At 42.1% G+C, this 70933-nt stretch overlaps 5 protein-coding genes across 5 annotated transcripts; 1 reads left to right on the top strand and 4 right to left on the bottom strand.

Moving 5' to 3' along the window:
• Positions 1-15805: 15805 nt before the first annotated feature.
• Positions 15806-16795, top strand: LOC137149531 (olfactory receptor 11A1-like). The gene has a single exon (XM_067543022.1). The coding sequence runs from the start codon at positions 15806-15808 to the stop codon at positions 16793-16795; it is 990 nt and encodes a 329-aa protein (XP_067399123.1).
• Positions 16796-24125: 7330 nt separating this feature from the next.
• LOC137149535 (olfactory receptor 10C1-like) lies at positions 24126-25106 on the bottom strand. Its single transcript, XM_067543027.1, has one exon. The coding sequence runs from the start codon at positions 25104-25106 to the stop codon at positions 24168-24170; it is 939 nt and encodes a 312-aa protein (XP_067399128.1). The 3' UTR covers positions 24126-24167.
• Positions 25107-39706: 14600 nt separating this feature from the next.
• Positions 39707-40633, bottom strand: LOC137149534 (olfactory receptor 10C1-like). The gene has a single exon (XM_067543026.1). It carries the CDS (start codon positions 40631-40633, stop codon positions 39707-39709), a length of 927 nt encoding a protein of 308 aa, XP_067399127.1.
• A 6926-nt stretch (positions 40634-47559) lies between these two features.
• LOC137149533 (olfactory receptor 10C1-like) lies at positions 47560-48495 on the bottom strand. The gene has a single exon (XM_067543024.1). The coding sequence runs from the start codon at positions 48493-48495 to the stop codon at positions 47560-47562; it is 936 nt and encodes a 311-aa protein (XP_067399125.1).
• A 7987-nt stretch (positions 48496-56482) lies between these two features.
• On the bottom strand, positions 56483-61360 carry LOC137149532 (olfactory receptor 10C1-like). Its single transcript, XM_067543023.1, has 2 exons — positions 61337-61360; positions 56483-57439 (listed from the first exon to the last, which is right to left on the bottom strand). The coding sequence occupies exons 1-2, from the start codon at positions 61358-61360 to the stop codon at positions 56483-56485; spliced, it is 981 nt and encodes a 326-aa protein (XP_067399124.1).
• Positions 61361-70933: the final 9573 nt, after the last annotated feature.

Genomic DNA, 70933 nt, shown 5'->3' with positions numbered 1-70933 from the left:
GAAGGATGTTTGAAGCAGAGACTTTTTATTGGTCTGTGCTTCTACAGGGCCCATGGGGCCTCGTTCTTGGACATCCCTACTGTAATAAACAATAACAAAATAATAACTGATCGGCAGGGACCATCGTTTTGTTCTGTGGGTTGAGCAATGGGTTTCTGCTCCATGATTGGGACTCGCCATCATCATCAATCATCCTTTTCTTAATCTCTGTAGTCTTTGAATTAATCTTCACAAATCCACAGTGAGGCAGGGAAGTGTGATTATCCCCACGTTTTGAAGACGAGGGGACAGAAGCAGAAGGGAGGGGAAATGACTTCACCAAAGGCACGTGGAGTGGCAGAACCACAAGTAAAACTCAGTTCCCCTTTGACCCATGTCCTGTGCATTAATAACATCCTTCACCCCTGACCACTGCCTTGGGTGGCCCAGTTACCCCAGAATAAAAGTGATTTTATTCCAGAAAAATGACTTCGTTTTATGACCATACAAATTAGTATGGACTAATTCTGGAACAGAAGATCCACGTGAGGAATTATCCCAGAATGGCTGTTCCGGAATAGCTTATTCTGCAATAGCTCTGATGATCAATTCCCCAGCTATGCTGGTCAAGTCTGACAAGGCTCAGAGAGACAGAAGATTGGAGAGGATGAAATATCAGAAGAAAGTATCATCCGTCTGCTTGATAACAAATATGAGTACAGCATGACCCTGAGAAGATGATGGATAAGATACAGCAATGAGTCTGGGGATAGATAGCTACCAGACATGACACAACACGAGGTCCTTCTCCAGGAGCACGTGATTCCCATGATTAGAAAAATGCTTTTGAGGACAGATATGGTTCCCCCAGCCTGGAAGATGCAGACTTTGAACTGGAGTCAGGCAGAAGAAATTAAACAAAGGATTACTGGGAATTATTTGAGAATGCTTTCCCATTCTCATGAATGGAGAAGGTCCAGGTAAACACCATCCACACATTTATGCATGGAGAGGCAGTTTCTCTCTGTGACATCGGTGTGTAATTTATCTGAGCATCGGAGGTCAATCACGGAATGAACCACAGCTGCTTATGGATAAATATAACCTCCACTAAATCCACCTATCTACTCCCATGCTTGCTTGCTTGCTTGCTTGCTTTCTTTCTTTGTTTTACAGTATAAAAAGGCTCTAAAAATGGACATAAATGACATTTACACCCACTATGAGATTCTAGGATATAGTGAATTCACCTCTAATGTGAATGAGAATTAGGTCTGGGAACAAGACAAAAATTTCCATTGAAAACCCTAATGCTGCAGAATTTTGCAACTGAATCAGAGAGGCGCAGTGGGAATACACCAGTGTAAAATTCCCCGATGTGTGGGGCGTAGTGGCTCCAGCATTATCCCTTCCCCAAGGTTTATGTAAGAAAACTGAAGCAGATCACAGAAATCAGCACACTCATCCTGCAGAGAAGTGAGCAGAAGGAGCTGGAGGTAGAAGGAAATTATTTTGGATCTAACTAAATTCTGGTTAGCTTTCACTTTTGCATGGATTGAAAACATAGCTGAGGGCATGTTTCTTTTCCTATTGTGACTTAAACTATCTCAGTATAGAAACCGGGGGCAGACTGTCAGCTGGTGTCATTTCTAAAAAAAAAATTTCACCTTCCGAGATTTGGTTCCTTAGTATTTCTTATCCTTGCTTTCCTATAGAAATTTTAAACCACAATTAAATAGGTGCCCCTCTTCGGAAGTTCCTGACACTAGCCATTCTCAGGGCTTCATACAGTAATGTGAAAAAACAGATTGGGAAGTAATAGACTGCAACCACTTTGGGGCAAGACTGTCTTTTTATTCAGGGTTTGTCCAGAGTATAGCCAATGGGGCTCTAATCCATGATTGGAACTCCTAGGTATTACCTCAATTTAAAGAAAGAAAGAAAGAAAGAAAAAGAAAGAAAGAAAAGGTTTGCAGCAAGCAATGTAAACCAGAACACCACCCTAGTAAATCAGAGAGAGTTTCATATCTGGTGGAATCTGGGAATTGGAAGGAGATAGACCAGTACCTTATGATGAAGTTGAAGGCAAAGGGGAGTTTGTATCAAGACATCTTGCTGTTTTTTGTGGAAAGGGATCATGCAAAATTAACACTGAAGATGAATTATTTTTTCCTCCTTTTATTTACTCAGTTTTAATTCCCTGTTTAACTAAGCCAACTGTGATTTCCAGAAATCTCAGACACTGTCATTGCCCATAAACTTTTTAATTTTGCCTGATCATATAATAATCAAAGAACTTCCTGATTCCATAACTTTCATGGTGTTTAGCAACCTGATAGGATTGTCTGCTTTAGCATACAGGGCTTAGTTCTGTAAATGAATGGGACCCCTCGTGTGGCAAAGTTTGCTAGATCATAGCCGTTGGCTATAAGCGTCGCATGATAGATGTTGCTATTCCTAAAACACAGACTGTCCAGGCTCTGGTCTCCACAGCCTCTATATTTGTGCAGCCTTTACTGGTATCTTTAGAATGGAGCGTCTTGAGAGCCAAACAATATGATTGGGTTGATGGTTCCAGAGATGGATGTATGAAATCCACTGTTTCTCTGACTCTCTAAATAGACATGAGCCCCATCTGTGTAGTTTGATCAGTCATACTTTTCCGTTTCCGTGGAGGTGTACGCTCTCATATCTAAAGGGTGCAGTCAGGGGCAATTCTGTGCTTAGATCAGGATGGTTTATGAGATCCGAATCTCTTCCTGTCCCTGCTACAAACTTGCTGCATGGAGTGGAGAATCGCTTCTTGCCTCTCTGCACCTCACTTCCTCCATTTGCAAAAGTATGGTAAATACTGACCTGTCAGTCAGAGGCTGTATGGCTGACACAACTGATGTTAGTTATTCAGAGGTCCTTGGGTGGAAGGTGCTATATAAATGGGAGGTGACATATTGCGATATCTTCACACTGAACAGGATCTTTTTCCATAAATGTTTGCATAGGGGTCTGTAGAATTGCTCAGGGAACAATTCAGATGCTAATCAGTAAGGGATGAAAGAACTGGCTACTTATTTATCATTATTATTATTACAAATAAATTTAAGACCAATGTCTTCTCTCTTTCTCAGAGTTATCCCGCAAGAAAATCATAGATTTCAAAATTAGGTTGAATCCTAAATCAGGGCAAAAATTCAAAATCGCAGGGTTTTTTTGTGAAACAAAATATTCTGAAATTCTGTACAGTAGAACTTCAGAGTTACAAACAGCAGAGGAATATAATGAAGAGCAGCAGCTGCACCTCACGGATGGTTGGGAATCCCAGCAGGATGAACTCCTGGACATTGGTGTGGTTCTCCTGCTCCATGGGGCTGCAGAGGCAGCAGTAGAAAGAAAGAAAGAAAGAAAGAAGTGGTTGAAGTCACAGATGCCCATTTTCTTGACATATTTCACTACAGCACTTTACTTGGATATTCCTTATTATTAGATCTCATTCTCTAGTTCCGGAATGCCTTGCCGTTGTGGGAACAAAGGCCCAGATTCTCAGATGGTGATTTTCCCCAGTAGAAGATCTCACTCAGTACTGTTCTATCAACTCAACTGTCCTTAACTCAAAGCTGTAGAGACGGAGATTTAAAAAAGCACCTAAGGAGTGCAAATCCTACTGAAAATCAGTTCAACTTCTATCAAACAGACTTGTGTGGCCACATTCACTGTAATATCTAGTTATCCTCACAATGCCCATGTGGGTTTGAGTAGTGCTGTTATGCCCATTTTACAGAGGGAGAACTGACAGATTTGATTTAGTTGGGGTTGGCCCTGCATTGAGCAGGGGGTTGGACTAGATGACCTCCTGAGGTCCCTTCCAAGCCTAATATTCTAGGATTCTATGATGACCAGATCTTCAAAGTTACTTGAGATACCTAAAGATAGCCTCCTAGTGGAATTTACAAAAGCACCTAAGTGATTTAAGCACATAGAGTTGGTGGCAGAGCAGGAATGGATCCCAGGTCTCTCATGGCCCAGGCTAGCCCTGTAACTACCGCACCGTCCCTCTTCTCACATGTGCTTTGGCATATTTGAAAATCTTTCCCATTGGCTTTCGAGGGCAACGAGTTCCTGCAAGAAACTGTAGACTGCACAGTGGCAGAGGAGATCCCTTGCAGACCAACAGAACGGGGTTTGTGCACCCTGAAGTTATTTGTGCACATTCCTGGATCTTCAATTTGCTGCTACCAGTCAGGACAAAGGCTTGGACACTGATATAGGAAAGTCCAGTGAAGACCTATGCTCAATCTGCAGCAGTGGGTCAAAGTGGGTCATATTTAATGTTAACTCATGTCACAAATGAAACCATCTCTAGAATAAGATACCAGATATGTCAGCTGTCAGTGTGTCATTCTGAAGCCTAGAATGTCTATTGAGTCAGTGTAAAGTGGTGGGAACAGCCCCAGCATGGTGGAGAGCAATTTTTGTTCAGAATATCATCTGATCAAATCATCACTGGGACTTGTGGTTTCCTATCATCCTATTTTATAAATTCTCAGCCATTTGGACTTTACAAATTACACCTCTGTAGTGTATAGCTACAGTGAGCCATGTATCCATGCCATGCCAAGAACCTTAGACCATTGTGATACCATAGGTAACTCAAACAATGGCCACCCTTCCTCTACAGCTAATTTGCATGTAATAATTTCATTGTTTGTATGAGACAGACTACACAATGGTGGATTACATGGTCCAAATGTCCTACTCATGTCACAACATGGCTTTCATCTACCAGTATTAAATAATTATTGCTATTCTATCATGAAGAAGAGGACAGCTCACATTTTGATATTCACTTCATAACCGGCTAGTATCATATTCAACTTAGTGTACAGAAAGGTCAATAGAAAATAATAATCATCAATGAAAGAAGGAAAGATGGATAGAAAGAGAGATTGGATTTTTAGCTTTGAGTGTTACTAGTGTTGCAATGAATTCATGGCCAAAACAAGGTTGGTCATTTTTATGCCCCAGTTTTGCAAAGATTGAAGCAAGTGCTTAACTTTAAACACATGAGAAGCAACATTCCTTTCCACAGGAAATCTCACGTGCATAAAATTCACCATGCAGGATTGGTTTGTATATGTAAATTTTGAATCTTAGTAGAGGAAAACTCAAATTACAAAAAGGTGAAACAAAATAGTATTAATAATCAACATGTGATGTTAATTTCAAATCGTGTTTGTGTATAATTATTTATTGTTACTAGCCATTCATTTCACGTTGTACTAGTGTCACATTCATTTCATACCACAAAGAGCAGAATAGATTCAAACATAATACTGTCAATTAATTAGAAGGTGGGTCACCTTTAGATAGAATCATGGAATATTAGGATTGGAAGGGACCTCAAGTGGTCATCTAATCCAACCCCATGCTCAAAGCAGGACCACCCCAACTAAATCATCCCAGCCAGGGCTTTGTTAAGCCGCACCTTAAAAACCTCAAAGGATGGAGATTCCACCACCTCCCTAGGTAACCCATTCCAGTGCTCCACCACCCTCCTAAGGAAAAAGTTTTTCCTAATAGTCAACCTAGACCTCCCCCCCTGCAACTTGAGACCATTGCTCCTTGTTCTGTCATCTCCCTCCACTGAGAACAGCCTAGCTCCATCCTCCCTGGAACCCCTCTTCAGGTAGTTGAAGGCTGCTATCAAATCCTCCCAATGTGACATTTGATTCATAATACAAAAACGGGAGGGGAGGCATTCCAAAGCAACTAAGGGATATGGGAGCTCAAATGTAACTGAAAGTGAATGAGACATTTGTCCTTAAATAGCTTAGATGCTTTTGAATATCTCCTTGATATCAAATAGAGGGCTATAGTCTCATCTCCATTACACCAACAGAGAAAAGAAGTAAATATGAAATTTGCAAAGGAACTTAAGTGAAATACATAGCCAAAATCCCATTGGTTTCCAATGGGAATTGGTAGCTTCATTTCTTTAACCTAAATCCAATGGCAGATGAAATTCAGTGTTGATAAATGCAAAGTAATGCACATTGGAAAACATGTCAACTATACATAAAAAATGATGGGGTCTAAATTAGCTGTTACCACTCAGGAAAGAGATCTTGGAGTCATTGTAGACAGTTCTCTGAAAACATCCACTCAATGTGCAGCAGCAGTCAAAAAAGCTAACAGACTTTTGGAAATCATTAGGAAAGGGATAGATAATAAGACAGAAAATATCAGATTGCCTCTGTATAAATCCATGGTATGCCCACACCTTGAATATTGCATGCAGATCTGGTTGTCCCATTTCAAAAAAGATAGATTAGAATTGGAAAAGGTACAGAAAATGGCAACAAAAATGATCAGGGGTATGGAACAGCTTCCATATGAGGAGAGATTAATAAGACTGGGACTTTTCAGCTAGGAAAAAAAGGTGACTAATGGGAGAAAATGATAGAGGTCTATAAAATCAGGACTGGTGTGGAGAAAGTAAATCAGGAGGTGTTATTTACTCCTCCTCATCACACAAGAACTAGGAGTCACCCAGTGAATTAATAGGCAGCAGGTTTAACATGAACAAAACAAAGTATTTCTTCACACAACACATGGTCAATCTGTGGAACTCTTTGCCAGAGGATGTTGTGAAGGCCAAGAATATAATGGGGTTCAAAAAAAGAACTAGATTAGCTCATGAAGGATAGGTCCATCAATGGCTATTAGCCAGGATGGACAAGATTGCAAAACCATGAAGTGTCCCTAACCTCTGTTTGCCTTAAGCTAGGAATGAGAGACAAGGGATGGATTACTTGTTGATTACCTGTTCTGTTCATTCCCTCTGAAGCACCTGGCATTGGCCCCTGTCAGAAGACAGGATACTGAGTTAGATGTACCATTGGTCTGACCCAGTATGGCCATTCTTATGCCCATTGAAAGCAATGAAATCACTCCAGATTTATAGGGGGGCAACTGAGATCAGGAAAATGCTTAGCAAATCAAATATATTTAACCTGGGATTTTCAAAACGCTTAAGTGAATTAAGTGCCCAGCTTCCACTGACTTGAAAAGAGAGTACATATAAAAATCTTTAAAGCCGTCTTTGAAAATCCTGGCCTTAACAACCAATTAGTACAGAGGATGAGTCTTTATTTTCATGAATGTAACATAGATGAAGAAATAACACAACTAAATAAATGAAGATAATAATAAATCATGATGACATTCCTATTCTAGCGACAGCACAGATAATACATTTATGTTGCAGGAATCTATCGAAAAGAGGTTTGGGGCTAGTTTGCTTCTAGAGAGTGAATCCCTTTCTGTATCATATTTAGACATACATAGGATGTTAACTGGGTTATTTTACCTAGATGTGGTTTTAAATTGTATATCATATTAAATGCTAAAGGGTTTATTATAGTCACCATGGAAAGAAAGAAAGAAAGAAAGAAAGAAAGTTCACCAACAGAAAAATGAATTACAGACATTTACTTGAAATAAAATTCTTACAGTGTGTAGATCTTTAGAGATCTGACAACCCACCAAATAACTCTGAGTCCGTAACTCTGATATTCCCAAGAATATATTTCCTTCATTGTTCAACAGGAGCAAAGGTATAAAAATTCACGCCCTCATTTGTGAATGCAACGTGTCAGCAACCGAGTGAAATCTGGATGGTTTTCACTCCTTTCTTTTCAGGCAAAATTCTCATTGAAGTTGCTGGAAGTTTTGCCTAAATAAGATTAAGTAAAATCTAAACAAGAATTTTCAGAAGGTTTTGGCTTTCCAATCTACATATCCCCATATGCATTTATCTCTCAGTATATACACACTTATCTCTCTAGCATTTTAAAGACTAACAAATTTCTGCGGGCATAAGTTTTCGTGGACTGCATCTGACGAAGTGGGTTGCAGCCCCCGAAAGCTTATGCCTGCAGAAATTTGTTAGTCTTTAAAGTGCTACAGGACTCTCGTTGTTTTTGCTGTATACAGACTAACACGGCTACCCCTCTGGAACTTATCTCTCTGTTGATCTATCTACATATAGACTGGGGACCGACGAGCTGGGCAGCAGCTCTGCAGAAAAGGACCTGGGGGTAACGGTGGATAAAAAGCTGGATATGAGTCAGCAGTGTGCCCTGGTTGTCAAGAAGGCTAATGGAATATTGGGCTGCATTAGGAGGGGCATTGCCAGCAGGTCACGGGAAGTGATTATTCCCCTCTATTCGGCATTGGTGAGGCCGCATTTAGAATACTGTGTCCAGTTTTGGGCCCCCCACTACAAAAAAGATGTGGACAATTTGGAGAGAGTGCAGCGGAGGGCAACCAAAATGATTAGGGGGCTGGAGCACAGGACTTATGAGGAGAGGCTGAGGGAACTGGGCTTGTTTAGTCTGCAAAAGAGAAGAGTGAGGGGGGATTTGATAGCGGCTTTTAACTACCTGAAAGGGGGTTCCAGGGAGGATGGGGCTAGGCTGTTCTCGGTGGTGGCAGATGACAGAACAAGGAGCAACGGTCTCAAGTTGCAGGGGGAGGTCTAGGTTGGACATTAGGAAAAAGTTTTTTACTAGGAGGGTGGTGAAGCATTGGAATGGGTTACCTAGGGAGGTGGTGGAATCTCCATCCTTAGAGGTTTTTAAGCTGAGGCTTGACAAAGCCCTGGTTGGGATGATATAGCTGAGGTTAGTCCTGCTTTGAGCAGGGGGTTGGACTAGATGACCTCCTGAGGTCCCTTCCAACTCTAATATTCTATGATTCTATGATATATATATATATACCGTAACCCTAACCATAACCCTAACCTCTAGTGTCTCTCTCTATCTTCATATACACTCATCTATCTGATCTCTCCACCTCTCTATCTACGTATATACTCATTTATCTCATCTCTCTATCTCTGGTATGATTCAGTATTTTCTCACCTTTCCATTCATGATTTCTGAGGGCATAGAGAACGCAAGATTGAGCCCTAAAAAAGTTCACAAACAGAGTTACAGCAGTAGAAACTTCCATTCCCATCACCTGAGCAGCAGATCAGCAGCTATGGGCTGTTCCCATCTTCCAGTTCTTAGACAAAGCCGCCCCACTGCATTGTCTTCATAAGACACAGCCGAACAGATTCCGAACTGCAGCCAGTAGGGGCAACTGCACTGAAGCCGATGGCTTTTGGACCAGTTTCCACCAGGCGAGAGTTGTTCCAGGTGTGGAAGGAGCAGCTCAAAAAACTCTGCTCTGCATCCCCTGAGATCTGATCAGAGGAACAGCCCCCAGAGCTTCCCATCACCAGTTTCACACCGAGGTGTGACTCACTGAAAGAATTTTGGCTGGGCTTGGCCAAAGCAGTGTGGCTAGGTGGACGGAGTACTGGGCGGAAACCTGGGTTCAGTTCCCCTTTCTGCCCCCAGCTGCTGAGGGACTTCAACCAAGTCACTTCCCTTCCTGTGCCTCAATTTCCCCCAAACCATAAAATTGGGATAATGATGCTGGCTTCCTTATAAAGCCTTTTGAGTTCTACTAATAAAAAGTGTTCTATAAGAACTATGTATTGTCCAACACAAAACTCGTATTTGTTGCCTGATTTTGGGTGTTTAACAATTTGAATGGGGTTATAGGCTCGCCAATTGATCTGATCAGAAGATAATGAGGTTCTCGTCCCGGAATCAGGCCCCAGAAGACTTTTATAGGCACGACAGGCACGACAGGAAGGCTCACACTGATAGCCGAATCTGTATAATTTTATAAGCTTTTATTAAGAAAACATAAACTGATAGACAAATGACTGATTAAAAGAAAAGGAATAATGAAATGGATAGGATTACAATCTTATTTTAAAGACAGATGTGATAGATATGTATATTTATATGATATGCTTTGGATTAATATACTCACACCCTTCCCTGGTGACCTGATTGAGAGAGATGTCTGGTTCCTCTACTCTTGACTAGAGGGGTGGAGAACTAGGCAATGCTTGAGAACTAAGCGCTATAAGGCTAAGGCTCACACTACAAATAATACTAAGCAGAAACAAAGAATAAAAGATCTTAACACACTAACTAAAAGAAGCTTCAAGAAGAAATAGCTGACGACCGCCCCAGGTAAGATGGTTTGCCCCTTCTTATACCCTGAACAATACGGGTCCTCCTTCAAAGTCCAAACTTGGATTCTTCACCCTCAAATTCTTAGGGCTCACTTATTCTATAGGCTGGCAGATTCGTGCGTATAATGACATATCCATATCCTTTCCAGACAGTTCCAGACGGTTCGCTGATCTCACCTTTGGTTTTTCTGGCCCCTTTTGTGGTGTATCTGTGAAGTTTACTCGGGGCATAACCTGAGACAGCCCTCCCCCTGTCTTGATGCCTCCTGACTTATCTAGGATAAAGGTTATAACTATATATGTCTTATCCGTTAACTCATCATTGCTCATCTGGGCCAAAGGACCTGAACATATGTATGCTAACTGCCTTAGCTTTCATACAGGATGTGGCCTGTAAGGTACTTTGCATTACAGCTGTAATACTTTAATATGGATCTATGACTCTATTATAATAAAAACACAATACTTAAATCTGTAAGGAAAGGTATATATATGCAAGCAAGCAGGCTAGTCCTATAGGCTACATGTTAAAATACTCTACCCTGTATGTCTAGTAGCCATTCTGACCTCTGTTTGCACAAGTGGCAGAATTTCTCCAGGCTATTTTAAAAAAAAATAATCTTCCCTTCAAGCCTTCAAGCAATGTTGAGTCCATCATCTACCTACTCTGGTGCACTCTTCCAATTTTAGACACACTAATTACCAGGACATTGCATCTCATTTCACAGCGGTATTAATCTGATTCACACCAGCTGGGGATCTGACCCCATTGACTTAAGCAGAGCCATGATCTTTTCTATCATTGGTTTAGTCTATGGAGCCCACAGAGAACGTGGAGGCTGAGATTTTCAGAAGAGTTTAAGGGAGTTAGGCACTCAACTGTTGTTGAAAGTCAACAGGTTCAACAAGGTTCAACAAGGACCAGTGCAGAGTCCTGCACTTAGGACAGAAGAATCCCATGCGCAGCTACAGACTGGGGACCGACAGGCTAGGCAACAGTTCTGCAGAAAAGGACCTGGGGGTTGCAGTGGATAAGAAGCTGGATATGAGGCAGCAGTGTGCCCTAGTTTTCAAGAAGGCTAATAGCATATTGGGCTGCATTAGTAGGAGCATTGCTAGCAGATCAAGGAAAGTGATTATTCCCCCCTATTAGGCATTGGTGAGGCCGCATTTGGAGTATTGTGTCCAGTTTTTGGCCCCCCACTACAAAAAGGATGTAGACAAGTTGGAGAGAGTCCAGCGCAGGCCAATAAAAATGATTAGGGGGCTGGAGCATATAACTTATGAGAAGAGGCTGAGGAAACTGGCCTTGTTTAGCCTGCAGAAGAGAAGAATGAGGGGGGATTTGATAGCAACTACCTTACCTACCTGAAAGGGGGTTCCGGGGAGGATGGAGCTAGGCTGTTCTCAATGGTAGTAGATGACAGAACAAGGAGCAATGGTCTCAAATTGCAGTGGGGGAGGTCTAAGTTGAATATTAGGAAAACTTTTTTCACTAGATGGGTGGTGAAGCACTGGAATGGGTTACCTAGGGAGGTGGTGGAAACTCCATCTTTAGAGGTTTTTAAGCTGCGGCTTGACAAAGCCCTGGCTGGGATGATTTAGCTGAGGTTAGTCCTGCTTTGAGCAGGGGGTTAAACTAGATGACCTCCTGAGGTCCCTTCCAACCCTAATATTCTATGATTCTATAGGAGGGCTAGGGTACCCGAAGAAAGATTTCATTCTCTCACCTCACCTCAGCCCCAGCACAGTATTCCATGTACAACCTCAGGAGATGGCTCTGGGTTGGATGGGAGCAATGAGTACCTCCATACTCAGAAGCATCAGCTAGGGTAGTAAGAGGGGATCTCTACACAGTGCCGTCTGCTGTTTAACTTAACTGTCTGGGTTTTTTCTATGGGAATTCGGTATGGGCAGTAATACTTTGATCTCATTTCAATTGTTAAGTTAGCGTCTGGGTGCTGGTTGGCATTGGTGGCCAGGACCCTTCAGGAGGTCAGAGTAGATGGCCTAGGTGACAGGCCCTTCTGGCCTTAAACTCTATGACACTACTGGTGTGCCTGACTTCCTTGAGCAGGATGGGAAAACCATTTCCTATCCTGTGAGAATTTGGAAAAATATTCCCATCCCAAATTAGGACAAAAACATTGAAATCTTGAAAATTGTTGTGAAGAGATCATTCTCATCCCCTTCCCGCCAAGAGGCTGGGATTGGGTCAACTGAGATATGCTGTTCCCATAAGTCAGAAATGTTTCATTTAATTTTTGACTTTTTTATTAATTTTTTTTTTTTTATTATAAATTCACTTGAATTTCAAAATGAAATGTTGCATGGACAGAAAATAAATGGGAGTTTTTTGTTTAGAAAATGTTGAGATGGGACATTTGGGCAATCTCAAAAATTGTGTCTTTTCCCCAAAGGTTTAAAGACAAGGACATGTATCAAACCTTGCTCTTTCTAAAGAACAGTGTCAGTTTCTATAAACTGATGTTTGCCAATGGGAAAAAAAAGAAGTCTTGACCACCTCTATATCTAACAATAAATAAAAGACTCATTTTTTTAAAAGAGATCTATAGGGAAAAAGGCGCTCAAATCCCAGACGAAAACCCTACCTGTTGTTATTGCCACTGTCAGCTAAAATGTCAAGGGAGGTTTCCCCTTCTCACACAAAGAATAAATAATGAATCAGGACAGACGCTAACTTTCCGTAGATAAATAGAATGCAGAATGAAAGCGGCTGGCATCAGAACTGAAGTGTAGAGTCAAGCATATACTGCCCTCCGTGTTGAAAGATCTGATCTGAATGAAGGTGATGAGGATGAAAGGTGATGAGGATGAAAGCCTGCAGAACCCATATACTGGTGTCGATACTAGAGAAGAGTTCACCTCCGAGATTTCAGCTGGTAATACCTCCTTCTTAAAGGTAAACCAATTTACAGATGTATAGATTTTAAGGGCAGAAAGGACCGTTATGGTCATCTAGTCTGACTTCCTTCATAATAGAGGCCAGATAATCTCACCCAGTGATTCCTGCATAGAATAATAACTCCCGGTTGAAACTAGAGCATATCTGTAAGAAACATATTCAGTCGTGACTTTTATGACTTCAAGTGACAGAGACTATATCACATCCCTTTGTAAATAATTCCACAGTTTTCCATCCGCTGTAGAGAAGATAAAATATGTAACAGATCATCTTGCCAAATCCTTTGTTTCCATTGCAACATTTAAATTGCCCCTCTAGGTTGGAAACTACCATAGACTCTGATGTAGGATGGTACTTAAACATGTGCATAACTTTAAGCTTGTGAGTAATCCCATGTTAGTACATTGGACGGCTCCTGTGCCAAAAGTTAAGAGCAAGTTGAGTATCTTCTTGAATTGGGGTCATAATGCTTTAGACGGAACAGAGATATATTCTGTCTCAGATCTTTCCTTCACCAGGGCATAGCAGATATGCAGAATGCTCTGGATTGATTTAGAGTCAGTATTAGCCAGAGGGAAAGTAGAAGGATTTTCAGAGGAATGTCTTCCTCCACTCATTGATTATTAAACAGTGGTTCGGAACTGAGTTCCATTGAGTGTTTGAAGTCAGGACAAAGAAAGAAGTCAGAGGTTAGAAAGATGGGTAGAAAAGGAGAAAATCAAATTCAGCCTGGGAAGACGCAGCTAATTCAGAGAGAGAAAACCAATCTGAACATGTACTGAATGAGAGGGCAAAACCTGGAAAGCTGTAATAATGAAAGCGATCTATCTATCTATCTATCTATCTATCTATCTATCTTCATCTACCTCTCTGAACTTCACTTCCAACAATTAAGGTATGTTTACACTGCAGACTGTAGACGATTTACTTTAAATCGACTTTCACCCACTGAATTTTAGAATTCGCAGGAGCGTGATCACACCACACTCCTTGCACCGAGCTCTTGCGTCGTCCCCACTCGCCACGCTTTGGTAGACATTCAAAGCAGTGCACCATAGGTAGCTATCCCACAGTGCAACTAGCCATTGAGGCTTTTGGGAAGTTTGTTGTCCTCCCATGATGCAACATGCTCCATCATCCTCCCTTCTTGTCCCAAACAAACTGCAAAGGCTTTTTTGCACCGTTTTTCCTGTGCCATGCGCACGCCTTTGCTGGAGAGACATGGAGTCTGCTCAGCTTCGCACTATCATTGTAAGCATCACAAATACCTCATGGCTTATCTTGCAGTATTTTCAAAGCGAGACAGGAGTCGCAGCACGGAAAATAGCAATGTTACAGAGGCCGTACTGCACCCTCCTAAGTCTCCTCCCAGACGGCTTGGGGGTGGGGGCTGATAACAAAGTGGTAGGTGGCAGAGCGTTTTGGAGGGGCTGCAGAGGGAGTCTGTCCTGCCGCTGCTCTTCCTGGAGCTCTACCAGATGCCTCAGCATGTCAGACAGATCCCTCATAATACACAACCTCTCCTGTTGCATGTCATGCTCCTGCTCCTGTGAAGATCTTCTGTGTTCCATGTCTATGCTTAGTTTTTCAGACAACGACATCCTCCAGGCTCTGAGCTCCATGTCAGCAGCCACGGAGGCTTTCATTAGTTTGCAGAACATGTCATCCTGCGGTTTTTTTTTTCCTCTTCCTAATCTGGGAAAATCTTTCAGCTGGTGTTCGGTAAGGGGGATGAAGGCCAAGGTGTCTACTGTAAGATAAGCAAAGCACAAAGTTGCCATTCTTAGCTGACCCAAAGTAGTAAAGGAAATGCTACAATGTAAAAAATACTCCCCTTCATGTTCACAAGGCTAAGCCAGATCCGCATTCTATTCTGTACATCATGGAAGGGTTGGACTGGTGCTACAGACATGGTAAGCAAGGGGCCCTTGCATCTGTTATACAGAGGTTTCATTAGCACTAAAATCCACAATTCACACTTGAGCAATGAGAGGGATCACCAGGTTCCCCTGTAACGTGCCAACGATCAGTTTGGCAGGAGGTGGGCAGAACAGATTAGATGACACTGTGGGTGAAATGTAGCATCAGAAAACATTGGGCAACTAGTGTCCTGACCCATAATTCCCATTGCAACTGTACTAGGACTAGGAAAAGTCTTGGGGAAGCGCTCATGTACCCCATCCATGACAGAGGAATAAAATGGAGTGACTGTATTGGTCAGGTACTTTAAACTTGTGCCATCTTCCCATGGAGACCATGTGTGATATCAGTTTCCTGAGGGTAACGCAGGTGGAAAGGGAAGATTTGCTGCAAGCAGCGGGGTAAAGGCCTGGCCCTTATGCTGTTATGCTGTGTTCCGCGATGATGCCTGCTCATTTAATAGCAGAGTGGCGAGGAAAAGTATCCTACAGTGGCGGAAGAAATAAGGCTACCTATCCATTCTTCTGTCCATCAATCTCAACCTACCTTGGTTTGGCTCACTTTCCATTCTTTGCTTCAAAAAAAAATATCTATCTATCTATCTATCTATTTATCTATCTATCACATGGTTATTGCTGTGGTGTTTGTGTGCCTTATAAAAAGACAAAAAAGCAGACATGCCTTTTCAATGTAATGTAGTTACCAATAAAGCGGGTAAAATTTGTGTAGAGACACAAAGCCACCATACAATTGCCATTAAAAGAGATCAGAGCGAAAACAGTACAAGAAATGAGAAAAAAAATAAGTTGGAAGACACGTAAACCAATTTTGTATAAAACTGATCTCATTGCAGTATTAGTTAATACTTAGTTAATACCGAGCATAATATGCAGTTTCTTTTCTTCCCCCAGCTTCACTTCCTGGGCTGCTCAGAAGGAGGAAATCAAACGTCCATCACAAAATTCATCCTCCTGGGATTCGGGAATCTCCCTGAATGGCAGATTCTTCTCTTCCTGCTCTTTCTAGCAATCTACATTCTGACCATAGCTGGGAACACTCTCATCATTGCATTAGTTGTGGCTGATCAGCACCTTCACACCCCCATGTACTTCTTCCTGGGGAACTTATCCTGCGTGGAGACCTGCTACAGCTCCATCATCCTGCCCAGGATGCTGGCCAGTTTCCTGACTGAGGACAGAACCATTTCTGTTAGAGGCTGCGTCGCACAATTTAATTTGTTCAGCACCATGCTGGCTGTAGAGTGTGCTCTCCTCGCAGTGATGTCCTACGATCGGTACCTAGCAATATGTAAACCCCTGCATTATGCAGTACAGATGAACCACCGCTGTTGTCTCCAGCTGGCATCTTTGTCTTGGGTTAGTGGTTTTCTAGCTAGCACTGTAACGACATCTTTGTTAGCACAGTTCACTTTCTGTGGCCCTAATGAAATTGATCATTTCTTCTGTGATTTCACCCCTTTGATCAAACTCTCCTGCAGTGACACCCACCTGTTGGAACTTGTGACCTTCATACTTTCTTTCATCTTCACCCTTCCTGAATTTCTATTAATTGTGACGTCTTACATTTGTATAATCACCACCATCCTGAAAATCCCTTCCACCACCGGGAGGCAAGCAGCCTTTTCCACCTGTTCTTCTCACCTGATCGTGGTGACAATTTTCTATGGGACCTTGATTATTGTCTATATCCTACCAGACAGTGCCACAATGAGAAACCTTAACAAAATGTTCTCCGTCTTCTACACAGTCCTCAATCCCATGTTCAACCCCCTCATCTACAGCCTGAGAAACAAGGAGGTGAACAAGGCCCTGAGAAAAGCTTTCAGGAAATGCATGCCTTTCCACAAAAATCAGTAAAGGGAAACTTGATTTGCCAAGGTTAGAATGAAATGGAGGTAATCAGAGATCAGCATGTCATGCTCCATCTCTTAATACCCATCCCATAGTAAACTCTGGCTCTTGTGCATGGCCCTTAGTTCTACGTGCTTTTTCCGACAGGAGTAATCAAAACTTGTTCATTTTCTGCAAAAATAGCATGACATTTGCAGCATTTTTCCAGAGGAAAATCACATTTAAAGGATTATTTAAATGTTTTATTTATGCACTGGTTGGTAAATGGAAAAATAAATCAATAGCCATTCCAATAATATTTTCAGCTAAATGAAAAAAATGGATTGAAAATTCTATGAAAATTCTTGAAATGAACTTGAAATAAACTTGTTTTTAACCCTTTGCAATGAAAAATGTTTCTGATTTTGTCTTCACACAAAGTTTTCTCTGGATGGTACAAATTCTTCAGGGAAAATTATCTACAGGAAGTCCTGGAGGGATGGCGGAGGTGGGGGAGAAATAGAGCCAGAGTGTAAGTGAAAAGATAAAAAAAGTCTGATTGATCTTCTGACCCTGAAATTTAGCACATCAGTTGAATTAATTAACCAAGACCATAAATAATATCTATTCCAAAATGTGTGTAGTTATGTGTACTTATATAAACATATCTATCTAGCTACATATAAGTGTGGCGAAGGGGATAGATGGAAGCTAGATCCTTAAAAATATAATGAAATTAAACATTATGTGGCTATAGTATTTGAATATTTCTATTAATTGATATATAATATTTTAGCACTAATAATAATGATTTAATATTTTCCTTTAAAAATCGCCATTTTTTAAATAAGGAAAAATTAAAATATGGCCAAGATTGTAAAAAATGTTCATTCTCTGAAAAAAGATCATGACTTTTTAAAATTTTTTAAGAGAGAAAATACCATTTATAGGGTTGTCAAAGTGTTTCATGCACATGGTATTTGGTAAATGAAATTAATTCAACAGTCATTTCAATATTGTTTAAAAACATTGAGAAGAAAATTGGATTAAAAAATTCTCTGCAGATAAACTCAAAATCGCAGGGTTTTTTTGTGAAACAAAATATTCTGAAATTCTGTACAGTAGAACTTCAGAGTTACAAACATCAGAGTTATGAATGGACCGATCAATCACATAGAATCGTAGAAGATTAGAGTTGGAAGGGACCTCAGGAGGTATCTAGCCCAACCACCTGCTCAAAGCAGGACTAATCTCAGCTAAATCATCCCAGCCAGGGTTTTGTCAAGCCGCAGCTTAGAAACCACTAAAGATGGAGATTCCACCACCTCCCTAGGTAACCCATTCCAGTGCTTCACCACCCATCTAGTGAAAAATGTTTTCCTAATATTCAACTTAGACCTCCCCCACTGCAATTTGAGACCATTGCTCCTTGTTCTGTCATCTACTACCATTGAGAACAACCTATCTCCATCCTCCCTGGAACCCCCTTTCAGGTAGTTAAGGTAGTTGCTATCAAATCCCCCCTCATTCTTCTCTTTTACAGGCTAAACAAGACTAGTTCCCTCAGCTTCAACTCATTTGGAACTGGATGTATGCAATCAGGCAGCAGTAGAGACTGGAAAAAAATACGCAAATACAGTACAGTACTGTCTTAAACGTGAACCACTAAAAAAATAAAGGGAAATCAACATTTTTCTTCCGCAGAGTAAAGTTTCAAAACTATATTAAGTGAATGTTCAGTTATAAACTTTTGAAAGAATAACCATAACGTTTTGTTCAGAGTTGCAAACATTTCAGAGTTACGAACAACCTCCATTCCCGAGGTGGTCGTAACTCTGAGGTTCTACTGTATTTGGATGAAGTAAAATTGTTGGGATTTTTTAATTCCACTGGGGGATAAGTAAAATGTATCATCTTTTCCATAGCTTTAGAAACTAAGGTACAAAGAAGAGATGTGACATACTCATTTTCCCTGATTTTTCAGTATAAAGCCCTCAGTTTTGCTTTAAAATTCCACCTGGTCTTGCTGGATGGAAAGTTATATTTTTACAGAATCTCAGTATTATTATTCAGCATTCACTGAGCAGGGCAGAAAACTGTGCTGGTCAGAAGAGATTTGAGGAGGGAAATACACAGCTTGTGCAAATCAGCCTGGCTCAAACTGCTTCAAAGTAGATTTGCTGATCTATACCACCTTGGGGTCCGTATAGTGTGCCAATTCAAACATAGTATAGTGAAGCTGTTCCTTATGAATTCCAACCATCAGAAAATGTGCATCCTTATTGGAGCAGGAGGGAAGATTAAAGGCTTTGAAAGAGGATAAAATGTAAACAGTTTAGTGAAATCTGTCCATTTATCCACTGGTCAACTGGTCTATCTATCTATTGGTCTATATCTCTTTCTATTGGTCTATCTGTGAGTCATTCTGTCTAACTAAAAGATCTCTTAGAGGTATTCCTGACTTTTTCCACAGAAACTACAAACTTTGGGGGATGTTTCTTTCCCTTGAGTCATTTTCTCTCATTTTCTGACTGCAGCTAGAATGAACAAATGCCGTTTAACTCAGACTGGGATTTTGGAAGGCATCCAAGGGAAATTTGCACTGGGTGAAATGAAGAGAGAATATGCCCCTATAGTACTGAGGAAGATTTTCAAAGGCACAAAGGGAAGTTAAGTAGCTAGGTTCAAATCCTTAAAAGTATTTAGGTTCCTAACACCCATAGAAATCAGTGGGAGTTATCCTCTGAAATATCTTTGGGGATCTGGGCCCCAACTCCCAAGGAATGTCCATGGGAGTTGGAAGCCTAAATGCCATGTGTCTCTTTCGCTATCACCCCCTTATTTCCTTCAGAGGATCATTTCTTCACAAGATATCTGTGTATTTATTCTCCCGCCACAGATGAAATATGCAGAAGAATCAAGACGGGGGAACCTCACTGCAATGACTGAATTCATTCTACTGGGATTGGCAAACCACCATGAACTGGAGGTGCCTCTGTTCTTGATCTATCTGTTAATTTACACTGTTACACTGTTAGTCCATTCATTTACTAGACAGCAACAAAATGCTATCTCTGATATACACAACCATCATGCCCACCTTGAATCCCTTTATCTACAGCCTGAGGAACAAGGAGGTGATAGGGTCTCTGAGGAGATTGTTCGGGGACAGGATGAAGAGAAAAATATTTTCCTATAAAAAGTAATTTGGACACAAGTCTTGTTCTGATATCAGTTACACAAATATACAAAGCTGAAGTTGTTTCCTTGACATCAACAGCATTCAATGCTTCAATTGTCCAAAAACTGCGAAAAGAAAAACACAAATAACGTTAATGTTTAGTTGAAATTTTGTTTGAGTTGAAATTAGAAATTTTGGCCAAAAAAGTCATCAGAGTTTCAGAAATGATGATCTTCTCTGTAGCTGCCTGAAACACAAAGAGAAAAATCACAAAAGTTCATCTACAGTTCATACGAATATGCATAGACTTTTTTTTTCATCTCAACTTAAACTCACAGTGAAAAATGTTGTTGAAAAATCTGATGTTTGAAAATAATATTCATGTTCAGTATGTAGAACCATATGTGTGCATGATTGTCTTCTAATTACCTGTATTATTTAGAAGGGCTTGCCTGGATCTGGGAAAGAGATTTGGACAGCATTACCTCTAGATTCATTGTAACTTTAAGGTCAATGTTAACCAAAAGTTATTAATTAAGTCATGAATGTTTTTTTGCCTATGGCAATGTATGTCATTCCTTCCTGGGACAAGTGTGTACGTGTGAGAAAACTGCCCCCGGAATTCTCATTCATCACTGCTTTGTTTTGCCAGAGTTCAAAATAAACCATGGCATTATGAGGTCATAATTCTAAACGACCTTCTAAACGTCTTTGGCCAACTCCTGAATCTCTCAGTCCTACCATGGATGGATCCAAAGCCAATAATCTCAACGGAGAGACCCCCATCGATGTCAATGATCTTTGGACCAGGCCCTGAGTTCTTAAATTGTGAAACTCACAGAGAGGCAAACTGAACTGGGGGTCTCGCATATTCTTGGTGAAAGCCTCGAGTGCTGCTTCCTCCTCTCCCTGCCATTTTGTATGCACTTGGGCTTGCTCTGAGAAGGCCTCCTGGATGAGGTACACCACATGTTGTGATAAGCATGTGTAGAGCCCATGAGTCTTGAAAGCTGTGTCGTGGGGAGTATTGATCATCATAGCAGTGGAGATATGTCTGCGGGTTTTGCATCTGTTGTTATGGCAGAGGCCTTTGCCACTTTGGGTTGGTGAGTCCTGGTTTGTGGGCAGCTTGCTTCTGATGATGAGCTTGACAAGGTAAGGGGGCTATTTGAAGGCCAAAAGAAGGCGTGGGGAAAGATTTCTTTCAGGATGTGGTCCCCGGTGAGTATGGGTTGTGATACTTAAATTCGTAAATCTGTTACACAACAAAAATCATGGCCTTAATACAGACACTGGATATCTGGCTTATTACAACAAACTGTAACCCACTAACCCCGCTTTGACCTATGACTGAAGAAATGTTAACTGCCCACCTCACCTTGCACTGCCTCTTGCAACATGAGTTCATTTCTTTTCTGTTCCCCACTGGTATTTAGCTGCGACGCTCCAAGTATCATTCCCCGACCTGAAAAAGAGCCCTTTGTAATCTCTGCTGCGTGTCTCTTTCACCAGCAGAAGTTGATCCAATAAAAGATATTGATAGATCATTATCTGAGGACTTCAATAACTTAGTCATAGGTTAGGGGTCTATTACAGGACTGGATAGGTGAGGTTCTGTGGCCTGCTTTGCGCGGTAGGTCAGACTAGATGATCATATTGGTCCCTTCTGACCTTAGAGTCTATGAGATAGATAGATAGATAGATAGATAGATAGATAGATAGATAGATAGATAGATAGATAGATAGATAGATAGATAGATTATTGAAGGGAGGAAAAGTACTTTCTTCAGTCTGAATATAGCTGACCTCATTCATCTGAAGTATATGGGCCCAATTCTTCTGTCATTTACACCTCATGTCAATAAAGAATAACTCTTCTGAAGTCCATGGGGATAACTCTCCCCTCTTCAGGAGTAACTTCATTCAAATTACTGGAGTGGCAATTGTATAAACTCAATTGAGGGGCCAGCAAGCTCAGACCTTGGGCGTAAAGTGACCAAAAAAGAGGTTTAAGAGGATAATCGGTGTAATTTGCACCAATTAGTCATTGTAGTCTTCGTGCAAAATGAGAGTAACTCACACACAAGAGAAGCTGTTGGAGAAAAACAGCTAAAAGGTCAGACTAACAATCCCCCTTCTGCCTGCTTGGCAGGAATATTAGTCTGAAATCTTATTTCAGTCATACCAGTGTGTATCCAGAATCACTATTGATTTCAGCTGAGAGGAGTGATTCCACATCGTCACAAGAGTTAGGTAAAAATTTTCAGACCAATACTTTATTCACTGCAAAATGCAGAATGAAGCTATTCACAAATTCATGTCGAGTTCTCCCAATAGGTTTGATGCAACCAAAAAAATTGGAAACACTTTGGCAATGTCAAATGGAAACGTTTCATTTCGTTTTGATCTGAACTTTGCCTTTAGATTTTCAGGCCAAAGTAAAGAAAAGAATTAGCAAACACCCAGGGGAGCTGGTGGTGGTTACTTCTTTATCAGCTTTATCCTGGGGTTAGGGCACTTATGTGCAATGTGAGAGACCTACATTCGATTCCCCCACCTGCCGGAGGTGGAGAAGAGATTTGAAGTTGGGTGTCCTATACTGGTTCTATATTATTGAGTTATGCGGGAGCTCTCTCTGAGTCTTTCCTCTTCAGTCTGTTCTATTTTGTGTACTCAGAAGTACACTCAGTACACTCAGAAGTACACTCAGAAGTATCATGGCACATGCTACCAAAGGGATCTATTAACTGTGAACAAACGCAGTTAAACACTTTACATGGTGATCCCTGAAGAGAGATTCTGGCTGTTCTTCTGAGGTGGAAAATGTGATATCTTCTGACCAAGATGATTTTTATGTTTCTTGCAAAGATTCAAGTGAAGCCACCAGGAGATAAATTATTTTCAAAATTCATGGGCCATATTTTCTGAAAAAGTGTTTTTCAACCTTTGGTCCGCGGATCCTTGCGGGTCATCATAGAATCATAGAAGATTAGAGGTGGAAGGGACCTCAGGAGGTCATCTCGTCCAATCTCCTCCTCAAAGTGGGACCAAATCCCAACTAAATCATCCCAGCCAGGGCTTTGTCAAACCAGGCCTTAAAAAACTGTAAAGATGGACATTCCACCACCTCCCTAGGTAACCCATTCCAATGCTTCACCATCCTCCTAGTGAAAAAGTTTCTCTTAATATCCAACCTAGACCTCCCCCACTGCAACTTGAGACCATTGCTCCTTGTTCTGGCATCTACCACCACTGAGAATAGTCTAGCTGCTGCCCAATCCCCAAAGTGCATCATGGTAGTCACATGTCTCTAGGTGCATTATGGGAGATGTAGTAGATTCAATGAGCCTGTTTCAGATGGGAGAATGGGGCCATCTGGTCAACTTAATGAACCAAAAATAAACATTTTGATTGCTGGAATCTTAAAATGTTTCATTTCACTCAAAAATGCTCATATAAAATGTTGCTGTATTTCCCAATTAAAATTATTCAGAATTTCAATTTTGCAAAAAATTTCAAACTTCTCATTTTTTTTATCCTCATTGGAAATGAAAGCAACTGTTGACAGGCATCTCCTGGGGGGAAATCCCATGGTTTCTCAGCTCTGTGTTTAAACCACATATGCAATTCTGGTGTCCCCCTTCAGCAGCCCATGTCAAACTACCTATAAGAAAAAGGACCACTGGTGGCATGAAATGTAATGGTCAATTATAGCTGGCTCATTATTCAAAAAAATGTAAGATATATGTGATTTCCTTTTTCCCATGCCCATTTATACCAACATTTCTGGGGAAATATTTGGGAAATTCAGAAAAGGTCATCCACCCAAGGGCACTTTTCTATAAAATTTCATTTTCTGTGAACAATGGGAGACAGGAGAAATGAAATTGTATTCATATTGTTGTTTTATTGTGTATTTTGTTTGTTTCTGTAAAATATTAATAAGTCTTAAAGCCAGGAGAGGATGCAAGTAATAATAAAATAAATTTATAAAACTGAAATTTTTTTCTTTTTATTTTGTTCAAATGAAAACATTAAATGAAAAACTTTTTGGAAATACAGAACTCAGTAAATTTTACGAGCACTATCTTACACAAGGGAAACTTCTCCTTTACATCTGAAATGCCACTTGGGAGATATTCCAGTAAAGGAAACAGCTTTTGGAGCTGAGATCATTCTCAGAGGCTCATCTGATTGACAGAAAATTATCTGACTAGATTAAAAGATATTCATTGTCATTTTCCTCAAGGCGTCTTTCACCTCCTTGTTCCTGAAGCTGTAGATAATGGGATTCAAGATCGCAATCCCCACTGAGTAGAACAGAGAAAACAACTTGTTCACACCCAGGCCGTAGCTGGACTTGGGGCGTGCGTAGATAATAAGGGCTGTCCCGTAGCACAACGTCACCACAATGAGGTGTGAGGAGCAGGTGGAGAAGGTTCTGCGCCTCCCTTCGGCAGACCGAATTTTAAGGATGGTGGAGATGATACAGATGTAGGACAGTAGGCTCAGCAACAAAGGCATCATGAGGGTAAAGGCTACACCCACAATTATATGGACTTCAATCCAGTAGGTGTCCCAGCACACCAACTTCAGCACCGGCTGGATATCGCAGAAGAAGTGGTTGATCACATTGGACCCACAAAAAGGAAGGGTGAAGACAGTGGCTGTGTGTTCCACGGCTGCCAAGATACCACAGACCCACGAGCCAGCTGTCAGCTGGATGCAAACCCTCTTATTCATGATGGCCGTGTAGCGCAGTGGGTTGCATATGGCACTGTAGCGGTCATAGGCCATAGACGCCAGGAGGAAGCATTCAGTAACGCCGAAGAATAGAAAGAAAAACATCTGTACAGCACAATTGGCAAAGGAGATAGTTTTATTCTCTGAGAGGTGGTTGGCCAGCATCTTGGGCAGAGTGACTGAGGTGTAAAAGATATCCAAGAAGGACAAGTTCCTGAGGAAAAAATACATGGGGGTGTGAAGAGCCGGATCGACGTATATGACAACAACGATGAGGATGTTGCCCAGCACTGTGATAATGTAAACGCACAGAAACACCAAAAATAGAATGGAATTCATATCTGGGTGGCTAGAGAAACCCAGTAAAACAAATTCAGTCACAGAGGTGTTTCTTATCATTTTATCCCTCAGCATATATTCTCTTGAGAAATAAAAAGAAAACTTGTTAGTTTGATACTTTAAATCAAGTCAAACTGGCATCTATCTATCTAGACTTATCCCCTATCTCTCCATATATACATCCCTCTGTCCCACAACCAACACTATTTTGGTCCAATTCTCCTGTCACAACTCTGTCTATCAAGAGGAATGGTTCGCATTCTTCTTTCAGTCATACCAGCTTTATATTGGTATATATTCCTAACCTCAGTGGAAATATATCTTTTCTACCAGCATTGGAGGAAAAATAATTTGACCAATGACATTTTAATTGGATAAAACCATGGGTGTGATCAGAAATGGCTTCAATGGATTTACACTGGTGGAACTAAATGTCAAAATCTGTCGCCGCGTCTCTTGGAGTATCATGTATGTTAAAATAACACATCGTAGCACAATTAGGGAAGCTAGGCTGATATACATCAGCTGAGAACATAAACTTGCTTCTCATAATTTCACTTCACGGCATTTCCAACAAACTACATGGGAGGCCACGTGGGGGTCGTGTTGTGCACTGTGCTAATGAGACGGCCGGCTTCTCCTCTATTTTCCATGAGATCAACAACAGTTCATTGACTTCAGTGCCATTAATCCTGAGTTCATTCACTTTGTCCCCTTTTCATGCATGTATCCACCTCTGTTCATGCCCCTCTTTATCTGCCCATTAACCTTTCCGTTCTTCCCACATTCTAAACCTTTTCTAATCCCTTTCTTTTCCACCAATTCTCCTCTTCCTGACACTAAGGCTATGTCTTCACTGACAACGGCAAATAAGCCGCCGTCAGATCGAGGGGGAAAGGAATCCAAGAGAGCTGGCTGTATTTTAAAGAAATCTTATTGAGGGCACAGGAGCAAACCATCCCGATGTGCAGAAAGAAGAGCAAATATGGTAGGCATCCAGCTTGGCTTAACAAAGAAGTCTTTGGTGAACTTAAACACAAAAAAGAAGCTTACAAGAAGTGGAAGCTTGGTCAGATGACTAGGTAGGATTATAAAAATACTGCTCGAACATGCAGGAATGAAATCAGGAAGGCCAAAGCACAATTGGAGTTCCAGCTAGCAAAAGACATGAAAGGGAACAAGAAGGGTTTCTACAGGCATGTTGCCAACAAGAGGAAGATTAGGGAAAGTGTGGGCCCCTTAGAGAATGAGGGAGGCAACCTAGTGACAGAGGATGTGGAGAAAGCTGAGGTACTCAATGCCTTTTTTGCCTTTGTTTTCACAGACAAGATCAGCTCCCAGACTGCTTCACTGGGTGGCACAGAATGGGAAGGAGGCAAACAGCCCGCAGTGCTGAAGGAACAGGTCCAAGATTATTTAAATGGATTGGACATACACAAGTCCATGGGGCCGGATGCATTGCACCCGAAGGTGCTGAGGGAGTTGGCTGAGGTGATTTCAGAGCCATTGGCTATTATCTTTGAAAGCTCGTGGCAACAGGGGGAGATCCCCGAGGACTGGAAAAAAGCAAATATACTGCCCATCTTCAAAAAAGGGAGGAAAGAGGATCCAGGGAACTACAGACCGGTCAGCCTCACTTCAATCCCTGGAAAAATCATGGAGCAGGTCCTTAAGGAATCCAATTTAAGGCACTTGGAAGAGAGGAAGGTGATCAGGAACAGTCAACACGGATTCACCAAGGGAAAGTCATGCCTGACCAACCTGATTGCTTTCTATGATGAGGTGAATGGCTCTGTGGATGTAGGGAAAGCGGTGGATGTGATATACCTTGACTTTAGCAAAGCTTTTGATACTGTCTCTCACAGTATTCTTATCAGCAAGTTAAAGAAGTATGGGTTGGATGAATGGACTATAAAATGGATAGAGAATTGGCTAGAGCATAGGACTCAACGAGTAGTGGTCAATGGCTCCATGTCTAGCTGGCAACCAGTCACAAGCAGAGTGCCCCAGGGGTCGGTCCTGGGGCCGGTTTTGTTCAACAACTTCATTAATGATCTGGAGGAAGGGGTAGATTGCACCCTCAGCAAGTTTGCGGATGACACTAAGCTGGGGGGAGTGGTAGATACCTTGGAAGGTAGGGATAGGATACAGAGTGACCTAAAGAAACTGGAGGATTGGGCCAAAAGAAAACTAATGAGGTTCAACAAAGAAAAGTGCAGAGTCCTCCACTTAGGAAGGAAGAATCCCATGCACAGCTATAGACTGGGGACCGACGAGCTAGGCAGCAGTTCTGCAGAAAAGGACCTGGGGGCAACAGTGGACAAAAAGCTGGATATGAGTCAGCAGTGTGCCCTGGTTGCCAAGAAGGCTAATAGTATATTGGGCTCCATTAGGAGGAGCATTGCCAGCAGGTTACGGGAAGTGATTATTCCCCTTTATTTGGCATTGGTGAGGCCGCATTTAGAATAGAGGAAGATTCGGGAAAGTGTAGGCCCCTTAAAGAAAGAGGGAGGCGACCTAGTGACGGAGGATGTGGAGAAGGCTGAGGTACTCAATGCCTTTTTTGCCTCTGTCTTCACAGACAAGATCAGCTCCCAGACTGCTGTACTGGGTGGCACAGAATGGGAAGGAGGCAAACATCCCGCAGTGCTGAAGGAACAGGTTCAAGACTATTTAGAAGGATTGGACATTCACAAGTCCATGGGGCCGGATGCAATGCACCCGAGGGTGCTGAGGGAGTTGGCTGAGGTGATTTCAGAGCCATTGGCTATTATCTTTGAAAGCTCGTGGCAACAGGGGGAGGTCCCTGAGGACTGGAAAAAAGCAAATATAGTGCCCATCTTCAAAAAAGGGAGGAAAGAGGATCCGGGGAACTACAGACCGGTCAGCCTCACCTCAATCCCTGGAAAGATCATGGAGCAGGTCCTTAAGGAATCCATTTTAAGGCACTTGGAAGAGAGGAAGGTGATCAGGAACAGTCAACACGGATTCACCAAGGGAAAGTCATGCCTGACCAACCTGATTGCTTTCTATGATGAGGTGACTGGCTCTGTGGATGTGGGGAAGGCGGTGGATGTGATATACCTTGACTTTAGCAAAGCTTTTGATACGGTTTCTCACAGTATTCTTATCAGCAAGTTAAAGAAGTATGGGTTGGATGAATGGACTATAAAATGGATAGTGAACTGGCTAGAGCATAGGGCTCAACGAGTAGTGATCAATGGCTCCATGTCTAGCTGGCAGCCGGTCACAAGCGGAGTTCCCCAGGGGTCGGTCCTGGGGCCGGTTTTGTTCAACATCTTTATTAATGATCTGGAGGATGGGGTAGATTGCACCCTCAGCAAGTTTGCGGACGACACTAAGCTGGGGGGAGTGGTAGATACCCTGCAAGGTAGGGATAGGATACAGAGTGACCTAAACAAACTGGAGGATTGGGCCAAAAGAAATCTAATGAGGTTCAACAAAGAAAAGTGCAGAGTCCTCCACTTAGGAAGAAAGAATCCCATGCACAGCTATAGACTGGGGACCGACGAGCTGGGCAGCAGCTCTGCAGAAAAGGACCTGGGGGTAACGGTGGATAAAAAGCTGGATATGAGTCAGCAGTGTGCCCTGGTTGTCAAGAAGGCCAATGGCATATTGGGCTGCATTAGGAGGGGCATTGCTAGCAGGTCACGGGAAGTGATTATTCCCCTCTATTCGGCATTGGTGAGGCCGCATTTAGAATATTGTGTCCAGTTTTGGGCCCCCCAATACAAAAAGGATGTGGACAAGTTGGAGAGAGTCCAGCGGAGGGCAACAAAAATGATTAGGGGCTGGAGCACAGGACTTATGAGGAGAGGCTGAGGGAACTGGGCTTGTTTAGTCTGCAAAAGAGAAGAGTGAGGGGGGATTTGATAGCGGCCTTTAACTACCTGAAAGGGGGTTCTAGGGAGGATGGGGCTAGGCTGTTCTCGGTGGTGGCAGATGACAGAACAAGGAGCAACGGTCTCAAGTTGCAGGGAGGGAGGTCTAGGTTGGACATTAGGAAAAGTTTTTTACTAGGAGGGTGGTGAAGCACTGGAATGGGTTACCTAGGGAGGTGGTGGAATCTCCATCCTTAGAGGTTTTTAAGCTGCGGCTTGACAAAGCCCTGGTTGGGATGATATAGCAGAGGTTAGTCCTGCTTTGAGCAGGGGGTTGGACTAGATGACCTCCTGAGGTCCCTTCCAACTCTAATATTCTATGATTCTATGATTCTATGATAATATTGTGTCCAGTTTTGGGCCCCCCACTACAAAAAGGATGTGGAGAAGTTAGAGAGAGTCCAGTGGAGGGCAACAAAAATGATTAGGGGGCTGGAGCACAGGACTTATGAGAGGCTAAGGAAACTGGGCTTGTTTATTCTGCAGAACAGAAGAATGAGGGGGGATTTGATAGCGGCCTTTAACTACCTGAAAGGGGGTTCCAGGGAGGATGGGGCTTGGCTGTTCTCGGTGGTGGCAGATGACAGAACAAGGAGCAATGGTCTCAAGTTGCAGGGGGGGAGGTCTAGGTTGGACATTAGGAAAAACTTTTTCACTAGGAAGGTGGTGAAGCACTGGAATGGATTACCTAGAGAGGTGGTTGAATCTCCATCTTTAGAGGTTTTTAATCTGAGGCTTGACAAAGCTCTGGCTGGGATGATATAGCTGAGGTTAATCCTGCTTTGAGTAGGGGGTTGGACTAGATGACCTCCTGAGGTCCCTTCCAACTCTATGATTCTATGATTCTATGACTTATCTGGATCGACTGAACGGTCAGTGAAGACCTGCTCAGTTGATTCAGAAATCAACGTATTAAGACCACCTTCTCAAGTGGCGTAGCGCTGCGTCGATGGGAACGCGGTTCCAATCGGCACAGTGCAGTGAAGACGGCGCGCAGAAGAGAAGCACAGAAGTCGACGAGAGTTACACAAGTTTTTTGCGTAGCTTGCGTAACTCCGGTCGACTGCTGCCAAATCTCCGAGGTAAGTGTAGACAAGCCTGCAGATAAATCAGGAGTAGCCTCACTGGACCAAGTAAGTTGCACCAATATTATGGTACAGTAAGGAAGATCGGTGTCCATGATTCTTCTTATGGGTACGTCTATACTTCAAAGTACTTATGGAGGCCTGTGGTGCACATACATTGCATGACTCCGTCCCCCAGCACAGCAGTGTACATGGTGAGCCATGTCTTACATCAGTAGAGTGAAGACATTGGAGATCCTTGGGCTATGTATGGATTAGGAATGGCCATTTATAATATTATTAATACCAATATTACAGAATTGCAGTACGATATGCCACATCAGGCACAATTGGAAAGGTTATAATTTGCTAAGGATGATAATATGGTTTATGCATATGTATCGTCTTGGTACCGTAGGTTATGGTTGTGTGTGATATATCTATATCCAAAATCTTGTGCTGTGCTACTGCGTCACACCCCCCATCCCCCTTCAGTAGCTTGGTGTCACACCTAATGACTCATTAAGGGCCATCAGCTTTACAATGAGCGCAGGGAGAGAAGCCAGGTCAGCAACTATGATCATAGAATCATAGGGCTGGAAGGGACCTCGAGAGTCATCTAGTCCAGTCCTCTGCACTCATGGCAGGATTAAGTAATGTCTAGACCATCCTTGACAGGTGTTTGTCTAACCTGCTCTTAAAAATCTCCAGTGATGGAGATTCCACAACCTCCCTAGTAAATTTATTCCATTGATTAACCACCCTGACAGTTAGGAAGTTTTTCCTAATGTCTAACCTAAACCTCCCTTGATGTAATTTAAGCCCATTGCTTCTTGTCCTGTCCTCAGAGGCCAAGAAGAACAATTTTTCTCCTTTCTCCTTGTAACGACCTTTTATGTTCTTGAAAGCTGTTATCATGTCCCCCCTCAGACTGCTCTTCTCCAGGCTAAACAAACCCAGTTCTTTCAGTCTCCCCTCATAGGTCATGTTTTCTAGACCTTTAATCATTTTTGTTGCTCTTCTCTGGACTTTCTCCAATTTGTCCACATCTTTCCTGAAATATTGTGCCCAGAACGAGACACAATACTACAGTTGAGGCCTAATCAGCACGGAGTAAAGCAGAAATACTACTCGTGTCTTTCTTACAACACTCCTGATAATACATCCCAGAATCATGTTCGCTTTCTTTGCAACAGCATTACACTGTTGACTCATATTTAGCTTGTGGTCCACTATAACCCTCTGATCCTTGTCTGCAGTACTCCTTCCTAGGCAGGCATTTCCCATTTTGTACGTGTGCAACTGATTGTTCTTTTCTAAGTGGAGCACTTTACTTTTTTCATCATTGAATTTCATCCTATTTACCTCAGATGAACTCTCCGGTTTGTCCAGATCATTCTGAATTATAATCCTATCCTCCAAAGCATTTGCAGCACCTCCCAGCTTGCTCTCGTCAGCAAACTTAATAAGTGTGCTCTCTATGCCATTATCGAAATCACTGATGAAAATATTGAACAGAACTGGACCCAGAACTGATCCCTGCGGAACCCCACTCGTTACGCCCTTCCAGCATGACTGTGAACCATTGATAACTACTCTCTGGAAACGGTTTTTGCACCCACCTTATTGTAGCTCCATCTAGATTCTATTTCCCTAGTTTGTTTAAAAGAAGGTAATGCGGGAGAGTATCAAAAGCCTTATTAAAGGAGGACTACAAGTGCCTTTCCTTGCCCATGTGCTGTGAGCTGGTGTTTGAAACAAGCCATATGGCAGCCCAGAGACTATAAAATGCAGCTGCACCATCCTCACCTTGTCTTCTTTCCTTCCTACCTCTTTCTTGTCTGCTTCCTTCCTACCCCTGGATCAACTACTCTACACCTGAAGCTGTGAAACAAAGAACCGAGACCCATCCAGGTACTGGATGTACCCCAGAGGAACCGTACAAGCCAGCAAACTCCACAGTTCTGCTGAGAATCTGATGTACATGGACTTTGAAGTCACTTGGAAATATCTGATTGCTTTGGACATTTAACATCTCGCTTCTTGTTTGTTTCTTTCCTTTTATAATAAACTTTTAGTTTTAGGTGCTAAAGGATTGGCTGGCAGCGTGCTATTTTGGGTAAGATCCAAACTTAACTTGATCTGGCAATGCGGCTGACCCTTTGGGGATCAGGAGAACATTTTGGTAAAGGGAAGGGAGTTTTAAATAACTTGTCTCTTTGCTGGACTCAATTGTGTTAGAAATAACCAAACAGGTTGTCCCGGGGGTGGATTGGGGAGACGGAACCCTTTATTGCCTTTATTGCCTGCTCGTTCCATCTCCACACTGCAAGTGAGCCACGAGGTGTTACTTTACAATTCTTTTATCCATACCAGTATGTAAATGTATACATTTCCAGCAACTCCCCATAGACCCTTATTTGGTTACATTGACATCTATAAAATGAATATTAACAACTACATAATTAATACAATGATACCTGCCCCTGTTTGTTGTTTACAGGATTACCTTACAGAGGGCAGGCACATCTCCTTAAAACCTATAAATTTTACGCTAACATTCTTTGAAGTAAAGGCATGCCAGGGAGGAAGGAAGATAATGCTTTCTTCCCACCAAAGGCCTTGTGCAGGAGTGGCGATAGTCTCATCCCCAGCGCAGATGGCCAGGAAGGGAGGAGAAGAAGACAGATGATAGACCCTAACTAGAATTCATACCAATTAACAGAAACAAGGTTTGCCCGTGCCATGACCCTGTTCCCTGTGACTTAGCCCTGACCACTTTTCCAGCTTTTAACTCTTTACTCTCCTACAAGTTGCTGATTGGGAGCCAGAGATTGAAATGCAACGAAGGGGGCTGTATATTTCTTGTCGTAGCTTCTTGATAACCAGTGTGAGGAGTACCATTTGTGACTGGTCGGGGAATCTAACGTCTGTGTTAGTCACCAGTTCTGGGAGAATCTGCTCTCCTTTTGCAGCCTGCCCTGACCTTGGCATTTTCAGGTGGGCTACCCTAGGCATGGACCTTACATGGATCTCTCCAATCTTAAGCAGTGTCTCCCTCATCTACACTGCTTTTTTTACCAGTGTAATAACCTGCAGACTCGCTGTTGCTGGAGCCTTTCACCACCACAGGGAATGAGTCTGGAAATGGGGAAAGACTCTGGCAGAGGGGAGGCAGGGGTGAAAGACTCTATCACAGCCCCCCAGAGCCTCCCACTGCAGCCACACCCATAGCTAGACATGGCAGTGTAGACACAGCCTCCTTTTAATTATGGCAGATAGATACCCAGGTAGTTCCTGTACCTTAAACACTGCCATCAGTAAAGATAAAGCCTAGATGTAAAACATCTAGATCAAAGTTGGAAGGGGTGATTGTCCTCTTGAATGTGTATCGTTAAAAAGGAATCAGTATTACCGAGTGCAGATTTTATTTTATTTTATTTATTTTATATCTATATGAGGCCTACTCTTCACTGAAATAGAATTGGGTGTCTAACTTCCTTATGCACCTTTGAAAGTCCTAACCTGAACTGAATACATATTTCTTAACAGTCTCTCAAATGTCTTTGTCAATCTACAATTACTGAGGGCATGTTTCTCCTCTCTCTTAAATGGAAGTAAATCATGAATATCGATGCTACCGTATAACCCAGTGAAACTCGTTGAAATCAATGGAGCTACACCAGTGAAAAATTGGAGTAAAGTGGTGAGAGTTCTACATCTATCCCAACAGATTTTCTTATGTTGCAAATAGTAATTTCAATCAATGTCATCTCATCAGTATCAATCCAATGTATGTGAGATCAGAATCAAACAATTTTCATCTGCCCGTTTCACATTATTAGGTACATTTGGTCGAAAAAGGGACTTAACGACCCACTGTAAATGCTAATTTTTTAAAATGTCATTAATAACAAGTTGGATGAAATGCAAAATCTCAGATATTTTTATGAAAGATGATATATTCCAAAATATATTTTGTTTGAATCTTATAAACACGTTGGAATGTTTCATTTCAATAATGTAAAAATATTTCATTTTAATAAGGTCAAACAGTATCTTTCAGTGTTATCATTTTGACTAGAATAGAATAAAAAGGAAAAGAATAGACAAAACATTATGATAACGTTATTTCAAAATGTAGACAAAATCAGTATGTTCCCAGGTAAAATGTTTTGAGTCCATCCAACCAGTATTTTCTGATGGAAAATTGTTCTGTTGGAATATTTTCATTCAGTTCTACAGTTAACAGCAGCAGAGTTACTCATGGCTTTAGAGGGATTGAAATCAGGGCTTGAGACTTTAAAACAGAGCTCATTTCAGTTCAAGATATAATAGGGATTTCACAGGACTCATTTAGATGCAAAACCAGGCTCTTAAGTGTCCCAAGCCTCTGTCTGCCAGGAGCTGGGAATGGGCGACTGGGGATGGATCACTTGATGATGACCTGTTCTGTTCATTCCCTCTAAAGCACCTATCATTGGCCACTGTCGGAAGACAGGACACTGGGCTAGATGGACCTAGTTTGACCCAGTCTGGTCGTTCTTGTGTTCCTATGTTAGATTCAGCTCATTAGAATAATCCAAAGGAAACAAACATAATTCTAGACAAATCAAGAAAATTCTCACCTCGTCTGTATCCTACATTCATCTCCTGTCTGTGATTACCAAAGAATTCGGTCTAAGGTGGAACTGGACTATTTAACAACTTCTTTAGAAACCCCAGGGGTCTGGATCTTCATACACCTCTGATGCCTCATTATATGAAACCATAACATAGTTATTAAGGGAATTGCTTCCACCCATTTAAATCAGTCCCAAACATCTAATGATTTCAATAGGAGTAGAATATGGCATTGAGTGCTTTGTGTCTTTGGGACTGATATCCAGCTAGTGAGTAAGCTCCTAAATCCCATGGGCGCATTTTCAAATTCCTCCTCTCGTAACTAAGCAAGGACATCAAGAAATGACAACTTCACAAGTGCAGAAGGAAGATTCTTACAAACAATTAATAGTTCTTTGATCTACCAAAGCCCCCTGTGTGTGAGATTGGGTAGAAATTGGCCCTAACGAATTAAGAGTAAAATTTTCAGAAGACTTTAAGTGACTTGGAAGCTTAAGTACCATTTTTGGATGTGACTTAAGGTACATCTACAGTATTGACTGTACATGTATCTCTTTGCATGGTTGTGCTGTAGCCCTCGATTGCTCACACTGAAACCCCAATAGCACATGTCTGAAGGTGAGTACAGGATGAGTAAGCTAGCACATCTGGAAAGTCTCAGCTGTGGAATGGCCCTGTACCCATGCCGGCGTGCAGCGTGGAAAGGGGAAGAGATACATATGGGATCTGAGTTTTAATAGTCCTCCAGCCCTATTCCCACAATGCACTGTACCCTTTTTTGCCTGACCTTGCCCGATCTGTAAATGTCCCTGTTGTGTCCCCCCAGCCAGTGTCAGTCAGTTCTGAGCTGTTCTGCCGTCCCAGAACAGTTTTATGCTGCACTCTTTTGGTCACTCCAGGTGAACGTGGAACCGTCTCTGGGAGGGGTCACTCAGTCCACTGAGCACACACGTGTAGCTACTGTACACCATTCTCCAGGACTTCCCCCAGAGCAAGAGGGACCCATACTGAGAACTTTCATGGAGTAAGCAGGGATGGAGTGGACTCTGGCCTTAATGGAGAGACTCATAGGCACCTCCTCCAGCAGTTACCAGGGTACTGCTGTGGCAGAGAAGCCAGGCTCCAAGTGACCAAGAAAAACCTATAGGACTCCTGGGACAACACCCTCCACCAGCACCCAAAACCCTTCACAGAAGGGAATAAAGAGCCTAAAGCAGTCCTGAAAGCACGTCAATGGCCAACCCCTAAGCCTCACACAGGAGCTGTTCCTGGTTGTACCCCAGAACAATTTTCCTCAGTTGTTCCCTCCCTGCTCAGAGGGAGGTGCTGGATAAGGGCAAGAAGACAATATCAGAGACACTGGCAATTATCTGTTGTTCATGGAATCAGTCCCACAGTGTTTGGTTTATTTACAGCTTCTTTTACCAAAGTTTCAGTTACACTCCCAGTATCCCAGTTTTATTAAATCTCACACTTTCCTTGACTTGCAGACTTGTGGACCCCCACCCCTTCCTACGTATGATGAACGTTAGATGTTGTCAGGTTGGGAACTGGGCCCCGTGATTCACAGCACGTGAATTAGAATGTCAGGATTAGTAGTATATAATTAAGGTTGAATAAGTATTTAGGTCTGTGTATCTGCCAGATGGTCATCTGGGCCTGCTTTTGAGCCTGCTTGCCCAGCTGAAACCTAAGGTCTTCAAGATACAGATATAAGCAAAGAACAGAAACATTGTGTGTTCCTCCTCCCAATCTACAACCAAAGGGGTTTTCTTTATTACTGTCAGAAGAGATAAAGGATGTCATTAAAATGTTTCGAGGCATAGTGGTGGTTTGATATATGAATGTGCAAATGAAGGAAAGCTCTGACTCCTCTTCAAGATAGATGCCAGAGCAGAAACACTAAAGGTCCATAAAATGACCATGGTCAAAATATAACCTTGCTCCCTTCCCCTCCCATGGGGTACAAAAGAGGTGGTGCCAAAGGCCTCAGACTCAAGACCCTCCAAAACAGAACATGACCAAGACTAAGGAGGGAAAAGGGAGCTCTATCGGTATATAGAACTATAGTTATGGGCAAGAAAGCCCAACTGGTGTGAAGTGCTATGGTTTTATGCTTGCTTGTTTAGGCCCAATAAACCCATCACATTGCCTGCACTTTGGACTCTGGACTGCTGCTTTCTGTCTGTGAATGTATCTGAGAGAGAGATGGGGCAGCTGAGCCCTAATATAGAATAATGTAACCGTCTGGCGCCATCACTCTGAAAACGCTTTTCTTTCCATCCCACCCCCAAATCCATAGATAGCTCAAGTCACAAGGATACATGGGAGGGATGGTGGAAGTGCATTGTTATGTGCTTAGGAAACACTGGTAGTTTTAAAACCAGCAGAACTCAGAATGCAGGAGAAGGGTCGATAAACATCTTTATGGCTTAGTTAATACTGAGCAATGAAACACAATTAAAGGAACAATACAGCCACCTTCCACCAACCAGTGATTAAACATCCCCTCCTCCCGCTCAACTCCCCTTCCTCAAACCTTGACCAGATACAGCCTTGGGTTAAATGCCCCATAACAGCCACAAAGTGTATGTTTACACAGCATCAAGACACCTGCGACTGGCCAATGTCTGCCAGCTAGGGCTCATGAGGCTCCAACTGTGGGGCTGTTTCATTGCTTTGTAGACATCTGGACTTGGATGGACCCCAGGCTCCAGGACCTGTGAGGTGGGAGGGTCCTAGACCTAGGACTCCAGCCCAATCCTGGAAGTTTACAAAGCAACAGCCCCGCAACCCGAGCCCCACAAGCCTGAGTCAGCTGGCACTGGCCAGCCGCAGGTTTTTCTTTGCTGTGTAGACATGCCTTAAGTGCACGTGGCAACGCCAACAGTGAGTGGTGAAAGAAAAGCATCTTGGTGAGATTATTCAGACCAACTGAGAGTTCCCCATTCAAAAAAGATTAGTGAATAAGTGTGAACATTAATACAAAAGCGCTTGCACAATTATTACAACACAACATGGCTGCCACCCTCGCAGGCACAAAGCCCTACCCCAATGGAGGCACACTGCTGTAATTGTCTGTAATGGGTGAATAGACATGGGAAAACTGGCTAATGACCATCAGCTACAAGGGAACAAAACACTCACAGAGCTATGAGTGCCGGTGGTCCCTCATGTGCGAAGTTTCCTTGGGAACAGGGAGAACTGGTTGTGCCAAATATGTGCACAAATGTTATCCCTGATTTTTCTTGCCCACCTGCAGTCAGAAGCAGTCTGCACATGGGTGGTATCCAGCTGCCTGTAGAGAGTTTGTCAACCAGACTTGTCCCAACCCTACTTTGGATGGAAGTTCTCCCCTGTACCCTCACACAACTTACGCAACCTGCAGCAGGCGATGATTATGTGAACTGTGTTGGCCACGCCGGCATCCAGACGGGATTGCAGGCAGTGCCAACGAGCTCTCAGCCTTCCAAATATGCACTACAAAACCATTCTGGGGTGACAGAGTTTTTAATTGAATTCCCACCCTTTTTCTGGGGTCATGGATGGCGGGGTATGTTTCCATGAACCAAGTTAGGAACGGGTATGCAGGATCCCCAAAATAATGGCTGGCATAGATACACCCTAGAGGACTACTTTGTTTCTGGGGAATAAAATCCCTTCTTCCCACTTCCAGTACAATCCCAGTCTCCTCAGCAACTGGGCATTATGAACCTTTTCAGTGTTCCCACATTGGTATTCAGAAATCTGTCTCTATGGTTCACTAAGCCTTGTGAAAAGGAGCGAATAGTAACCTTCTCAGTTCATACACTCACTCACACCTTTTGATGGACAAATTATGGTGATGTGGGTGCCATCAATGGACCCTGCACAGTTCAGAAACCCCATCCTGTCAAGTCATAGAAGATGAGGGTTGGAAGGGAACCCTCAGGAGGTATCTAGTTCAACCTCTTGCTCAAAGCAGGACCAACCCCAACTAAATCATCCCAGCCAGGGCTTTGTCAAGCTGGGCCTTAAAAACTCTAAGGATGGAGATTCCACTACCTCCCTAGGTAACCCATTCCAGTGCTTCACCACCCTCCTAGTGGAAAAATTTTCCTAATATCCAACCTAGACCTCCCGCCCTGCAACTTGAGATCATTGCTCCTTCTTCTCTATTCTGCCACCACTGAGAACAGCCTAACTCCATCCTCTTTGGAGATCTACAAGAAAGCAAATATACAGGAAAAACAATCAGCAGGAGGGTGTCTTTTTTATGAATAAAGAACAAAGGGCAGTTCTGATTTATCTAAGGGTGCAAACAGATAACCTGGATTCAGGAGGCAAGCCAATATTGTGTAGTGTCTCATGAAAGAGGGGTCATAGACAGCTTGTATGCAAAGTCCTGGTGAGTTATACTTTATGAGACAGGAGAGCATGTTGTTAATTAAATCTAGGCTCTAGAACATATGTTATAATTTTATTTTATATTGGTTTCCAACGCTTCTTCCTGCTATCACTGGAATATTTGTGCTTTATTAAATAAACTTACACTTGATTTCACTATAAACAACCCTGGGTTGCCCTGAGCAGCATCACACCACCAGTGCAAATTTATTCTTAGACCTCAGATGTGCCATGGATGTTTCTCTACCCTACTCACATTTCTAGCATCAGCTTTGAGATGCAAAGGTCACCTGGGAAATTTCAACCCATTCTGATTTGAATAAAGGAAACTTTTCTATAAAATCCAATTATCCTTGAATTACAGAATTAAAGCTCTTCGAATAATGAGAGGCGGAGAAATGAAATGTCAGTGTAAATACAGTTTTCCTTTCTTTTTCTTTATTTTAAGAAATTTAAAAGTTTTTAAGGCCAGAAGAGGATTTCAAATGAATTAATTAATTTATATTTCCTAATTTGTTTTTTCAAAGTAAAAAACTTTAATGAAAAATTTCATGAAAATACAATACTTCAGAAAAGGTTGACCAGCAGGAAGTTCTGTGTAGAGATCAGATGCCATTTGGTCTCTTTAGAGCTATAAATTCCTGTTAGAGCTTAGACATTCCACAGAGGATAAACCAGGTGAAGAAAAATGGTAAATTTCTTAGCTGAATAGCTTCATCCCTGTTTTCTTTAAAGCGTCTTTCACCTCCTTGTTCCTGAGGCTGTAGATAATGGGGTTCAAGACTGGAGTCACGACTGAGTAGAACAGAGAAAGTAACTTGTTCACGTCTGGAGAGAAGCTGGACTTGGGTCTCACATACATGATAAGGGCCATTCCATAGAACAACGTCACCACGATGAGGTGGGAGGAGCAGGTGGAGAAGGCTCTGTGCCTGCCTTCAGTGGACCTAATTTTAAGGACGGTGGAGATGATACAGATGTAGGACACCAGGATCAGCATCAGTGGCAGCATGAGGATGATAGCAGCGCCCACGATGATCTGGATCTCATTCCAGTAGGTGTCTTTGCACACCAGTTTCAGCAGCGGCTGGATCTCACAGAAGAAGTGGTTGATCACGTTGGACCCACAAAATGGAAGCGTGAAGACAAAGACTGTGTGCTCCAGGGCTACCAGCGTGCCACAGATCCATGAACCACCAGACAGCTGTAGGCAAACCCTCTTATTCATGATGGACGTATAGCGCAGTGGGTTGCATATGGCACTGTAGCGGTCATAGGCCATAGACGCCAGGAGGAAACACTCTGTTCCACCGAAGAATAGAAAGAAATACATTTGTACGGCACAACCCACAAAGGAGATGGTTTTGTCTTCAGAGAGGAGGTTGGCCAACATCTTGGGCAGAGTGACTGAGGTGTAGCAGATCTCCAGGAAGGACAAGTTCTGGAGGAAGAAATACATAGGGGAGTGAAGGGCCCGATCAACATTAATGACGACAATGATGAGGATGTTGCCCAGCACTGTGATGATGTAAACGCACAGAAATGCCACAAACAGCGTGATATTAACGTCTGGATGATTAGAGAAACCCAGTATGACAAACTCAGTCACAGAGGTCTTATTTCTCATTTTCTCGATCAGCACGTTTCTTCTTGAGAAATAAAAAGAAATACTACATATTAATTTGGTAAACTGTATTAAATCTATCTATCTATCTATCTATCTATCTATCTATCTATCTATCTATGTCCTTTCAACTATCTCTCCATGCAACCCTCCCTTTGTCTGTCTGATAAGAATCAGAACTGACACCTGGACCAATTCTCCTGTCACAACACAGTAAATCCAGAGTAACTTCACTGAAGTCAGCAGTTCTTATTCTTCTCTCAGTATCCCCGGCTTTCTATTGTTGTATGTAAATGAACTCAGTGAAAATACACCTGTTCTATACTAGCACTAGTGGAAAACACACTTGGATCAATGACATTATAATGATATAAAACACAGGTGTAACCAGAATCAAGTTCAATGGATTTACACTTGTGGAACTAATATCAAAATCTGCACTCAGGTCTCTTGGAGCATGTACGTTAAAATAATATATCACCGTGTATATGATTCTCAACAGGAGTGGGGTACAATCCAGGAAGTTAGACCAATATACTTCAGCTGAGCATATGGACTGGTTTATCATAATTTTACATCATGGTATTTCCAATTCTCTATATGAGAAACATATGTGGGGCCTGTGTTATTCACTGTGCTATAGAGATGACTCTTCTCCACAAGGTCAATAACAGTCTATTAACTTCAGTGCTCTTAATCCTGATCTAATTTACTTTGTCCCTTCTCTTTTCATCCCTCCACCTCTGTACCCCCATTTTATCTACACATTAACCTTCCCCTTTTTCCCATATGCCAACACTTTACTAATCCTCTTCATTTCCACCAATTCTACTCTTACTTAAGAACACAAGAGTGGCTCATTGGCTTCTGCCGATGCCAGATGCGTCAGAGAGAATGAACACTACAGAGAAATTAACGAGTGATCCATTCCCTCTCATCCAGTCCTAGCGCCTATTAGTTATAGGCTTAGGGACGCCCAGAGCATGGGGCTGTGTTCTTAACAATCTTCAATTATACCCATTGATAGACCTAACCTCCATTAACATATCTAATTTTTTTTAACCCAGTTATATTTTGGCCTTCACAACATCCCTGGCAATGAGTTCCACAGGATGACTGTGCATCCGTGAAGTACTTCCTTATTTTTCCTGCTGCCTATTAATTGCATTGGGTTAGTCCTGGTTTGTGTGTTATGTGAAAGGATAAATAACACTTCCCTATTAATTTAATCCAAACCACTCATGATTTTATATTCCCCTGTTAGTCGTCTCTTTTCTAAGCAGAACATACTTACACTAGGATAAATCAGGAGTAGTTTCATTGGAGCCAAATGAATTGCAGGAATGTCAACACTACAGTATCGATGAGGGCACATCTCTCCCTGCGTAAACCCTCTAGATCATAACTGTTAAAATTATTGTCCTCTTGAATGTGTACCTTTAAAGGGAATCAGTTTTTACTGAGTGCAGTTTTTATTTCATTTCATTTTATTTATATATGAGACCTGCTCCTCATTGAAATATGGTTGGGTGCCTAACACCCTTTGTCTTTACCGAAAGTCCTAGCATGGATTATTACAGAATAAATCTTTTGACATTCTCCCAAATCTCTGTGTCAAATTACAGTTATTTAGGGCATGGTTCTCTTCCTTCTTAAATGGAATCTTGAATAACCCCTGCAGCTCCAGTTTATCCTTGTATAACTCATTGAAATCAATGCAATTGGCCCAGTAAAAAAGCTAACCAACTATCTCATCAGATCTTCTTCTTTGATGTATATAATCATTTCACTGAAGTCCATGTGGTTCCATCAGTGTAAACTGAATGAAGTGAGATCAGAGTCGAGCAATTCATTCGCCTTTTTCATATTATGAACTACATTTGCTCGAACACCAGAATTTATGTCCCAGGGTAAATGCTAATATTTCAAAATTTCATTTAATCACAAACCAAGATGCAAAGGCAAAATCTCGGATTGTATTTTATAACATTATGTATTCCAAAAATATTTTGTTTGAATTTTAGAAACACAGGATGGAATGTTTAATTTCAATAATGTAACAACATTTCATTTTGGTACGTTTGAATATCTTCCAATGTAATTATTTTGACCAGACTAGACTAGACTAAACTCAACTAGAATAGAATAGAATAGAATAGAATAGAATAGAATAGAATAGTCAAACCTCTCTGATACCGTCCTATCAAAATTTAGAGAAAATCAATACGTTGTAATGTAAAATATTTTGAGTTAATCTAATCAGCATTCTGAAGGAAAACTTTTCTGTTGGAATATTTTCCACCAGCTCCACTATTTCCTGCAATACAGTCCCTTATAATTTTGAACTCTGGTGGATATGAGTATCAGGGCTTGGAACGTTAAAGCAGAGCACATTTCATTTCAAGAAATAACAGGAATTGAACAAGACTCATCTAGATTCAACTCATTTAGATGAGCTCAAAGGAAACCTAGTCAACAGAAGAAATTTCTCACCTCCTCCGTAGCCCAGATTCATCTCCTTTCTGTGATCGACAAATAATTCAGTCTCAGATGGAACTGGAAAATTTAACAGCTTCTTTGAAAGCCCTGGGGAACTGTTCTTTGATTGACCTCGAATGCCCCATTATATGAAGCCATCTCAGAGCTATTCAGTCAATATTCTTCCTTGCACTCAAACCAGGGCCAAATGTTTCTTGATTTCAATAAGAGTAAAATTTGGCATGGAATATTTTGCATCTTTGTTTGTGTGTGAAGCTCCTAAATCCCTTGGACACCTTTCCAAATTGCCCGTCTCATATCTAAGCAAGGACCTCAAAGTTTGGTCCAAAGGCAGGCTGCCTCCAGCAAAATGCCGCTGAGAGCATACAATTCCCACCCAAGGGAAATGACAGAATCATCACAACACACCACAATTACAGGACTGAGTCCATGCTGCTTTCAACAAATTACACCTTCCCCAGGGCAAAGAGAAGAGTCTTAAAAACAATTAATAGTGTCTTCATCGGCAAAAGCCCCATTATTTTCAACGTGAATAAGATTGGCAGAACCTGCTCCTAATTAATCAGGAGTAAAATGTTTGAAATAATCTAATCTAAATAATTTTCTAGAAAATCTAAGTGATTTACAAGCTTCAGTACCATTTTTGAAAGTGACTTAGGCAGTCAGGCCCCTCTTTATCATGGTATGTATGTTCCTAACTTCCATTGACTTGACTGAGAGTTAGAGATCTGAATCACCTTTGAAAATCTGGCCTTTAATGCAAGTAAATGGGAAAATGAAAATATTACCCCTAGACTCATATCCTCCTTGTGATGAAGAGTTAGGGTTAGATTCACAAAGGGAGTTTGGTACCTAATTGACACTTTAGGTCCCTAACTCCCAAGATTTAGCTACCACTAGTATTCATAAAACCCTGGCGGCACCTCAGTGTCTTGATGGCAATGTTCCCTAGATACCTATTTGTAAAGCTTTGGACATAAGCCCTGTGGCCTCTCTCTAAGTATCCAGATTTACAGATTCCAAGATCAGAAGGGACTGTTGTGATCACCTAGTCTGACCTTCTGTATGACACAGTCCACAGAACTCACACCAAAATAACTCCTAGAACAGATATTTATGAAAAACATCCAATCTTGATTTAAAAATTGTCAGGGAGGGAGAATCCACAATGACCCTTGGTTAGTTGCTCCAATGGGTAATTACTTCCCCCGTTAAAAATATATGCCTTATTTCCAATCTGAATTTGTCTTATTTCAACGTTCAGTCATCGATTGGATCATGAGAGACCTTTTTCTTCTAGTCTGAAAAGCCCATCATTATATACTTGTTCCCCATGTAGATATTTATATACTATAATTAAGCTGCACCTTAATTTTCTTTTTCTAAAGTTAAATAGATTGAGATCCTTTAGTCTATCACTATAAGGCATGTTTTCTAATCCTTTAATCATTTTCATGGCTTTTCTCTGAAATCTCTCAAATTTATCAATAGCCTTCTAGATTAGTGGGCAGAAGAACTAGGTACAGCATTTCAGCAGTCATCACACCAGTAGCAAATACAGTGGTGAAATAACTTTTTTACTCCAACTCGAGATTCCCCTCTTTATGCATCACAGGATTGCAGTAGCTTTTTTGGCCAAAGCATCGCACTAGAAGCTCATGTTCAGCTGATTTTCTCCTATGACCCCCAAATCTTTTTCAGAGTCACTATTTACCAGGATAGAGTCCCCCATCCTGTAAGTATGGCCTGCATTCTTTGTTCCTTAATGGATATATTTACATTTAGTCATATTAAAAAGCAAATTGTTTGCTTGTGCACAGTTAACCAAGTGATCCAGATGTCTCAGAATCAGTAACCTATCCTCTTTATTATTTTCTACTTCCCTAATTTTTGTGTCACCTGCAAATATTATCAATGATGATTTTGTATTTTCTTCCAGGTCTTTGATGAAAATTTTGACTAGCATAGGGCTAAATACTGATCCCTAAGGAACAACGCTAGACACCCTCACACCCAGTGACGATTCCCTGTTACAGTTACATTTTGAGATCTAATAATTAGCCAGTGTTTAATGCATTTAAGGGGAGCCATCTTCATTTTATATCATTCTGATTGTTTAATAAAAATGTTGTGCAGTACCAAGACAATGTCGTGCATAAGGCCCAGTATGACCCACAAACCTGGGAATATAAGCATAGCTTCGTCAGTCTCGCCTGCTGGGCCTGATCTGATAGGCATGCTCAGTGCCTGGCTAACTCCACATAAAACAGCCAGGCCTCCTCCCTCATTTCCTTTAGTTCATTGGTTATGTAACCCTGCCTTTCCCTCCTGGATAACTGGGGAGCAGGCAACACCTACCTGTGTGCCGGGGCACCTGATGTTGTTGATGGCAAAGGAGACCCTGAGTACCCCAATGGCAATGTTGGATAGATGGGAACCCTCTATCCACCTTTCTGCTCAAGCCATTTTACTTGTAAACTAAATTAGTCTTGGCGGTTCCTTCGCCTGACTGGGCCTTGTACATATTCAAAGGCCTGCCTTGGGAGCCTCCAGGAATAAACCTGAGCCTATCTATGCAGTGGGTCTAATTTACAAGTATCTATTATATGCTTAGATTAGAGTGAACACATCTTTACTTAACAACTTAAGAAAACGTGATATAACAGACTGAGATTAATTAAAACATCAAAACCATTTTAAGGGGCACATCAATAAGGCAATTAATAAATACAGTTTGCAGCAGGAAATGAAACTTAACCGCCTTATGTTTTCTCTGGTACCAGTTACCCCACCCCTCAATGTGCACTCCTCTCAACATCAGAGTTTTAGACGCTCGCTTGCACGAGCATGCTAGAAGATCTTGATGCTGGAGAAAGCACCCTGTTGGTCCAATAAAGTCATCCAGCCAAAGCAACAAGGGGCAGAGAGATGCTAACTTGGGATCTTTCCAACCTGCACAAGCCCTTTGCAGATAGGAGATGTTATACCCAGAGGTCAGTCACCCTGGATTCTCTTTACAGGATAAGACCCCTTGGTCTCTACTCAGACTCAGGCAACCCTTTACAGTTTCTTTGCCGTCCCCCTTCCCTTGCAGGCACTTTTCCAAATGACAAAGGTGGTCATTACTCACACGGCCTTCACTGCAGGCCCACCTCAGTCCGTTCTGGGCACAGAAATCATCTCTGCTCCGGATCCAGTGAAACCCAGCAATAGCTTCAAAGGTCAAAGCCCTAGCAGACTCTGAGCAGCAGCTCTTGGTTTGGACAGAGCTCAACAAAGCAATCTCCACCTCCCTGACCAGGATCTCAGCTCCACACCAAGGTGGAGCCCACCACATGCTCTCCTGGCTTCTCCCAGCAATGCAGGTCTCTCTCTCTTGCCCAAGGTATCATGGGAGTTGAAGTTCCCAACGCTGGGTTGCAGCACCCAGGATCTTCTCAACTGGATCAGTTCAGAGGCCCCTCTAGTAGAGGATTCATACAGTTAGGATACCCGTCTGGTGTAGAGGATGTCCACTGTTCTAGTCCCCTTCTACCTAACGAGTACAAAGAATTTGAACAGGTATCTCCTACCTCTCAGGTCAATGTCCTAACCATTGCGCTATGGGAGATTCCAACATAAGTCCCCCTCAATTTCGCCTGTTAATGCTATTCCGTATTTGATAAATACTTGCATATTCTTTGGCCAGAGAGTGTGTGAGAATGATTCTCTAGTGCCGTGGTAAGGGTACTCCTCTGGTAAGTGGCGGCCCCAGGATCCAGTTGCCCTGCTCTGACGACTCTAATTATTTATGTAAAATGGAACTGCATTCAACAGGAAAGGCTGAATATCCCAGAGCTCAGTGGTTGCGGCACTCACCAATGAGGTGGGAAACCCATCCACAAATCCCTTCACCTCATCAGACAGATAGGGCACTGAACTGCAGCCTCTCCCATCTCCCAGCTAAGTTCCCTAGCCTCTAAGCTAAAAGTTATGGGGAAGCTCCTGTCGCACCCAACTTTTCCTCCATTGTTTCTTGCAAGAAACCCCTCAGGAGTTTCTGTCTACCTTCAGGAGACAGTTCCGGCCTGTAGAGCCCAAGAATTAGAATGGGTCAAACAGTGGGAAGGGTGAGCAATGTAATTTAATATTCTGGTTTTTTTCCCCTCTATTTGTTTTTATTTTGTTGTTCTTTTCTTTCATTTTCACGTTCTAAAAGATTCACAGATTTTTAACCCAGAACGGGATCGAAAAAGTCCTCACTTACTTTGTTGACATTTAAAATTTTAACGAAATATTTCATTGAAATACAAACTTCAGAAGAAATTGACCAGCACTTCATTCGATAAGATACATTTCTTTATAATGCTGAGATGCCTCTCTTCGGCATTGTAGAGTCTCTTAAGAGTTGAGATATTCCCCATGGGATAATCCAGTTGAAGGAATATTGTCTACTTTTGTAGATGAAAAACCTTCATCCCGGTTTTCCTCAAGGCGTCTTTCATCTCCTTGTTTGTGAGGCTGTAGATAATGGGGTTCAAGACTGGAGTCACCACTGAGTAGAACAGAGAAAGTAACTTGTTCACATCTGGGGAGAAGCCGGACTTGGGGCTCACATACATGATAAGGGCCGTCCCGTAGCACAACGTCACCACGATGAGGTGTGAGGAGCAGGTGGAGAAGGCTCTGTGCCTGCCTTCGGCGGACCTAATTTTAAGGATGGTGGAGATGATACAGATGTAGGACACCAGGATCAGCATGAAAGGCAGCATGAGGACGAAGGCAGCGCCCACAATGATCTGGAACTCGATCCAGTAGGTGTCCCCGCAAACCAGCTTCAGCACCGGCTGGATCTCACAAAAGAAATGGTTGATCTCGTTGGAGCCACAAAAAGGAAGTGTGAAGACAAAAGTTGTGTGTCCCATGGCCACCAGGATACCACAGAGAGATGAGCCACCTGTCAGCTGGATGCAAACCCTCTTATTCATGATGGCCGTGTAATGCAGCGGATTGCATATGGCTCTGTAGCGGTCATATGCCATAGAAGCCAGGAGGAAACACTCTGTTCCACCAAAGAATAAAAAGAAATACATTTGTACGGCACAACCCACAAAGGAGATGGTTTTGTCTTCGGAGAGGAGGTTGGCCAACATTTTGGGCAGAGTGACTGAGGTGTAGCAGATCTCCAGGAAGGACAAGTTCCGGAGGAAGAAATACATAGGGATGTGAAGGGCCGGATCAACATTGATGACAACTATGATGAGGATGTTGCCCAGCACTGTGATGATGTAAATGAACAGAAATATTACAAATAAAATGGAATTCATGTCTGGGTGATTAGAGAAGCCCAGTATGACAAACTCAGTCACGGAGGTATTTCTTCCCATTTTCTCCCTCAAAATATTTCATCTTCAGAATTAAAAAGAAAAATTATATGTTAGTTTGATACTTTCAGTCAAGTCAAATTGGCATCTATCTATCTATTTATCTATCTATCCCCATACACACCCGCTATCTATCTATCTATCTATCTATCTATACATACATACATACATACATACATCTCTATCTTTTCATCTCTCTCTCTCACTTTGTCCATCTGATATGAATCCGGATTGACACCATTTTGGTCAGATTCTCGTGTTATAAAGCTGTAAATCCAGAGTAAGTTCATTAAAGTCAATGGTTCTCATTCCCTTCTCAGTTACGCCAGCTTTACATTGGGGTGTGTTCCTCACCTCAGTGGAAATGCACCTCCGTTGTACTAGCATGAGAGAGAAGAAAACTGAGAACAATGAATTTATAATTGTATAAAACACTGGTGCAATTGGAATCAGGTCCAATCGATTTATTCTGGTGGAACGGACATCAAAATCCACTGTCAAGTTTCTTGAAGTCTCTACGTTAAAGAAACACAATTAATATACCACCTTATGCGTCATTCTCGACTGGTGTGTAGCACAATCATTGAAGTTAGACTGATAAATATCAACTGAGCATATAGACTTGCTTGTCATAATTTCACTGCATAGCATTTCCAACTAACTACATGGGAAACACAGGAGGGAGCTGTGCTACAGAGATGGCCTACTTCTTCTCTTTTTTCCAGGAAATCGACAACAATCCGTTGACTTCGGTGCCATTAATCCTGATCTTATTCACTTTAGCCCCTCTTTCTTCAAGCCTCCGCCTCTGTGTGTGACCCACCTTATCTATCCATTAACCTGTTTCTTTTTCCCATGTGCTAAACCTTGTGTAATCCCCTTCATTTCTACCAGTTGTACTCTTACATAAGAACAGGAGAATGACCTCACTGAGTCAGACCAATGGTCCATCTAGGCCACTATTTTGTCTTCTAACAGTGGTCAGTACCAAATGCTTCAAAAAAAATGAACAGAACAGGGCACTGAAGAAGGGATCCATCCCCATAGTTCAGTCCCAAACATGGGGTTGCATCCCTCACCATTTTCACTAATAGCGACTGATGGACCGATCCTCCATGAACTTATGCAATTCTTTTTTGAACCCAGTTATACTTTTGGCCTTCACAACATCCCGCGGCAACTATTTCCACAGGTTAATAGTGCATTGTGCAAAGAAGTATTTTCTCATGTTTCTTTTAATTTCTGCTTCCTATTAATCATCTTTAGTTACCCATGGTTCTTGTGTTATGTGAAGAGGTAAATAACACTTCCCTATTCACTTAATCCACATCATTCATGATTTTGTAAACCTCTATCATTTCCCCCCTTACTTGTCTCTTTTCTCAACTGATCTTACTTACAGTAGGGTATATCAGGAGTAGCTTCATTGGAGCCAAATGAGTTGTGCCAATGTCATGCTACGATAAGGAAGATCAGAACACGTGTCTGTCCCTGTGTAAAACATCTAGATCATGCTAGTAAATGATTATTGTCCTCTTGAATTTGTACATTACAGAGGAATCAGTATAATTGAGTTTTGATTTGATGTGATGTGATTTGATTTTATATGATTTATCCACGAGGCCTGCTCCCCACTGAAATCGAGTTGGGTGCTGAACTCCTTTAGGCCCCAATGAAAATCCAAGCATGAATTATTATAGAATAAATATTTTGACAGTCTCCAAAATCTTTTTCTCAAATTACAGTTATTTAGCACCTTATTCTCCACTCTCTAACATGGAAGTAAATCATGAATAACTACTGATAACACAGTTTATCCTCATTCAATTCATTGAAATCAAAGCAATTACTCCAGTATAAAATTGGAGGAAAGGTATGGTGTCTATATATGTATCCTATCAGATCTTCTTCTGATGCAAATATTCACTTCTTTTATGTCAATGTGTTTCCATTAGTGTAAACACAATGTAAGGGAGGTCAGAATTGAGCAATTCATTTGCCTTTTTCATACTATTAACTACATTTGCTCAAAAAATAGATTTATGTCCCAGGGGAAATGCTAAGATTTCAGAGGGGTAGCCATGTTAGTCTGTATACAGCAAAAACGAGAGTCCTGTAGCACTTTAAAGACTAACAAATTTAATTTCTTCAGGAATAAGCTTTCGTAAACGAAGTGGGTTGCAGCCCACGAAAGCTTATGCTGTTGTTTTTGCTAAGATTTCAAAATTTCGTTTAATCACAAATCAGGATGAGAAGGCAAAATATCGGATTTTTTTTTTTAACAAAATTAAATATTTCAAAAATATTTTGTTTGAAGCTTATGAACACATGATGGAATGTTTTATTTCAAGAATTTAGAAAATTTCATTATGGGATATCGGAATAGTATCTTTCAATGTTATCATTTTGACTAGAATAGAATAGCCAAAACTTTCTGATAAAGTCCTATCAACATTGAGACGAAAACAATATGTTCCCATGAAAAATGTTTGAATTTAATCAAATCAGGAGCTTCTGATGGAAAACTGCTCTGACTATTTTCCACCTGTTCTACTATTAACTGCAGTGGATTCACATGACTTTAGACTCAGTGGGATATGAATATCAGGGCTTGAAATTTTAGAGCAGAGCATATTTCAGCTTAAGAAATACTAGAAATTTAACAAACCCCATTTAGATTCACCTCTTTTAAAATAATCCAGAGGAAATTAACATATTTCTAGTCCAATAAAAAAATGTCTCACCTCTTCTGTATCCTTCTCTGTGATGGCCAAAGAATTCAGTCATGGATGGAACTGTACTATTTAAGAGCTTCTTTAGAAGCCCCAAGGGCCTGGTTTTTTATATCCCTCTGAGGACCCATTATATGAAGTCATAACATAACTTTTAATGGAATAATTTTCCTCCCATTGAAATCAGTGTCAAACATCTACTGATTTCAATAGTAGAATTTAGCATTGAATTTCTTTTTTTGAGTTATTAAATATTTGTTCCCCAGGTAGATACTTATGTACTGTAATCAAGTCATCCTTTAATTTTCTCTTTCTAACGTTAAATAGACTGAGCTCCTTTCGTCGAGCACTGGGAGGCATGTTTTCTAATCCTTCAGTCATTTTCATGGCTCTTTTCTGAAATCTCTCAAATTGATCAATAAACTTCAGGAATTGTGGGCAAAACTAGACACAGCATTTCAGCTGTGGTCACAAATACAGTGGTGAAACATCTCTACTCTTACGCAAGAGTCCCCCATTTATGCATCACATGATCACATTAGCTCTCTTGGACAAAGGGTCGCTCTGGGAGCTCATGTTCAGCTAATTTTATACTATGACCCCCAAATCTATTTCAGAGTCACTGTTTCCCAGGATAGAGTCCTCCATGCTGTAAATATGGCCTGCATTCTTTAGTCCTTGAGGTATACATTGACATTTAGCTGTATTAAAATGCAAATTGTTTGCTTAAGCACTATTAACCAAGCGATCCAGATCTCTCTCAATCAATAATCTGTCCTCTTCACTGTTTTCTACTCCCCTAATATTTGTGTTTCCTGCAAATATTAACGGTGATGATTGTTAGGGCTCCCCTGCTCTGTCCATCTCAGCTCCCAGACACCTTCTCTGGAAAGTAACAGTCCAGAGTCCAATCAGCAGGCAATGTGATGGGTTCATTGGGGCTAAACAAGCAATCATAAAGCTGTAGCCCTTCACTCCAGTTGGGCTCCCTTTCCCATAACTGTATCCCTAAGCCCTTCACACCACTCGGACTTCCTTTTCCATAATCATATCTCTATACGCCAAGAGATTTTCCTTCCCCCCAACCATAGCTCTGTATACCCATAGAGCTCCTTATTCCCCCTAACTACAGCTCTGTACGCTGACAGAGCTCCCTTCTCCCCCTTCTTCTTCTTAATAGGCTTAATTATACCTCTAACTCTCCCACCCCCACTACTGTCCTTTCCAATTTATGGTCATGTTCTATTTTGGAGGGTCATTTGTCTGTGGGCTTTGGTACCATCTTTTATACCCCATGAGAGGGGTAGGGAGCAAGGTTACATTTTGGCCATGATCACTTTATGACCCTTCCGTGTTTCTTTCTTACATCTCCATGTACCCCCCTTGCTCTTCTTAAGCAGTTGTGTGACCTTGCCCTGGCATCTGTCTCGAAGAGGAGTCAGAGCTTTCCTTCATTTGGACATTCATATATCAAATCCCCACTACACCTCGAAACATTTTAACTACATCCCTTATCTCTTCTCACCGCAATAAAGAAAACCCATCTGTTGTGGTGTAGGCAAGAGTAACACACAATGTCTTTATTCTTTGTTTACATGTGTATATTGAAGGCCTTAGCTTTCAGGCAGGCAAGTAGGCCCCAAAGCAGGCCCAGAATACCATCTCAGGCAGATACACAGGCCTGAATTCTTATACAAACCTAAATTATATACTACTAATCCTAACAATGATTTTATGTTTTCTTCCAGCTCATTGATAGAAACATTGACTAGCATAGGGCTAAGAACTGATTCATACGAGAGCCACTAGAAATCCAACCACTCAATGCATATTCTCTGTTTACAGGTACTTTTTGAGATCTAACAATTAGCCAGTTTTTAATGCACTTAATGTGAGCCATCTGACTTTTATATCATTCTAATTATTTATGAAATTGTTGTGCAGTACCAAGACAATGTTGTGCATACAGCCCAGTATGACCCAGATACCGGGGAATATAGGCATAGCTTGGCTAATCTCGGCTGTGGGTCCTGATCCGGTAGGAGTGCTTAGTGGCTGCCTAACTCCACACAAAACAGCCAGGGAGGAGGACCTCCTTCATGAATTTGAGAGCATTGTTTAGGATATCCAGCTGACATGCGGATGAGCCCCATTCAAGTCCCCCGTACCTAGCAAGTGGAAAGGATTTGAACACGTATTTTGTATCTTTCAGATCAATGTCCTAACCACCACGCTATGGGATGTTCCAACACAAGTCCCTCTCAATCTCTCCTGTTAAAGCTGTTCCATTTTGGATAAATACTTGCATGTTCATTGGGTCAAAGTGTGTGTGAGAATGACTCTCTAGAGTGGTGGTTAGGATACTCCTCTGGAAGGTGGCAGCCCCGGGATCCAATTGTCCTGCCCTGATGACTCTTTAATTATTTATGTAAAATGGAACTCCATTCAATGGGAGAGGCTGTGGGAATCCCACAGCAGAAGCTCCCAGAGCTCAGTGGTTGAGTCACTCACCTCTGAGGTGGGAAACGCCTCTACAAATCCCTTCTCCTCATCAGACAGATGGGGAACTGAACAGAGCAGTCTCCCACCTCCCCAGTGAATACCTTAGCCTCTAAGCTAAAAGTTATGGGCAACCTGCTGCTCCACGCAGCTCCTCCTCCATTATTTCTTGCAAAAAAACCGTCAAGAACCTACATGCAGGAGCTGATCCAGATTAGTCTTTTGTGAGCCCGGGTGCCCAGATTGTGGCCCTACGCCTCACTCACACTATACCCTGAAGTATATACCCACCCAATCACTTCCCCCCAACGCCCCACATGCACTCTGGTCTGAGGCCCTGGCCCACTTGGTCTCTTTCTCCAGAAGCTCCACCCACTGCTCACATAAGAGGGAGGGGGCAGAGAGGAGAAAGTAGGAGGTGAAGCTTATGGGGGAAGAGGCCAAGAAGGGATGTGGCCTCAGGGAGAAACGCTGGCAGAGCGGGGGCAGAGCCACAGTCCAGGCAGTGGAGACTCTTTTGAGTGTGGGCCCAGTGCCACAGCGCCAGTGGAGACAGTGTAAACTCATCACACTGGATGTACCCTTGACTAACAATGAATTTCTCGGGGAAAAGATGCCGTGATTAATGATTTTACATATCCTAGTACCAGAGAATGATAAAAATGAGTTGATCAGCAATACAGGTTTCCTCATAGACTTCAGATGTCCCATTTGCAATCTTATGATAAAGGATATTCTGGTTTAGAAGTGGCTGTTGCTGAATTAGAACTGATTGACAAATGGGAGAGAAAGATGGTTGGCATTCCTCTGAGATATCTGAAATGCCTTCTGTGACATTCCCCAGGGTACAATCTGGACAGAACTAGGAGCAATGGTCTCAAGTTGCACTGGGGGAGGTCTAGGTTGGATATTAGGAAAAACTTTTTCACTCAGAGGGTGGTGAAACACTGGAATGGGTTACCTAGGGAGGTGGTGGAATCTCCATCCTTAGAGGATTTTAAGGCCCAGCTTGACCAAGCCCTGGCTGGGATGATTTAGTTGAGGTTGGTCCTGCTTTGAGCAGGATGTTGGACTAGATGACCTCCTGAGGTACCTTCCAACCCTAATCTTCTCTGATTCTATGACTGTTGAACAGCTGTGTCCCCTAAATTCTCTAGCCTGGGGTGTCTTTTACACTGCTTTGTCTGAGAACATCCACTCCTGCCCTGTTCATACAGCCTTCAGCATGCAAAATCACTCCTAGATATGTTACATGAATGCTCCAGCCAATCATTCAGGAATTAAACTGCAGAGCAACAGCAGCAAGCTCTCTAGTTCCAGGTGTTCCCCCAGAAATGTGTGGATTGTGTTATCCAGCAAATTACGGAACAAGTTCATAGAAATTCTGTCATTTCTTGAAAGGAAAATGCTATACACCCATCTTGTTGTCTCAGCTGGACTTTCCCACACACTTTAATCCAAACATACTAGTTAAGATAAAACAATAAGATAAGTTTATTAGATACAAAAAGATGGATTTTAAGTGATTACAAGCAGTGATGCATAAAAGTCAGGATTGATTACAAAAGAAATAAAAGAGTAAAACACAAACTAATACCTAATTTAACAAGCTAAGTGAATTTAAAAGCAAAAAGTCTCACCATATGCTACAATAGCCTGTACCGGCTGAAAAGTCTTCCAACCAGAGAAACTCTTCTCCCAGTTCAATGATGCTTTCTTTGTCTTTCAAGTGTTGTAGATTCTGTGAGTGGAGATGCATGGCGAGAGAGGTGATTTGGCAGCCACGTCTCCCGTCTTTGAGGATTACCTCCTGCTGGGATGCAAGCGATATGCAGTCTCTTGTGGATGTGAGGTTTAAACTGTTCCTGCGATGAAATGTAAATTTCTCTTTCACACCTTCCAGTTGTTGAAGAATGGCTGCTTCAGTCACTGATAATTCTCTGACACCTGGTTGGGATGCCAGTGTACCACTGCCTCTGAAAAACTGATGTGGGCCTGCTTCTCTTAAACTTGGAGCATGTTAAAACAATGTTGTAGAGTAGAATCTTGTAACTTTACATATAATACTGATACACATATTTTCTCAGGACAATAATGCCTAACAGATTATGAATTTTCAAAAGATATCTCACAAGGCACTCGTTGAACAAAATTTATCATTGTCTTGCAAAAGTGGTGAATATAACAGGATAGACAATCACACCTTTGAAAATAATTGCAAAGTTATAAAAAATTAACTCCCTTTACTGAGGGTGAAGAAAGAATTGCAAGGCATTTTCAAGTTCCTCTACCCAATACACATTTCTGTCATTAACTTTTTGGACGAGAAATATTTAGGAAACTCATAAAATACCAACCAACTCTAATTAAAATATCGGGGCTCTTTCTATGAAATGCAGATATACTTAGTCAGAACTACTCAAGGAGGAAGGAGCAATATAATTTTGTATTATTATTATTATTATTATTATTATTTTATTTGTTGTTCTCTTGGTTTGGTTTCATTTGTTTTTGGTTTTCTACAAGTTTCACAGATTTTAGGCAAGAAGGGGATTGAAAAAAATCCTCTTTTATTTTGTTGAAATTTGAAATTTTTATGGAAAAAATTTCATTGAAATACAAACTTCAAAATACATTGATCAGCCCAACATTTGATGCAATAAATTTCTTTGTTATGCTCAGATATCTCTTGGTCGCTTTAGCAATATAGAGTCTCTTGAGAGTTGAGCCACAGGTTAATCCAGTTGAAGGCAATATGTCTATTTTTGTGGATGAAATACCTTCATCCCTGTTTTCCTCAAGGCGTCTTTCACCTCCTTGTTCCTGAGGCTGTAGATAATGGGATTCAAGATCGGAGCCACCACTGAGTAGAATAGAGAAAGTAACTTGTTCACATCTGGAGAGAAACTGGATTTGGGGCGCACGTACATGATAAGAGCCGTCCCGTAGAACAATGTCACCACAATGAGGTGTGAGGAGCAGGTGGAGAAGGTTCTGCGCCTGCCTTCGGCAGACTGCATTTTCAGGATGGTGGAGATGATACAGATATAGGACACCAGGATCAGCAAGAAGGGCATCATGAGGACAAAGGCAGCAGCCACGATGATCTGGATCTCATTCCAGTAGGTGTCCCTACACACCAGCTTCAGCACTGGCTGGATCTCACAGAAAAAGTGGTCGATCACATTGGAGTCACAAAAAGGAAGTGTGAAGACGAAGGTTGTATGCCCCAGGGCCACCAGGATGCCACAGATCCAGGAGCTTATAGCCAGCTTCATACAGAACCTCTTATCCATGATGGCCGTGTAACGCAGTGGGTTGCATATGGCACTGTAGCGGTCATAGGCCATAGATGCAAGAAGGAAGCACTCAGTAACAGCAAAGAATAGAAAGAAATACATCTGTGCTGCACAACCCACAAAGGAGATGGTTTTGTCTTCTGAGAGGAGATTGGCCAGCATCTTGGGTAGGGTGACTGTGGTGTAGCAGATCTCCAGGAAGGACAAGTTGCTGAGGAAGAAATACATAGGGGTGTGAAGGGCCGGATCGACATTGATGACGACGACGATGAGAATATTACCCAGCACTGTGATGATGTAAACGCACAGAAACGCCACAAATAGCATGAGATTCGTGTCTGGGTGGCTAGAGAAGCCCAGCAGGACAAATTTGGCCATGGATGTGTCATTTCTCATCTCTTCCCCAGCATATTTCATCTTAAGAATTAAAAAGAAAGGCTACACATGAGTTTGCTATATTATTTATGTAAAGTAAAATGGCATCTATCTATCTATCTATCTATCTATCTATCTATTAATCATGCCAGACATCTGTTATCATTCACAAATAACTGATTATTAGACAAGGGGACTGTGTTAGATTTTATATATCTGGACTTCAATAAGGTATTTGATACAGTAGCACAAGGGTAGTAATTAGTTACATTGGAGAAGATTATGTTTAGTACAAGAATTGTAATGTAGGTAAGGACTTGGATGAAGGGGAGAAAATAACAAGTTGTGATGAAAGGCGAACCGTTGGAGTGAGGTTACTGCTAGATTTTCTCAAGGATCAATCTTGAGCTTGATCTTATTTAGTATTATCATTAGTAGCCTTGGCACAAAAAGTATGAGTGTGATAGTGAAATTTCCTCAGGACTCAAAGTCAGGAGGCCTTGCTGATACTGAAAAAGATCAGAATATTATAGAGAAAGAAATGGATAATCTTGAGAACCAGAGTAATGGAAATGGGGTGAAATTTAGTATTTCAAAGCATATGGTCATACACTGAGGTGCTAATAACGTGAATTTTTTATATAAACTGGGAGCTGATCAGTTCTGCAGAAAAGGACCTGGGGATTACAGTGGACAAAAAACTGGATATGAGTCAACAGTGTGCCCTTATTGCCAAGAAGGCTAATGGCATATTGGGCTGCATTAGTAGAAGCATTGCCAGCAGATCGAGGGAAGTGATTATTCCCCTCTATTCAGCACTGGTGAGGCCACATTTGCAGTATTGTGTCCAGTTTCGGGCCCCCCACTACAGAAAGGATGTGGACAATTTGGAGAAAGTCCAGAGGAGGGCAACAAAAATGATGAGAGGGTTGAAGCACAGGACTTATGAGAAGAGGCTAAGGGAACTAGGCTGGTTTAGTCTGCAGAAGAGGAGAATGAGGGGGGATTTGATAGCAGCCTTTAACTACCTGAAGGGGGGTTCCAGGAAGGATGGAGCTAGGCTGTTCTCAGTGGTAGTAAGTGAGAGAACTAGGAGCAATGGTCCCAACTTTCAGTGGGGGAGGTCTAGGTTGGATATTAGGAAAAACTTTTTCACTAGGAGGGTGGTGAAGCACTGGAATGGGTTATCTAGGGAAGTGATGGAATCTTCATCCTGAGAGGTTTTTAAGGCCTGGCTTGACAAAGCCCTGGCTGGGATGATTTAGTTGTGGTTGGGCCTGTTTTGAGCAGGGGATTGGAGTAGATACCTCCTGAGGTCCCTTCCAACCCTCATCTTCTATGATTCTATGAAACTCACAGAGGACAGAAAAGGCCTTGGTGTTTTAGTAAAATACAGAATGACTATGAGCCAATAATGTGACATGTCCCTGAAAAAATCATATGAGATCCTAAGATCTATCAGGTAACATATTTCTGCTCGAGATTGGCAGTTATTAATGACATCATACAAAGCATTCATCTGGAATATTGTATACAGTTGTGGTCACTCAAGTTCAAGAAAGACTAATTCAAACTAGAAAAGCTGCTGAGTAGGGCTTCAAGGATGATGAATTGAATGGAGAACCTATTTTTCAAGAGGAGCCTCAAAGAACTTGTCTTGTTTAACCCAAGACAAGGCTGAGAAGGGATCTGATGGTGCTTCTTAAATACATCAGGGGGATAAACACCAGGGAGGGAGAAGAACAACTGGAGCTAAAGGACCATGCTGGCATAAAAGCAAATGGGGATAAACTGGCCACAAATACATTTAGGCTGGAAATTAAGAATGTTTCTAACCGTCAGAGTGAAGTTTTCCTCCCGTAGAAATAATGTGAGGTCAGTGCGATTCGTTGAAATCTATGCGGTTACAGTGTAAAATAGGAGTAACGTCTTGGTGGCTTTCCATCTCTTAGAGCAGATCTTCATCTGATGTAAATAGTCCTTACACTGAAATCAATGTGCCTACATCAGTGTAAATTCAATGTAAGTGAGATGAGAATAGAGCAATTCATATGTTTGGGAGGAGGACAGGGTTTCATACGATTAACCATCTGACTAAATGACAGAATTTACATCACGTGGTAGATTCTCAGATTTTGAAATTTTATTTCATCTCAAATCAGAACAAAAAAGCCAAAATCTCAGAATCTTATGCAAAACAAAATAATCTGGAAATATTTTATTTCAACCTTCTCAAAATATTTTGTTTTGATAAAGTCAGAACAATTCATTTAGATGAGGCTTTTATGCTTGATTTTGATAAAGTTGAATAATTTTGTTTCAGCTATATTATATTATATTATATTTATTATATTAAAGTCAAAAAATGATTTTATAATTTCCTCTTGAAAACATAGATGTAATTAATATGTTCACATGTATAATGTTTTAATTTCACCAAATCAGCATTTTTGGATGGAAAACTTTTAACTATAGGAGAGTTACTCATTAAATTCATAATTTTGCTAGACATTAAATATCTTGGTCTTAATGAAGACAGTGGATTTATGACTTATTTTAAACTATCAGTAATCCGCTAACCACCCTTTTTGTCCTATGACTACAGAGCTGTTCACAGGCCAATTTACCATGACTGGTCTCTTAGAATATGAGCTAACTACTTAAGCTAAAATATCTATTCGAACTCATATTTAGCTGTGACACTCAGAGTACCTTTCCCAGATCTAAAGAAGATCTCTGTATAGCTCAAAAGCTTGTCTCTCCCACCAGCAGAAGTTGATCCAATAAAAAATATTAACTCACCTTGTCCCTCAACAATGCAGTTATGAAAATGTTGCCACCATTCTGGGGTGTATTAACAGGAGTGTCGTATGTAAGACACGGGAGATAATTGTCCCACTCTGTGCAGTATTGGTGAGGCCTCAAATGGAGTACTGTGTCCATTTCTGGGCATCACATTTTAAGAAACTGGACAAACTGGAGAGAACCCAGAGGAGAGCAACAAATGATACAAGGCTTAGAAAACCTGACCTACAAGGAAAAGTTAAAAAAACACTGGGCATGTTTCGTCTTGAGCAAAGTAGATAGAGGGAAGACCTGATAATGGTCTTCAAATATGAGAATGGTACTCAACTGTCAACTGACGGTAAGACAAAAAGTTATGGGCTTAATCTGCAGCAAGGGAGATTTTGGTTAGATATTAGGAAAATACGTGCTAACTTTAAGGGTAGTTAAGTTCTGGAACAGTCTTCCAAGGGAGGCTGTGGAGTCCCCATCATTAGAGATGTGTCAAAACAGGTTAGACCAGCACTTATCAAGGATGGTCTAGGTGAACATGGTCATTTCTCAGTGCAAAGGGCTGGACTTGATGACCTCTTGAGGTCCCTTCCGGTCCTATACATCTATACAAACACTTAGGAAACATCTACATTTGAGCTGGGAGGTATGTGGCTTGGGCTAGCCATTCAGATACGTACCGGAGGTCAAGAGACTGTGCTCGAGAATCATATTTCCTTGCTCAAAAGTAGATATACCCTTTGTTTGCAGCAAGCAGGACTGCAAATCAGTCTTCCGCTAGCTGATCTGCGCTAACTACCCATGTAGACCTTGCTACTCAATGCTAAAATTTCCTTTGACCATCCTCGGTTATGAAACAGGAGTAGATGGAAATGTGTTAAGGAATTTTTAGGGTGTGACCACTTTGGTCCACACAGGCAGTAGTACATGGGCAGGCTAGTGTAAGGTAGACCTACACTCCAGCTGGCCATGAACGAAGTGTTCATATAGACACGCCTTAACTGCGACACAACATTCAGGGCTGCAAACTAAAACAGTGCATGTGTCCCTTCAAGCGACAAAAGGAACATCTAGAGTCATCCTTCAGAATAATCCAAAGGAATTCAGCATCATTCTACTAACATAAAGAAATTTCTCACCTACCTCTGCAACCCACATCTGTCTCATTTCTCTGTTTACCAAAGAATTCGATCATGGATAGAACTGGTGTATTTAACAGCTTCTTTAGCAGCCCTAGGGAACTGGTCTTGAGACATCTCAGACTCCCCATTGTACGAATTCATAACATAGCTATTAAGAGAATATTCTCTCTCCCCTTGAAATCAGTGCCAAAACATCTATTGCTTTCAGTGGGAGTAAAATTGGCATTTAACTTGTTTTTATCTCTTTAGGCCAAATGCCCAGCTGGTGTAAATGGTGTGTAGCCATCCTTTAAAGTCAATAGGGCCAGATCCACAGATGCTGCAAATCTACATAGATCGGTTGCAGTCAAGAAGCCATGTCCCCATCTAGTTCAAACTGATGTACCTTCATTGAAGTCACTGGGGCTGACCCACAGTTGGTGTAAATTAGTTCTTTATTGGAGTAAGTGGGCCAAATATCAACCAACAGTGCAGGATAATGCATATCAACTGAAGATATAATGTGATAGCTGGAGATCCTCATGCTTGCCTAGCTTTATTCCTGTTTTGCACTGAAGAAAATCATAAAATCATAGATCATAGAAGATTAGAGTTGGAAGGGACCTCAGGAGGTCATCTCGTCCAACCCCCTGCTCAAAGCAGGACTAACCTCAGCTAAATCATCCCAGCGAGGGCTTTGTCAAGCTGCAGCTTAAAAACCTCTAAAGATGGAGATTCCACCACCTCCCTAGGTAACCCATTCCAGTGCTTCACCACCCTCCTAGTGAAAAACTTTTTGCTGATATCCAACCTAGACCTCCACCACTGCAACTTGAGACCATTGCTCCTTGTTCTTTCATCTACTACCACTGAGAACAGCCTAACTCCATCCTTCCTGGAACCCCCCTTCAGGTAGTTAAAGACTGCTATCAAATCCCCCCTCATTCTTCTCTTATGCAGACTAAACAAGCCCAGTTCCCTCAGCCTCTCCTCATAAGTCTTGTGCTCCAGCCTCCTCATCATTTTTGTTGCCCTCCGCTGGATTTTTGTGCCATTGACTTCAAGGAGATGCACCAACATAAAACAGTGGTTTCGTTCATTAATCATGCCCAATTTTTCTTTTCCAATTTCTTTAATGGTTGTCAGATCTGTGTAAATAGCACCAATGAAGTAATGAGTGAGGGCCAATCTTTCAAGCCCTTACTTATTTTCTACTCAGTCCTTCCTTAGCCTACACCTTCGCTACGGAGCCTATGCTGGCATAGCTATGTTGGCATAACTATACTGGCATAACATCCTTGTGTTGGCATAGTTTACACCAACCAAGGGAGTTTTCTGCCAGTGTAGGAACAGTATCTCTCTGAACAATGTTAGCTATGCTGACAGAAGAGAGCTTCTGTCACCATTCCTGTGTCTACACTGCAGGCTATGTCAGAATAGCTATGGCAGTCAGAGATGTCGTTTTTCCACACCCCTGACCGACATAGCTATGCCAGAACAAGTTTTACGTGTAGACCAATCCTTAGTAAAGCTCTCTTTGAAGTACATAGGCTAAATCGTATGAGTCTTTACTCAAAGGGAGATTTTCAGAAGCTCATTGGTGGTTAGACAATCAACTCCCACTCTGCAGAAGAAGGCGAAAAATCCTCAAGGTCCCTGCCAATCCACCCTGGGGGAAAATTCCTTCCCGGCCCCAAATATGGCGATCAGCTAAACACTGAGCATGTTGGCAAGACCCATCAGCCAGACACCCAAAAAGAATTCTCTGTAGTAACTCAGAACCAGCCCCATCTAACATCTCATCACATGCCATTGGCATATTTATCGCTAGTAGTCAAAGATCAGTCAATTACCAAATTTAGCTGTCCCATCATAGCATCTCCTCCATAAACTTCTCAAGCTCAGTCTTGAAGCCAGCTAGGTTTTTAGCCTCCACTGCTCTCCTTGGGATGCTGTTCTAGAACTTCATTCCTCTGTTGGTTAGAAACCATCATCAGCCCAGTCCTCAGCTCTTTGTCAAGCAAATAAAATCCATCGGTAATATCTGAGTTAGTGATCCTTTTAAAAATGCAATGGTATTTTAAATAAAATAAGGCATATTTTAGCATTTGTACTAATAGGCTTTTTTTACTTAAATATACAATGAAAGTGATTTAGTTGGGAGTTGGTCCTGCTTTGAGCAGGGGGTTGGACTAGATGGTTCTGAGGTCCCTTCCAACCCTCATCTACTATGATTCTATGATGCAGTTGAAAGGAGCAACACAAAACACTGTTACAATAGATAAAATAGTTACAGCTATAATTGATAATTATCATAGTAATAATAATGCCAGATTCTGATCTTAGCTGTACAGGTGTCATTCTGGAGTAGCTACAGTGAAACTGATTTGACCATCAGTTGCACTAGTAACTTTGGAGTGACACCTGTACCTCTGGGTCTAGAGAGACAAGGTGGATGAGGTAATATCATTTATTGAACCAATTCTGCTGGTGGAAGACATAGGCTCTTTTTCAGGTCTGGGGAAAATACTCAGAATGTCACAGATAAATACAGAGGGACACTGATAATTTAATCTGGTCCTTAGCCCTTTCCTATGGCAATAATCATCCAAGGAACTCAAAGCAATTAATCAAGTACTTCCTGGAATCTTCAATCAGTTCATGTCCTCAAGACTCCAGTAGAACTTTACATTTTCCCCATTAATATCGTAAAATATGGTGAAAATTAGGCCTAATTCTCCTCTCATTCAGAGTGGAGCCATTAAGTCTGCCCATCCAAATAGATACAAACCCAGAGTAACTCTATTGTAAAACCAGGCTGCATAATCTAATTATCATCTTTTTGACGTTAGAACTGTTTGAAAAATCCAAACCAAAGAAAAAGGGTGGGGCAATAGCCCACTGGAATTTCTTTAGATTAAAGTTTTTTCAAACTTTTGGAAAACATTTACATTTCAGAGTTTTCCTGAAATTTTCCAATGATTAAAAAACAATTCATCCAGCGCTGTGGCTGGTCAAATAAACCCCAAATGTTTTAAGTGAAAACTTTCTTTCAAATGCCTTTGGAGTTTCTTTTCATCGGAAATGAAGTTTACAATGAGAAATATCGTCAAAATGTCAAAACACTGACAATCTTGCGTAGCCGTACTTGATGTTCAAACAATCATAGAATCATAGAAGGTGAGGGTTGGAAGGGATCTCAGGAGGTATCTAGTCCAACCCCTGCTCAAAACAGGCCCACCCACGACTAAATCATACCAGCCAGGGCCTTGTCAAGCCAGGCCTTAAAAATCTCTCAGGATGGAGATTCCACCACCTCCCTAGGTAACCCATTCCAGTGCTTCACCACCCTCCTAGTGAAAAACCGTTTTCCTCGATAGTTTCCTCAGGGCTCCTTTAAACTCCTTATTCCACAAGCTATAGATAACAGGGTTCAATTATGGAATCAAAACAGTACAGCACAGGGAAGGCAGCTTGTCAACAGATAGGGAGTAGGTGGATTTGGGTCATAAATACATGGACTCTATGACACTCTGGCAAGTGTAGAGAGGCCTGCAAACATAGACACTTTCCCTGCCTGGGAGAGGAGGTGCTGGCGGGGACGGCTGGGCCGCGTGGGCCCGGCTCGCTGGGTGGTTTGCAGGAAGGGAGGGTTTGAGCTTTCAGCTGGGATGCCCACCCGGGGACCCTCACACAGAGGACATGGGAATCGCTTACCCCTACCCCCCCAGACTCCTCTCTGCAGCCATCGCCAGACCAGCCATGCCCATCTGCCTGGCTGCCTGGCCTTTCTGCCCCTCAGCCCCTCTGGCCCTGTGGCTGCCGGGAGCCCAGGGGGCCAGGCGCAGCCGTGGTGGGGGTGCCATATGCCTGCTGTGGCCTGGGAGGTAGAGATGTGGGAGGGGAGGCTTCTCGGGGGGGGGTCTCATTCACGGTCAGAGCATGTGGGTCCTGTCCAGTGCTGGGAGCCACCGGGCCCTGAGTGTCTCCGGGACAGCACCACCGCGAACGGTCAGGCTTGGCAAACGGTTCGCCAACCTGGGTCCTGGGCGGCAGAGGCTGGGCACAACAGCTCCAGGCCAGGCCAGGCTCTGGTGGTGCCTGACCAGATGGGAGTGCGGGTCAGTGGGGGGTGCTGGGTGAGTGTTGAGGCCCATCTCAGATGAGACCATAGCCTGTGTCAAACCCAGGGGAATTAAACACTTGGCTTTAAACATGCTCTTTTTCCCATTGTTTCCAAACGGGAAGGAAACTCATGAGATAGTTGATTTTCCATGCTATAGCATCAAGTGCAACAGTGACCCTTCATCTAATAATTTGGGTATTTTGCTGTGTGTCAGGACCTCTGAGTTTTATTCCTGACTCTGCTACTGACTCTATGGCTATGTCTATAGTGACAAAGGCAAATTCACCACGGTCAGATCGATCTATCCGGATTGATTGAGCAGAAGTGAAGACTCGCTCAGTCGATCCGGAAGCCAATTTATTAAAACCACCTTGACAAAAAGCATAGCACTACATCGAAGGGTACGCATTTCCTGTCAGTTCAGCGTGGTGGAGACAGCGTGCAAAATGGACATTACAAAGTCGACAGGAGTTAACAAGCTACTCTACTCTATGTAGCTTGCATATCTCCCGTCGACTGCCACCGAATTTTCAGGTAAGTTTAGAGGAGGCCTATGTGTGATCTAGATCAACTCATTTCCTGTTGCTCTGCTACTGTTTTCCCCATCTATAAAATGAACATATTGATACAATGACAAATTTTCTAAATTGCTGAAGGGCCAGATTTTCAAAGATATTTAAAAAAGCAGACAGACACCCAGTGGGATTTTCAAAAACATGTAGGTGCCCAACTCCTGTTGGTTTTAAAGGAAGTTAGGTTCCTAGGTGGTTTTGAAAGTCCTGCGAGGTGCCTTTTTATATCTTTAAGTGCCTAAAATACTTTTAAAAATCTAACCCCAGGGATTTGGCAATCCAAATCCCATTTTCAAAAGCAATTTAGGCACTTAGGAACCTAAGGCCCATTGATCTTCCATGATATTTAGATTCCTGCATTCCTAGGGGCCAGGTTTTTAAAGGTATTTAGAAGCCTAACACTCGGCTCCTGAATACCTTTACAAATCTGGCCTTAAATTACTTCTGAAAATAGGATGGAGGCTCCTAAGCCACTTAGAAAATTTTAAAAATTTTAATCATGCCATTTACAAATTCAGGTTCTTTGTGGTCCACAGATGAAAAGGGATTTTAAAAATAGCTAAGATTAAGGGCCATATTGTTAAAGGCATTTAGGCATTTACTGGGATTTTCAAAAATATCTAGATGCCTAAAACTCATTGATTTCAATGGGTGTTAGATGCCCACATAGAATCATAGAAAATGAGGGCTGGAAGGGGCCTCAGTAGGTCATCTATTCCAACTCCCTGCTCAAAGCAGGACCAGCTCCCATTAAAGTAATCCCAACCAGGGCTCTGTCAACATGCATCTTAAAAACCTCTAAGGATGGAGATTCTCCCTCCCGAGGTAACCCATTCCAGTGCTTCACCACCCTTCTAATCAAAATGTTTTTCCTAATATCCAATCTAGACCTCCCCCACTGCAACTTGAGATCATTGCTCGTAGTTCTGTCATCTACCAACACTGAGAGCAGCCTAGCTCCATCCTCCCTGGAACCTCCTTCCAAGTAGTTAAAGGCTGCTATCAAATGCTCCTTAATTCTTCTCTTCTGCAGAGTAAACAAGCCTAGTTCCCTGAGCCTCTCTTCATAAGTCATGTTCTTCGGCCCCTAGTCATTTTTGTTGGATTCGTTCCAATTTGGCCACATCCTTTCTGTGGTGGGTGGCCCAAAACTGGACACAATACTCCAAATGAGGCCTTACCAGTGCCGAATAGAGGGGAATAATCATTTCCCTCAATCTGCTGGCAATGCTTTTACTAATGCAGCCCAATATGCTGTTAGCCTTCTTGGCAATAAGGGCACACTATTGACTCATATCCAGCTTCTTTTCCACTGTAACCCCCAGATCCTTTTCTGCCGAACTGCTGCCTAGCCCGTCTGACCCGAGTCTGTGCTTTTGAAGATCCCATGAGTCATCTAAATACTTATTTAAAAATCTGGCCCTAAATGCATAAACTTAACTTAACCTCTCCTTCTTCCATTGCCTTCTAGAGGCTACATGGGTTAATTAGTAAAACGTTCAACTCAGGAGTTAGAGGTTCTGATCCCACCTCTGCTGAATGACCTGGCACAAATATTTTGGGGTCAGACTTTTAAAAGTATTTGTACTCCTAGTGAGACTTTGAAAAACACCCAGGAATTTAACACTCACTGAGCTCAGGGCATACTCCCTAAATATGCCTCAATCTTATTTTGGCAGGACCCTTCCCTCAGCCTCTAAGTCCCTGCACACCATATAATTTCTAACACAGTTGGTGGCCTGTTTTTGAGTTGATAACGTGGGTGTTTTGAAGTATGGTTTACGCCTGCATGAGCCATGGTTAGGCTGGGATTTTCAATGGAGCCAAAGGGATTTAGGAGCCTGACTCCCATTGGCCTTCAGAAGGAGTTGGGCACCTGCCTGTTGTCACCATTTTGAAAATCCCACCCTAAGTATTCAGAAGTGACAAGGGATTTGGAGTGCCTTAGTAGGCACGTTAAAGGTTCACTAGTCACTTCAGAAAACCCAGGCCACTGGTTGCTAAGATTATGTCAGCCCGGACTGAGTCATAAACTGGTCAACACTTTTTTTCCCCATAAGTGATCCATCACACTGATTTTCTGCAGCGGAGAAACCAACCCATGTGTCCAGTCCTTCTTCCTTCCAGTTTTCTGTGCACTGGACATCTCATAGGGGTTTCCCCCATATATAGACCTGCGTTTATGTCCTTCTGGAACACCGCTACCATCTCAAGCCTTATGGGAGAGTTGTACAGATTTTTCCCAGAATTCATTGCTATACATAAACACAGTTGCAATGGCTAAAGTCTGGACACAAACTGAATCAAGTAACAGGTGTAACTGGCTCCTCAGCTAAACCTGCACACAAGGCTGTTTAATTAGTGTTAACTGTGATGTTGAATTAGTCTGGGCATTTCCAAGAGGCCTAAAGGAGTTAGGCACCTAATGTAATTTCAAGTCAACGGGAGCCAGATGCTTAATTCCTCTAACCCACTGGAAAATCCCACTCTTTTTTGTTTTTCATATGGATACCTTTATAAGAACATAAGTGATGCCATACTGGGTCAGTCTGTGGTCCCTCTTGCCCAGTACCGTCTGTAACTGTTGGCCATACCAGAACCTCATGGGGAGTTTACAGAACTGGACAATTATGAATGAATTAGCCCTCTCTTGGCTTCTGGTAGTCAGAAGTTTAGGGTCACCCCATCCTGGGTGGCATCCCTGATTCTTGGCCTATAGCCATGGATGGGCCTATTCTCCACGAGTTCCATCATTCCACTGTGGACTAGTCTGAGACCCCACAATTCATCTCACACTTCACACTGCATCTCTGCTGCCAGGCCTTGTTCAAATGGCAAATTGGCGTTCTCTTGAGCCAAACAGCCTCAGAGATAATAACTCTGCAGTCAGCTTTGAAACAGGGACTGATGTGCTGGAAAAAGGCTTCTTATCTGTCCAGCTCAGGTTGATCGAATGTGCCCATCACCTTGGTATCTAAGCTCGGTCACTACCTGATCTAGTGGCCGTAGGAACTTTTATTACAATAATGTTATTGATCTGTAATTTGTATTGAAGTATCCATTTGAAATTAAGCTCTGTTGATCAGCTAACGGTGAAGTGAAGTTCATTTTAATGGATCCCACTGGGCATTATTAAAAAGTCATGGAACAGAATTTCAGCTTCAAACAGGTCGCTGAGGGGCTTGTTAAAATACAGCAGGCTCAACTGGCGTATTGCAACTGGTGTCCTCAAAGTTACACCCAGGATGAATTTGGCCCATGACATTACATGCCTAGCAACAGAAGGTGCTGATGGATTTCCTGGTGATAATGAAGGATAAAACAGAACTGGTGTTTCATTGAGTAACTCGGTGAGATCTTGTGAGAAGCAGGAAGAACAAAACTACCTGGCCACTCTCCTCGGCTGGTGTCGACATTGCCCCATGGAAGTCAATGGAGCTATGTTAAATTTCACCAGCTGAGGACCTGGCCATATTAAGTGTAGTAGATGATGGATAACTTCATTCTCACAAGAGGAATATCCCCAATGCACTACCTCCCTGAGTCCCAGAGTAGCACGTGGTGGAGCTATCTTTGGAGACGGCCAATTCGACTTCAGGAGAGCCAAAACAGCTATTATCTACAGATAGTCATTACTCCAAACAGCAGCAAGGGGAATCCAGGCAGATCTATGTAAGCAGCAGGAGGCCAAAACTATTCCTAGACTGACGCCATTCTAGCCAGTGGGATTACGCCAACGATGAGTTTGGGCTCTTGTGCTATTAGGAGAATCCTCAGACCAGCTAGACACTTGGGGGAAGGATTGTCCAGTGATTCAGACACTGGTGTAAGATTTGGAGACCTCAGATCAAGTCTTTGTGCTACCAGAGGCGCCTTTGATTTTGGACAACTCATGCATGAGACAGATTTTTAAAGGTATTCAGGTGCCTGAAGATGCAGACAGATGCCTAATGGGATTTTCAAAGGCACCTCGGTTTCTAACTCCTGTTAAGGTCAATGAGATGGGAATCTGGATGTTTTTGAAAATCTCACTAAGCACTTAAATATCTTTAAAACCTGGCCTTTAGCCTTAGTTCAAGATCTGTGCAATGTGTATAATAGCACTGCCATAGCACACAGGGGTGTCGTGAGGATAAAACAAAAAAAAGGCTGTCCCGTCTGCACACAACGCACAGTCAACCTGTGGAACTCCTTGCCAGAGGATGTTGTGGAGGCCAGGGCTATAACGGGGTTCAAAAAAGAACTAGGCAAGTTCATGGAGGATAGGTGCATCAGTGGCTATTAGCCAATATCAATGGCTCTGCCAGATGCTGAGACTGGACAAAAGGGGATGGATCACTTTATAATTGCCCTGTTCTTTTCATTCCCCCTAAAGCACCTGACATTGACCACTGTCAGAAGACAGTATACTGGGATAGATGGACCATTGCTCTGACCCAGTATGGCTGTTCTTATGTCATCAGGTATGGTAGTAGCTCTATGCACATTGACACTGCATTCATCATCAAAGTAGCAGAGAACAATGGATTGTAAACTCTTTGCGGGACGGACTGTCTCTTTGTTAGCTGTTCATACAGTGCCCCACACCACTGAATAATAGTACGTACTTCTGGATTCCATTGGATTGGACATCTGTGCAAGTGAGAGGACAGCCAGGGCACCATTATCATGGGTGACAGAGTGGAAGAAGGGTCTAGTGGTTAGACCACTCAGTGTGCATTTAGGACATACAGCTTCAGTTGCCTGATCTGCTACAGACTCATGTGTGGCCTTAGCCAATTTGCTTAGCTTCTGTGTGCCTCGGTTCCACGTCTGTACAATTGGGGTTTTAGCACAGCCTCTATTCGGCACTGGTGAGGCCACATTTGGAGTATTGTATCCGGTTTTGGGCCCCCCACTACGGGAAGGATGTGGACAAATG

Source organism: Emydura macquarii, unplaced genomic scaffold, assembly GCF_026122565.2.
Source record: "Emydura macquarii macquarii isolate MOO-44397 ecotype Brisbane River unplaced genomic scaffold, CSIRO-AGI_Emac_v2 contig_762, whole genome shotgun sequence".
Lineage (NCBI taxonomy): Eukaryota > Metazoa > Chordata > Testudines > Chelidae > Emydura > Emydura macquarii.
The sequence above is the reverse complement of the archived record's forward strand: the minus strand, read 5'-3'. Positions and strand labels throughout refer to the sequence as shown.

What these genes read in the sequence shown, in the direction of transcription:
- LOC137149534 (XM_067543026.1), bottom strand. Translation starts at nt 40,633, where the DNA reads ATGAGAAATAAGACCTCTGTGACTGAGTTTGTCATACTGGGTTTCTCT.
- LOC137149535 (XM_067543027.1), bottom strand. Translation starts at nt 25,106, where the DNA reads ATGCTGAGGGATAAAATGATAAGAAACACCTCTGTGACTGAATTTGTT.
- LOC137149532 (XM_067543023.1), bottom strand. Translation starts at nt 61,360, where the DNA reads ATGAGACAGATGTGGGTTGCAGAG. An exon ending in GACAGATGTGGGTTGCAGAG is followed by an intron (nt 57,440 to 61,336) that starts GTAGGTGAGAAA and finishes TTAATTCTTAAG; the next exon opens with ATGAAATATGCTGGGGAAGA.
- LOC137149533 (XM_067543024.1), bottom strand. Translation starts at nt 48,495, where the DNA reads ATGGGAAGAAATACCTCCGTGACTGAGTTTGTCATACTGGGCTTCTCT.
- LOC137149531 (XM_067543022.1), top strand. Translation starts at nt 15,806, where the DNA reads ATGCAGTTTCTTTTCTTCCCCCAGCTTCACTTCCTGGGCTGCTCAGAA.